Genomic DNA, 72089 nt, shown 5'->3' with positions numbered 1-72089 from the left:
CTGACGTGGTTAAGTTTGTTTCATGTTGTTCCGTGTGCCTTTCTCATAAACTACCCAACCACACCACTCTAGGCGAGATGGGACGGCCCAAGCAGTGCTCGCGTCCTTTTCAAATGATTTCGATCGATTTTGTAGGCCCGTTACCTTCTAGTAGGAAGCAGAACGCGTATTTACTGGTAGTGGTATGTTGTTTTTCAAAATATTGCATGATGTTCCCCATGAGAAGAGCGACAGCTGTTGGTGTCATAAAAAATTTAGAGGACAGTGTTTTCTTGGTACACGGTGTTCCCCAAACAATTTTTTTGGATAATGGCTCGCAGTTTATTAGTAAGGAGCTTGAAGTTTTTTTCAAGAAATATAAGATACCTAACGTCTTCTTCACGCCCAAGTACACTCCACAAGTCAACACTGTGGAACGCTATAATAAGACGATCGTTACATGCATCTCCGTTTTTATCGAGAACGATCATAGGTCCTGGGATGTGAATTTGCCCAAGATCCAGTTTGCCCTAAATAATTCTGTTAGTGAGGTTACAGGTTACACCCCTTCTTTCTTGGTCCATGGTCGAGAACTTGTCACTTGTGGTTCTCACTATGTAGACGCAGACTTAGGCAATGAGATTATATTTCTACCTCGGGACATCTATAGCGAAAACGTAGGTCACTTGTCAGGAATATTTAATAATGTACAAGCTAACCTTTGGCGAGCGCACCAGAAGAACACTTCTCGTTATAACTTGAGACGTAAGCCAGCTGAATTTGACGTAAATGATATTGTTTGGAAACGCACTTATTTTCAAAGTGACAAAGACAGCTACTTCAGTAAAAAGTTGGCTCCAAAATTTACAAAATGTCGCGTTACAAGCAAGTTATCTCCTTTAGTTTACCAATTAGAAGACATGAACGGTAAGGATCTTGGCAAATGGCACATCAAAGATCTTAAATTGGTTAGTTGATTTTATTAGGTTTTTATTAAAAGTAGATTTAGTGCGGATTTTTTTTTTTTGAGAAAAAAAATCCTTGTGCAGCGAGCGGGGTAATGTAACGTTATTTATTTTACAACGTTACCTACTTCATTATTAAACTTAATTACCTAAATCCATCCGCGAGCGAAAATGGTTCGTTTGCGCTTTGCTTCGCGGATCCCTAAAAAACTTGTCCAGCGACCGGTTCGACTCGCAGCGAGGCTTGGCCACTGCTATTCGCCGCTGCGATTGTTAAACGTCTCGAGACCCTCGCTGAGTTTGTGCGTGCGCGCTTCTATCTCGTTCGCCAGCTCACCGTCACTAACGGCCGAGTCGTAAACATTACAATTACATAATTAATTAAAGGCAATTACGTACTTGTGTAATTAAATAAACTAAGTGTTGTACATGCAGTTCCCCACACTTCTTGGGTAAGTTGCGAACAGATACCTACTTATTTTTAGAGTTAGTTATTATTGTGCTATTGTAGTTCTAAATAGTGCTTGTACATATTTCGCCTTATCATATTTAATAAGTGAGCAAACGAGTAACTAGCTTTAATAGTGATAAGTTTTTTTACTAATTTCTATCGCTTGCCGCTTGAAGAAGATTAAGATGGCGAGTGCCAAATATTGCTAGTCACTCACGATTGCATCATCCTCATCATACCATAATACTTTGTCGCATTATTTTTAAGCACTAAAGGTTCTGGTTAATGGTTATGACCCTTAGTATAGTTAGTTAGTTAAGCAATCCTAGTACATAATGATCATGTTGTAGTTAGTTTAGAAATATAGTAATTGTACAGAACTCCCAGATAGTAGGTATAGTTATTAACTTGTATTATTAATTTATTTTTCATAACTCCGCTACTGATAACTTTCACCGCCACTTTCAAGCTTGTTGGGTTTCTTCTTCTTTTGCCTAACCAGTGTCGGTGAACCGTCCTATGCCGAAGGTTGGTAATAATGCAAGGGGTTTATTCCAGGGTCCGACGTACTGGTTGAGTACCTACTTACGACGGCACTGAGATCCGCCTGTCCACCACCGGGAATTAACTACGGAGCCGTTCGTTACCCACGACGCTTATTTACCGCCTCGAGAAGACGTCCCGTTATTCCTGGGCGGCTAAGGGGAGTACCTGACCGTAATAGCCGTACGGAGAGATTGAACCCGAGTGTAGGGCAACCCACGAAATTTAATAAAGTTGTACGCTAAATAAACTTAATTTTCTTTTATTTATTTTTTCCCACCGCCATTTAAGAGCTAGCTGCGACAATTTGTGTCTGAAATAAAACAATATCAATTACTGTGCCAGTGAAGACTTTTTATTATAAATATACGAACCCCCAAACAATACAACACTAAAGTGAAAGAAAGTATTATTATACTTAATAAGAGTATTATAAGAAATATATAGGCTTAGTTTAATTTTGAGTTACAGGTATATTCATTCTCAAATTTCTGGACATTAACAATGGACAACATTTCATTTTCTTTACCCTATATTTTTATTAGCTATTCGGAAAGATTATAGAAAATTAGTGGACTCGTATTTTTTTATTTTGTATATACATTAATTTTAGCATGTTATTTTTAACTTTAAAGTTTATTATTTTAAAACCGGAAGTGAAGCCACATATTAGGCTCAATTTTTATTTTTGTCTATTGCCTGAGTCTCGAAAAAAAACATAAATGACACTGACAAGTGACATTTAAACTTTGTTTACATGCCAACCAACAAATGGGTCATTTTCAAATGACATTGATATTTCTGATGATGGAAAGTAGGTACTTATCATGTAAAAAAATAAGCAGAAGCATTGTTTCAGCTGTGTAGGCGGTGGCATGCTCTGGGACATATTATATAGAGGTCATCTGTTAATAATAAATAAAAAAATAGTCAGAAAGTGTCAGAACAGAATTAATGAAAATGACCCAAATAAACAACAACGTCACGATAAAACGTCAAATTCAATCAAAAATGAAAGTGACAGTTACTTTGTTTTTAAATCTATAGGCTTTGATCATCAAAATGCATCGCACCTGATGCATGACGTCATCAGCACTTTTTTACTATTTTATGATTTTCTCGAAAATGATACATCCAAAAAATACAAAAACATTTTTTTTGTGTCATTTAGAGCTAAATCTCGAAATGGTTTTCGATTTATAGCAGCTTTAGTTTTTTGAAATGTTGTCCATTGTGCTGGTGATGGCAAATTATTTTTGGGTGTATTTCTATATTGCAATAAAGCTATGTATGGGTCTGTGTTTGTTTCTTTACATTTCTTCAAGATGTTTTTTATAATTTTTACTGAACTTTCAGCTTGTCCATTTGACTGTGAATAATATGGGCTTGAGACTACATGCTCTACATCCCAATCATACAAGAATGATTTGAATTCTATGGATTGAAAAGGTGGTCCACCATCCGACACCAGAGACATAGGTATGCCATGTCTGGCGAAAATTGATTTTAAATGAATTATTACATTTTTGGCTGAATATCCTTTGTCCATCAGAGCTATTTCAATGTACTTTGAATAATAATCAGTTACAATTAGATAATTTGAATTCTCAAAATAAAAAAAATCAATACCTACCTGTTGCCATGGAAATTTAGTTATTTTATAATTTTGTAATGGTTCATTTTGATTTGAGACTCTAAATTTGGCACAAACTTCACATTGCTCTACCATATTTTTTATATCAACATTTATTGTAGGCCAATACAATATTTCCCTGGCCAACTTCAGACATTTATTTATGCCTTGATGCCCTTCATGAATTTTTATTAACATTTCCTTTATCATAGCCTGTGGCACTATCAATCTGTTCCCTTTAAATAATAAGTCATTTATGACATGAATTTCATTCTGAAAACTCCAATAACATTTTAACATTTCTTCTACTTTTGTTTTGTTACTAGGCCAGCCTTGCTGACAGTATTTTTTTAATGTTTGCAAAGTTTTATCTGAGTTAGTTGCTTCTAACAATTTTATTTTATATGCTTCACTAACAGCTAAGTTTGAATAAACTGAATTTACATGACATTGCATATCAGACTCATAGTTAGGTATAAAATTTTCTTTCATTGCAGCACTAGACAGAGTATCTGATATGAACATTTCTTTACCTGGCACATCATGGTACATAACATCTAGGTCATATGCTTGTAATGCTAACATCATTCTTTGAAGTCTAGCCGGTACATCATGCAATGGCTTTTTAAACAAGTAAATCAATGGTTTATGGTCAGTCTCTACTTTAACCCTGCTACCATAAACATATTGATGAAATTTATTACATCCAAATTGTATGGCAAACAATTCTTTTTCAATCTGAGCATAGTTTTCTTGTGATGATGTTAGTGTCCTAGAACTATAAGCTATCGGACGACCCTTGCAATATTACTGCTCCTACAGCTGACTTGGACGCATCTACTGACAATGTTAATGGCAATTTTGTATCATAGTGAGCTAACACAGGTGCATTTGTGATGGTTTCTTTCAAATTATTGAAACATTGTTCATGATTCTCATCCCAAACCCATTCTACACCATTTTTCAATAAGTTTCGCAAAATATTGGTTTTTTCTGAAAGATTCTCAATAAATGGACCTAAATAATTGATAATTCCTAAGAATCTCTGTAAATCTTTGACATTAGTTGGAGTTGGCAGCACTTTAATAGCTTGGACTTTCCTATTATCAACTTTGACACCATCTTTACTGAAGATATAGCCTAAAAACATACTTCCTCGACAAAAAAATTACATTTTGACTTATTCAACTTTAAATTAACTTGCCTGACTCTTTCCATGACCTTACGTAGTCTCATATTATGTATTTCAACAGTTTCACCATAGAATAAAAAATCATCAACAAAAATTAATACTTCCTCTAGATCTCCAAACAAATCTAGCATAATCCTATAGAAAATTTCAGTTGACGCATTAATTCCAAAGGGTAATCTTAAATATTTGTACCTACCGAATGGAGTTTGAAAGGTACATAAGTCAGAACTTTCACTGTCTAATTTAAGAGACCAAAATCCTGAAAATGCGTCAAGATGACTATAATATGCGGCACTTTTAAGTTTTGACCTAATTTCATCTATGTTAACTAAAGGATAATGTTCTCTCATTATGCTCTTGTTTAAATGTCTAGGATCCAAACAAATTCTTAACTGAGCTGATTCTTTTACAGTTACAACCACTGAATTGACCCAAGAAGTAGGCTTAGTGACCTTTTCTATGACCTCCATCTCCACCATGCGATCCAGCTCGCCACGGAGATCCTTCAGTAGGGCGAACGGAACTTTCCTCGGTGGATCAACGCACGGAACAGCGTCAGGGTTCAGGTTGAGATGAACGACAGGCGGAAGACATCCAAGACCCTGGAAAACATCATTATATTCTGTTAATATTGATTCACATTCATCTTTTTGAATGTTAAAGACCCTTTTTATTATACCCAAGCTTAGACAACTAGGAAGATCCAATAGAGTTTGGCATTCTAAGTTTGTAATGACAAAATTAATATAATGTGTGACTCTCCCATATAACACACACTAAAATTCACACTGTCCAACAATAGGTATGTCATTCCCACCAAATCCTGTTACTTTTAAGTAACAATTTTGTAAATTAATGTTATTTATATTGATATTCTGAAAATTTGAAAGTGACATAATGTTTAGATCTGCTCCCGAGTCTAAAATACAGTCTACAGGTTTTTTATTTATCATAAGTTTCAAGTGCCACGCTTGACTTGAATAATTATTTATGTTTTTAGTTACTGCGCCTATAAAATGTCTCTCAGCGCATTCAGCATCTTCATCATTGAGACTTAATGACTCTAAATTTCTTATAAGTATTTTTACTTTTCCAACAAAATTTAGCAAAATGACCAAAAGAATTACATGACCTGCATCTGGCTCCTGCAGCTGGACATTTGTAGCGGTGCCTTTGACCACATCTTCCACAGGGGTCCTTTGACGACGACATTGATGGTGACTGACGACGATTGTAATGATGACTCGAACTTGACTCTGAACTGCTCGACCTCTCAGGATGACGATTCATTCAAGCTCGACTTCTATGGTTATATGAAGCTTGACGACCTCTTGCATCCGGCATTCCGTACAACCGCTTTCGCAACTCCAGCACAACATCGAAGACCTAGCCAGGGGCATTGACGTCCCACCCGGAAATGTCACGTGAGAACTTTATTCCCCTCGTTTTGACATTCGCCAGGAACCGACGCCACTGCCCATAGCAAAGACAGAGTCCATGCGAAGAGGGCGTAGCATACTGCTCATTAAGCCTGTCATTCTGTTCCTCGAAGCACATCTTCCAGACCATCTGCACTGGCAGAGCAGTCGCAATTATGAGCCGCCACTTGCCAGCCAAAACCTTGGCTTGCTTGTGCGGCTCATCCTTAACGAACGCTCTGAATATATGCTCATAGTCCCCTAATAGTACTCTCTGGACATCATACCACAACCTCTCCACCTGGATCCCGTCTGGTTCTCCATCGTCGCCGATCCGTAACCACTTTCCTATCGTAGGCGCTTCCCTCATGTATGGCCATCCTGGCGATGATGCGTTATCGAGAGTTCGCAACAGCTCCTCAAATCGCTCACGCGAGGCCCAATCTTGCCTCAACTGCGATGAGTGTACTCTATACAGACTCTCCAAAACAGCCAACACCGCCTGCTGTTCATACTGAGATGGAATCTTCCAATTTACACGTTTGAGTGCCGCCTCGTTAAGCTGTCCAACAAACGAGCTCCACTCGGCCCTGGCTGAGCTGTCTTAGCTTCTGCAAGCGCAGATAATTCATTTGTTTCTTCAGCTGCGAATACGAGTACTCGCTCAATGTCTTGGTCGATCCGCTCTGGCCGATGGACTGTGACTGGCGCGACGTACTTGTATAAGGTAAAGCCTGGTGGCATTTCTGAGTTTGAGTGTCCGTGCGGCTGTATCAAGGCGCTTTCTGGCTCATACCTAGAGTGCTCTCGCCTATCTAGTTCATCCTGTAGCTCTTGCGCTTCTACTTCGTCATTCCAGTCAAAGTCAGGAAAAGCTAGACTTAGACTCACAATCTCCTGCGTCGTTAGATGATAATGGCCTTCGTCTGACCTGACAAGAACTACATCCTCCTCCAACGCTTCATACCGCGGGATCTGTGTTTTAAACGCATTTAAAAAGTACTCAGCAGAATCTTCCGGCACTTGCTTCAGGGCTAATTTCAGTCGGTTATACAGGTACAACGCCTCATAGCCGCCTCCCCCATGATTGTGCATACCCATACAGGCATTGCCATTCATGTAGACTGAGCCGCTAAACCCTGGCGTCGTTGAACCATAGTTCAAATTGTTCAAATGTTATGTATGTATACCTAGTATAGTATCTATATACGTATGTGGCTACGCCCGTTATATTACCCGCTACTTGACAAATAAATCTCAGTGTGCTATTACTCGTTGTTTCACTTACACCTCGCGCTCCGATATAACAATATAATAGATTATCTTATTATTAAGATTACATATACAGATTATTAAGATAATCTGTGTAGATATATCAGCTGTCTGATACCTATATTACAGGCTCTGCCTAGCTTGGGGTCGGATGGCCGTGTGTGAGATGTTCCCACATATTTATTTTTATTTATTTATTTAACTGTTTCATTACAGTTTCTTTTCCTAAATTATTAAGTTTACATTCATTCTTAAGTCGAATTGCTGCAAATGGTAGAGTTCTTCTTTGGATTCCAACCAACGCGTCCAACTAATCTCAACCACTTTCCTCTTATTATAGTATCTATGGAGGGAATCTGTTGGACAAATTATAGAAAATAATTAAGTAGTTTATGTATTTGTTAAAAATGTGTAAAATGTACCTACCTTGCCCTGACAAAATGGTTCTGATACGAGACGGTAAACGCAAGCTAGCATTTATTTTCATAGGTAGGTTTCATTCAAGATAAAATATCGATAATGATATCGATTAATTTGAGTCAATCCCTAGCGTACATGTAAAATAAATTGATGATAAATATATCCACAAAAGTCATGTAAATTATTAACAAATGGACTTCCACATACACAAAATATGAAAGTAAACATCAGCATTGGCATTATTTTATATTTAATACAGGATAAAAGACAAATTTTAACCAAAAATAAACGGGTCATGGTAGTGATGACGATTTTGGTATTTAGGCTGTGAAATGTGCAATTTTCAGGATTATTTCTATTATCACACCACAATCACTCACAGAACATGTAACCATTGTTGAATACAGTTAGATTTACTGAAAATAAACCACGATGTACGCAAAAAATTCAAAATACTAAGGAGTTGTTTTTCCGCGTGCCGAATTGTGACGCCCTGTCATTCAAAACCAGCCACAGTTTCATTGGATTCGCTATCCTTTTCTATCTTGCCAAATTTCCGTAAGGGATTTTCTTCTCCCTCGCTCGCTTTGTTCGTCTATACGCTAGTATATACTAAGTCTATGGATATGAAGATATCTCTGACCAGTGATTCTCTCAAATCTCCGAACTCACACTTCATGCTGATATTTTCCAGATCAGTCATGAATTCGTTAATACATTCAGCATTATTTTGCTTGCGTGTAAAGAATGTATGACGCAACAATGTTAAATTTGTCTGAGGCTCAAAGTAGTTGCTGAACTTCTTTCTAACTTCTTCCAGCTTGATGACATTCATATCTAGGTTGAAGGAATTAAATATCTCCAAACCTTTGCCTCCCATAGAATGCAGCATGATAGCGATTTTCCTTTTTTCTAACGTGGCATCCAGCCCTGACGCTAACAAGTATAACTCGTATTGCTGCCACCATTTCTTCCACTCTTCACCGTTGTTATTTAGTGCATCCGTCGAAATGTACAGAATTGGAAGTGCATTCACATTGTGCGGCACATGCTCAGCAGACATCGGCTTGACTTTATCGGAGTCCATCTTCACCTTGTGCGGCACATGCTCAGCAGACATCGGCTTGACTTTATCGGAGTCCATCTTGACAATTTTAATGTATTTCTTCTCAGCTTTTTCTGTACCCCACACTTGACACCATGTATTGTTTGGGGGTTCGTATATTTATAATAAAAAGTCTTCACTGGCACAGTAATTGATATTGTTTTATTTCAGACACAGTTGACACAATGTTGTAGACCAGACCAAGTAAAAAGTGACAAGTTGCTATCGATGACATTGACAGAACTAGAGATGTGATATGATAACTAGTGATGTGACAAATGTTACTCAAAATAAACAAAGATTATGTTCAAAGGAGAACGGCAGTGGGCGTACCGCCTTTTTTTTGGAGCGTTTCAGAACCATGTTTTCACCATTTATTAATACAGTGTAGATAAGGTATTTTCAGTAATTACAATATTTTTAGAAGTCGGGGGAAAAGAAAAACTGATAAATGAAGAATATTTAAATCTAAGGAACGTAAAAACAAACATATAGAGAACGGAACGTAACAACAGTGGTGCCAGACCTCGGAATATTACCAGCAAATCCGAGCAAAAAAGTAATCGAATAGAAATATCGATACATTCTTAAATACAAAAGATATTATGTAGTCTGAGCCTATCTGAAACCTAGTTAAACATTGTGAGATATGGCGTTTCGACTTTCTCCGTGTTCGGCATCATAAGGGTCACAGTGACAGTTACATAAAGTCCATTTTTCTCTCCACCTTTAATTTGCAAGGTGCGGGTGCCTATATAAATAGAGTGAGTCGCCCGCGCGCCTCAGTTGGTTTTTGATTTTTGAAGTGAACACTTCGGCAAAATGGCTCAATGTAGCCACGGTTCTCGTCGGCTTCGCTCCGAACGGGGAAAAATATAATATTGAATTTGCGGAGTCCTCACTGCCGGGAGCTGTAGCGTGATGCGGACCAGGCGGCGCGGGGCGCGACCGCCGCGACACGTGGCGTCGGGGAGCGGGACCTGCCGGCTGCTGCGCACGCAGCCATTGCTGAGGATTTCGCAACGAAGGTTTGAGCGGATAAGCCGTGAGTAAAATGCTATTAAATACGGTTTTTAAAAGCTCAGCCACTGGTCATAATGCTCCGGCGCTTGGGGTTTTTATCCCACGCAGTAGGGTCCGATTCAATAGTCGTGGTGATGATTGATCACATATTCCGGTCCTACTAGTGGCGCTTGAGCTAGATACTTACATTAATGACCGCTTTAAGTAAAGCATAATGTTTCTTTATACAGGAAAAAATAATAAAAATATATTTTTCTACCCTCAATTTCTAATATTTTTAGAAAACAGTTGATAAAAACTTTGCTATTACAATAATGCACTTGATTATAGCTTATGTAAGGCTTTACAAACAGGAGCTTTCCAGGACCGTCATAGGATTTTTTACAGGAAGCACGTGGCCCCGAGTTTCAGTATGTTGGGACATTGTGGCATGTGGGGCGAGTAATGTGATCCGCTGGTACCTACCCGCTGAAGGGTAGGCAGGCCGATTCGGTGAATTTGAAGTTCCGTGTAACCTGCACCCGGCCCTGTGCTCCCGCGCTGGCCGCCGTCTCCCGTACACCCAGCCCTGCGCTCCTGCCTGGCCACCGGTTTGTGCCACCTGCATCGCAGCATACACCCGGCCCTGTGCTCCTGCGCTGGCCGCCGTCTCTTGCCACCTGCATCGCAGCGTACACCCGGTCCTGGCCCTGGCCACCGGTTTGTACTACCTGCATCGCTGCATAGACCCAGCCATGCACTCCTGCCCTGGCGGCTGTGTTGTCCCACCTGCATCGCTGCGCACACCTGGCACTCCAGTTCTGGTTGCCAGATCCAAACGCCCCCTGTCTGGGAAGAGATTTTATGCTCAGCGGAACCGCCTGCACTATTGCTAGCACGGTCATCATCATCATCATCAGCCATCATTGTTAGTGGCTTCTTTAGAAGGTATCGGGTAACGTGCGCTATTCATCAGTGATTATGGCATATGCGGACGAACGTTTACTGCCAAGGTTGGTCATGTTAGCCATACAAGGGCACACCAACGAAGCCTGAGTACCCACCTGCAGTCGTCGTAGCCGCATCGGCATGTATGACGACAAATCGGGTAACGTGCTCCGCTTCTACAAGTATTATAGCACTTCAATTTGATGCCTCCGCTGTGGTAGGGTATTCTGTTAAAGCAGCTTTCTTCTGAACTGCCCAAAGTGACCTGTAGACTGCTCCTGGGGATAGTTGTGCAAAATTTTTTTTTTTATTTTTATTTCGATGTCTCTGCTGAAGAAACTGTCTAATGCAGCTTTTGTTCTAAACTGCCTAAAGATCATTGGACTGCTCATGGGAATGGTGACGCACGGTAAGTACAGGAGCGTTACTCTATACTGATGAGAAACGAACGAACGAGAGCTGTCATGCAATCGGCACGTTTAATACATACAAACAGATAGCTCGCGTCGCAGTGCACTGAAAGTTCGTTTTTCGTCATATAAAGTGACCCCTCAGACACTATCTTGAAGTGTCATGACACATCGGCAGATTCCAGCTTTGAGTCTTTTCTTTTCTCGGCTGTGAGCAAAGTGAATCCCACCGGCGAGTGTTCAACCTGAAAGCACTGAGCTAATTCCTGATTTCGTGAAAGTCGCTGTTGCTATACCATACCGCTTCACAAGTTACCGAATTTATTATGATCCTACTGTCGGGTGATCATCAGAGTGTCATCGCGGTTTCTGAGTGACACCATATTAGCTGTCTTCCTTATGTCCCAGTGGATTGTGAGTGTGTGTCCGAGCTCTTTGTTGAAAAATGCGTGAACCTCCTACGCAGCAGCTGTCTACTAGTGGTGTATCGAATAAATCGAGTAACGGTGCTCTTGCACGAGACGACTACCTTTTGGTAAAATTATAACTTCCACTATTCTGGGAACATGTATATACCTACTGTGTACTGTGTATCACATCACGTGTAGCCGTAGCCCAACTCAATTTACTGGGCTAGATAATAAACAATGGCAGTCGTCATTAAATTTCTATGAATTTCGAAGGTCATCATTTGAATTCAAAGGGTGAAAGTACCTATTTATGTCTAAACGGCTTCTCTAATGAAAATGTATTTTTAATTCGATTCTGGCGCAAACGTTTCATAACTATTTTTCAACACTGTATCTGTTGAAACTACTTAGACTGACTGCTCAAGATGCAGACGTGCCGTTTTCACAATTCCATTTTGGTTAAGTTTTGTGACGACCGAATGGCGTAGTGGTTAGTGACCCTGACTACTGAGCCGAAGGTCCCGGGTTCGATTCCCGGCGGTCTTGGATGTGCCCGTAAAATGGCAATAGGCCCGCCCCCTATTACATTGGGACTAACATAACACTCTGGCGAAAAGTGGGTGCAGCAATGCACCTCTGCCTACCCCGCAAGGGAGTACATTAGTACAAGACGTGAGAGAACTGCAATACCAGGTCGCTGAAGTAGGTAACCTTCCTTAGCTGGACAACAACAAAAACAAGCCTTTTTGTTTTAAAAAATGTCACTGTTATTCGCCGTTCCACTGTCATATCGATGTCCAAGGACTTTTTCTTGGGTATAGCTAACTACCTAAGTTTACCTATAGATAGCCGCAAGCTATCTGCTGTTGGCGAACTGTCAATTAATAGTCTGATTGATAAGTCAGGCTCGAGGTCGTGGCTCGTCCAACTGTCCATGTTCCCGCTACCATGATTGTTGCTTCCACATATTAGAGAGTCTATGTTGGCTGTCGTTGCATCAGGTCTGATCAGGTACAACTAACATATTCTTTACGTACCATCTTTATTTAATTGAGCTATTTTATTTTGTCTTGGTTGACTTAATGGTTTTAAAATCGAACCGACCAGAAAGCTTTGTGTATTCTACTTAACACTTCAACATTCATTACATACAACAATGTAAGTAGGTACCTACGTACCTTTGAAGTTGCAACAAGGCGAAGCCTAAATTAAGGTTTTGGCCGGGACCTGCCCTTAGTATTAACGAACATACCTAAAGGTGACCTTGTTAATGTTTTTCATATGAAGTACTGAACATTTTACTTATCCTGGTGGCATGACTGATCATTTACTTACGCAGTTAAGACATTTTAGCCGGGTTTCATTTATCAACTATTATAATTGTTATTGTTGTGTTAGTCAATCTTTATTAATTGATGTCATCTACCAAGGAATGCTGCCAGAGGTCATCATATTCACACATGATGATACAGAATGATAGTAGCCAACAAAATCGGTGCAAAGGCTTATAAAACAACTTTCATTCCTAGTAGGACTGCACAGGAACTCGTTAACCGCCGAGTTAGTTAGAATACAAAATTAGACTGTGTGTTACTTGTCAATCTAGAATATGAATATGGTGACCTGCATCATGTTTTGAAAAACTGCATAAGGCGCAGGCCACCGTACTTAGTTATCCGCCAGTGTCACAGCCTTCATCTAATCTTTTCCAGTAGCTGATGAGGCTGTGATATTTAGTAAAATTATCATCCCTTCAAGCACCACTCCTCGTTCCAAGGACTAGATGCCGCGCCAGGTGTTGCAGGCCGTGTCGTCGTACAGGGCTGACTGAGCAGGTCCTCGAGGCTCCAGGGTCGGCTGCTGCATTTCGGAGGTCAGTCCAGAATTACATACCCTAGTCAGCAGGTGCTGGCCTGAGCCCCAGTGGCCTGGATTGATATTCTACATTTTACAGCTTTTAAATATTGTTGCAAAGTATTTCACTGGTTCCATCCATTCGGCTAGTGTATGTTAAAAATATTGCCTTGACAATAACAAGATTTTGAGTAATAATTACTTATAAGTATTGCTTTCGAAGAGGCACTGTGTGTATCCATATGTATAATACCTACCTATATGTATAGGTACATACCTTCCATAACTTTCTGACAAGTCAGGAATAATAAGGAAGTACTTAAGTCTTATGTATGCTTATACCTTTCTTTTTAGTAGGTATATCTACTACCTAGAAATCTATGCATTATAAATTTATAGATTCAAATATTTATCTACTGATATACTCATCAGTAGCTTATGGGTCACAGTTGGTTTTCTCTCCACCATGCGATAATAAACACATCTCACAATGTTTAACTAGGTTTCAGATAGGCTCAGACTACATAATAGACGCATTTTTCCTGAAATAAAAATGACATATTATGTATCTAGCCTATCTGAAACCTAGTCATTTCTGCATGGTGATATTACAACTGAGGCGCGCGGGCGACTCACTCTATTTATATAGGCACCCGCACCTTGCAAATTAAAGGTGGAGAGAAAAATGGACTTTATGTAACTGTCACTGTGACCCTTATGATGCCGAACACGGAGAAAGTCGAAACGCCATATCTCACAATGTTTAACTAGGTTTCAGATAGGCTAGATACATAATATGTCATTTTTATTTCAGGAAAAATGCGTCTATTTTATTTATCAATAAATTACATGTTCTGGTACTATTTGTGCCACAACTAGTACATTTGGTTTATAAAATATCATTATATTTAATTCTTGAAGACTTTTATCCATAGGAAACCATTTTCTTTTTCTCTTTATTCGATTCACTATAATCGATATTTTTTGAATATTTAAATCTAATAACACTGAATCTTGCTTGCCAATCTTGTCATAGTAGTTGTTATTTCATTTTCCATTACCTAACCTAATTATTTAATATTTTGAATACCGCTGAAACTGCTGAAGATATAGAACAAATGTGACAAAGGGGAGAACTCAGGTTCTCGGTTCCTGTTCCACCTCCCCGGCAGGCTCCCGTCCCACTTCTTCATCAGGAACCTGCAGAAGCAGCAGAACAAGAACACGCAAAATCCTGACAATATTTTCTATGAACCATAGGATGATAAATACCTAAGTCAAATATGAGAAGAGCAACTGCGTTCTGCAGTTCGAATCCCGGCGCTGACATGTACCAATGTGTTCTTTGAATTTAATTAAAATGTATACCATCACACTTACAGTGAAGGAAACCTGCATACCTATCTAGATTTAGCACATCTAGAGAGCCAAGTGCAGGTACTTACACCCCAACAGAGAATAGAATAGAGTAGGTAATAGGAACATAAAATTCCTAAAGTTGATTCCAGGCAAATTATGTTATGTAAATAAAACAATGATCTTTTAAACAGTATATTTTATTTCATTACATTACTCGCCAAATGCATACCCATATAGTAGAACCTTTACATATAGCATTTCGAAATGACATAGCAGATCCCTGTTGCGGAATGGCAATTTAAAACTTCAGAAGTTGGATAAGTATAACATTATTTCATGATGAAAGTAGTAGCCTGATCTAGTCGATAATATTAATAAAATCATTATATTTATTATGTACGTTGCACGTCCCGTATTTATTTAAACGTAAACATATAACTTGAAATACCTAACATATTATTATCAAATTATTATTCACGTTGTTCGTCTTGTGTTGTTCAAGTGTTGACATGGTGTTGACGTTTAGTTGTTGACATGACACATTTTTTATCATTTCAATTTTTCTGCTCTGGTTTGTCAATTTTTATCATTATACTGAGATCCAACCTAGACATTTATGACGTAAATCACAGAGTACTTGGCATAAACATTACTTCACTTGACGTTCCATTCTTCCTGTATGAATGTTTACGTTCCATTGCGACTACATTTTAAAGATTCTTTTTTTCCGTTTTTCTCTTTTCTCCCAGCTTCTAAAAATCTAGTAATTAATTGACTTGTGTACCTGTACAGTGTCTCTCTAATCATGGTACTTTCATTACGGAACCCGTCATTTCCATAGTGGTACAAAACGTCCTTAGAACCCTGCCTTTGTCCTTTAAAAATTATATCAGAAACAAAATCATATCAATATTCAAATAATCACTATGTAAATTACATATATAAATATATTCCTACATTATATTATAATATACCTAATACATACTAATAATACAAAATATACTAAACTAACTATAATTTAATATCATCGTCATCAAATAAAATATAAGTATTTAAAATAAAATTTTACATAGCTACACTATAGCTGATTCAATTTTGACGGAGAAAGACAAAATTAGAGACTTGGGTGTCATCATGGATAACAAAATGATGTTTGATGCACACATTAGTAGCATAATAACTCGTGCTAATAAAATGTTGGGTTTCATAATGAGGATAGGTCGTGGATTTTCATGTACAGAAACTCTTAAACTTCTGTACTCGTATATAACTCATGTCCGTAGCATTCTGGAATTCGGCTCACCAGTTTGGTCACCCCAGTATGAGGTTTATAAGAAAAGAATTGAGGCAGTTCAACACAAATTTATTAGACAGCTGGCATATAGGGAACGAATTTTCTACAAAGATAATTACCAATACCTAGAAAAATATTATGGTCTGGATAGTTTGGAAAACCGTCGTGTAACATCGGATATGAAATTACTGTATGACATTATTCATGCCAATATTGATTGTTCTGAACTGTTGTCTTCATTGCAATGGTGTGTTCCAATCAAGCGTACCAGAGTAACTCCACTTTTTAAACCTCTGCCTTACCAGACTAACTACTGTGCTAATAACGCTCTAAAAAGAATAATGACAACCTATAATAAAAACTTTAGCAGTCTTGACATATTTGCAACATCCAGAAATATTTTCATTAATAACGTCAGGGAAATTATCGCTGAGAATTCAGAAGGAATACCTATCTAACAGTATTATTATTTTACAGACACACTGCATTTAGTCTCCCACAAACACTTCATCAGACACATGCTCACATACACACACATGCACACATACATACAAAAACACACATACACACACACACACTCACCCCCGCTTGCGTATGTAAATTTTGTAATATTTTTAAATTTCTTGTTTTTGTAAATTGTAATCATAGTCTTATTCTAAATTATGTAGTCTGAGCCTATCTGAAACCTAGTTAAACATTGTGAGATATGGCGTTTCGACTTTCTCCGTGTTCGGCATCATAAGGGTCACAGTGACAGTTAAATAAAGTCCATTTTTCTCTCCACCTTTAATTTGCAAGGTGCGGGTGCCTATATAAATAGAGTGAGTCGCCCGCGCGCCTCAGTTGGTTTTTGATTTTTGAAGTGAACACTTCGGCAAAATGGCTCAATGTAGCCACGGTTCTCGTCGGCTTCGCTCCGACGGGGAAAAATATAATATTGAATTTGCGGAGTCATCGCTGCCGGGAGCTGTAGCGTGATGCGGACCAAGCGGCGCGGGGCCTGCCGGCTGCTGCGCACGCAGCCATTGCTGAGGATTTCGCAACGAAGGTTTGAGTTGATAAGCCGTGAGTAAAATGCTATTATTTACTGCTTTTAAAAGCTCAGCCACTGGTCATAATGCTCCGGCGCTTGGGGTTTTAATCCCACGCAGTAGGGTCCGATTCAATAGTCGTGGTGATGATTGATCACATATTCCGGTCCTACTAGTGGCGCTTGAGCTAGATACTTACATTAATGACCGCTTTAAGTAAAGCATATGTTAATTTTATACAGGAAAAAATCATTAAAAATATATTTTTCTACCCTCAATTTCTAATATTTTTAGAAAACAGTTGATAAAAACTTTGCTATTACAATAATGCACTTGATTATAGATTATGTAAGGCTTTACAAACAGGAGCTTTCCAGGACCGTCATAGGATTTTTTACAGGAAGCACGTGGCTCCGAGTTTCAGTATGTTGGGACATTGTGGCATTTGCGGCGAGTAATGTGATCCGCCGGTACCTACCCGCTGAGGGTAGGCAGGCCGATTCGGTGAAATTGAAGTTTCGTGTAACCTGCACGCGGCCCTGTGCTCCTGCGCTGGCCGCCGTCTCGTGGCACCTGCATCGCAGCGTACACCCGGCCCTGCGCTCCTGCCCTGCCCACCGGTTCGTGCCACCTGCATCGCTGCATAGACCCAGCCATGCACTCCTGCCCTGGCGGCTGTACACCCGGTCCTGGCCCTGGCCACCGTTTTGTGCCACCTGCATCGCAGCGTACACCCGGTCCTGGCCCTGGCCACCGGTTTGTGCTACCTGCATCGCTGCATAGACCCAGCCATGCACTCCTGCCCTGGCGGCTGTGTTGTCCCACCTGCATCGCTGCGCACACCTGGCCCTCCTGTTCTGGTTGCCAGATCCAAACGCCCCCTGTCTGGGAAGAGATTTTATGCTCAGCGGAACCGCCTGCACTATTGCTAGCACGGTCATCATCATCATCAGCCATCATCATCATCAGCCATCATTATGAGTGACTTATTTAGAAGGTATCGAGTAACGTGCGCTATTCATCAGTGATTTTGGCATATGCAGACGAATGTTTACTGCCAAGGTTGGTCATGTTAGCCATACAAGGGCACACCAACGAAGCCTGAGTAACCACCTGCAGTCGCCGTAGCTGCATCGGCATGGATGACGACAAATCGGGTAACGTGCACCGCTTCTAAAAGTGTTATAGCACTTCAATTTGATGCCTCCGCTGAGGTAGGGTATTCTATTAAAGCAGCTTTCTTCTGAACTGCCCAAAGTGACCTGTAGACTGTTCCTGGGGATAGTTGTGCAATCAATTTTTTATTTTGATGTCTCTGCTGAAGAAACTGTCTAATGCAGCTTTTGTTCTAAACTGCCTAAAGATCAGTGGACTGCTCATGGGAATGGTGACGCACGGTAAGTACAGGAGCGTTACTCTATACTGATGAGAAACGAACGAACGAGAGCTGTCGTGCAATCGGCACGTTTAATACATACAAACAGATAGAGCGGCTCGCGCCGCAGTGCACTGAAAGTTCGTTTTTCGTCATATAAAGTGACCCCCCAGACAATCTTAAGTGTCATGACACATCGGCAGATTCCAGCTTTGAGTCTTTTCTTTTCTCGGCTGTGAACAAAGTGAATCCCACCGGCGAGTGTTCAACCTAAAAGCACTGAGCTAATTCATGATTTCGTGAAAGTCGCTGTTGCTATACCATACCGCTTCACAAGTTACCGAATTTATTATGATCCTACTGTCGGGTGATCATGATCGGAGTGTCATCGCGGTTTTGTCTTCTTTATGTCCCAGTGGATTGTGACTGTGTATCCGAGCTCTTTGTTGAAAAATGCGTGAACCTGCTACGCAGCAGCTGTCTACTAGTTGTGTATCAAATAAATCGAGTAACGGTGCTCTTGCACGAGACGACTACCTTTTGGTAAAATTATAACTTCCACTATTCTGGGAACATGCATATACCTACTGTGTACTGTGTATCACATCACGTGTAGCCGCAGCCCTACTCAATGTACGGGGCTAGATAATAAACAATGGCAGTCGTCATTAAATTTCTATGAATTTCGAAGGTCATCATTTGGAGCACAATCCAAAGGGTGTAAGTACCTATTCATGCCTAAACGGCTTCTCTAATGAAAATGTATAATTCGATTCTGGCGCAAACGTTTCATAACTATTTTTCAACACTGTATCTGCTGAAACTGCTTAGACTGACTGGTTAAGATGCAGACGTGCCGTTTTCACAATTCCATTTTGAGTAATCCTCAACTGTTTTATGGATCTTTCAGTTAATTACCTAACTAGTTACCAAGTAAAAAAAAAAAAAAAAATACTTGTGTCATGCTCGTACTCGCATCTCATTTAGGAGCTCTCTGGCCTCTAGCTAAAGGCTAGAACTGGTATATATATCTACTAAGCTAGTACAGAGTTATAACCGGGCAGCGGTGACATGGTAGCTGCTTGATTTATTAGAGTTTGCTGAAAACTTTCTAAATAAGTAATAATTATTAGTCATAATATTAACTCTTCGCAGTTCTTTCAGAATGCAATAACAGGTCGATGAAGTAGGTATCCTTCCTTAGCTGGACAACAACAACAAGAAGCATTTTTGTTTTAAAGAATGTCACAGTTATTCGCCGTTCCACTGTCATATCGATGTCCAAGGACTTTTTCTTGGGTATAGCTAACTACCTAAGTTTACCTATAGATAGCCGCAAGCTATCTGCTGTTGGCGAACTGTCAGTTCTGATTGATAAGTCAGGCTCGAGGTGGCTCGTCCAACTGTCCATGTTCCCGCCACCATGATTGTTGCTTCCACAGATTAGAGACATAGACTATGTTGGCTGTCGTTGCATCAAGTCTGATCAGGTACAACTAACATCTTTACGTACCATCTTTATTTAATCGAGCTATTTTATTTTGTTTTATCTAGGTTGACTTAATGGTTTCAAAATCGAACCTACAACAATGTAAGTAGGTACCTACCCACGTACCTTTGAAGTTGCAACAAGGCGAAGCCTTAAGGTTTTGGCCGAGAACTGCCCTTAGTGTTGACGAACATACCTAAAGGTGACCTTGTTAATGTTTTTCATATGAAGTACTGAACATTTTACTTATCCTGGTGGCTTGACTGATCATTTACTTACCCAGTTAAGACATGTTAGCCGGGTTTCATTTATCAACTATTATAATTGTTATTGTTGTGTTAATCAATCTTTATTAATTGATGTCATCTACCAAGGAATGCTGCCAGAGCTCATAATATTCACACATGATGATACAGAATGATAGTAGCCCACAAAATCGGTGCAAAGGCTTATAAAATAACTTTCCTTCCTAGTAGGACTGCACAGGAACTCGTTAACCGCCGAGTTAGTTAGAATACAAAATTAGACTGTGTGTTACTTGTCAATCTAGAATATGAATATAGTGACCTGCATCATGTTTTAAAAAACTGAATACTTAGTTATCCGCCAGTGTCACAGCCTTTATCTAATCTTTTCCAGTAGCTGATGAGGCTGAGATATTTAGTAAAATCATCTTCCCTTCAAGCACCGCTCCTCGTTCCAAGGACTAGATACCGCGCCAGGTGTTGCAGGCCGTGTCGTCGTACAGGGCTGACTGAGCAGGTCCATGAGGCTCCAGGGTCGGCTGCTGCATTTCTGAGGTCAGTCCAGAATTACATACCCTAGTCAGCATGTGCTGACCTGAGCCCCAGCGGCCTGGATCGATATTCTACATTTTACAGCTTTTAAATATTGTTGCAAAGTATTTCACTGGTTCCATCCATTCGGCTAGTGTATGTTAAAAATATTGCCTTGACAATAACAAGATTTTGATCAATAATTACTTATAAGTATTGCTTTCGAAGAGGCACTGTGTGTATCCATATGTATAAATACCTACCTATATGTATGTATAGGTACATACCTTCCATAACTTTCGGACAAGTCAGGAATAATAAGGAAGTACTTAAGTCTTCTTTACTTATACCTTTCTTTTTAGTATATCTATTACCTAGAAATCTATGCATTATAAATTTATAGATTCAAATATTTATCTACTGATATACTCATCAGTAGCTTATGGGTCACAGTTGGTTTTCTCTCCACCATGCGATAATAAACACATCTCACAATGTTTAACTAGGTTTCAGATAGGCTCAGACTACATAATAGATGCATTTTTCCTGAAATAAAAATGACATATTATGTATCTAGCCTATCTGAAACCTAGTCATTTCTGCATGGTGATATTACAACTGAGGCGCGCGGGCGACTCACTCTATTTATATAGGCACCCGCACCTTGCAAATTAAAGGTGGAGAGAAAAATGGACTTTATTTAACTGTCACTGTGACCCTTATGATGCCGAACACGGAGAAAGTCGAAACGCCATATCTCACAATGTTTAACTAGGTTTCAGATAGGCTAGATACATAATATGTCATTTTTATTTCAGGAAAAATGCGTCTATTAATTAATTTTATAATTTTATAATTGTATACATATATTAATTTCATAATTGTATATATATTATTATTATTATATTTTTTGGCCTTCAATGTCAAGATACCTTAGTTATTTAAAATATTTAAGCTCTTATATTTTGGTGTATAGTCGAAACACGTAATTGGCATTTTAGTTGTAAGTTCTTTAGTGATAATTTATTTTTAAAATAATGCTGTTTGTTTCGCTAATAAATAAAATAAATAAAATAAAATCAATTTTGTTGATCGTTCTGCAATTGGAGGTAGTGCTGACGAACTTTGGCCTTAAAGAGGTATATAATTTGTTTAGTTATTATGTATAAGTAAGTATATCTCTGTGTTTCGTTTCAAGTAGATAAACTTCTCTCTTCTCAGCCTATCGCACTACCAACCACTTTCTCGGCATCACCAAAGGTTAACTGGTAGAGAATGCTACTAGCATTAAGTTCGCCTTTGTACAATGTTTTTTATGTGCAATAAAGAATTTATAATAATAATAAATTACCTACTCGTACGAATTAATTTGATTTATTCTGCTAGGAGGATATTGTCCAGCAGTAGAACACTAATAAGGAGGCCATTGTCCAGCAGTAGAACACTTATAAGGAGGCCACTGTCCAGCAGTAGAACAATAAACAAAAAAAAACAACTAATTAATGTATAATTTGTGTACCTATTTCAGATTCTGAGGAACAATGAACACACAGTGTAGCCGACCAAAAATTCACCTAGCAACGATGCAGCGTAGCAGACTAGCGTCAGACCAGCATTAAGTACATCCAATACCCAGGTAGCACAAAATTGCTGCTTAAGCGCTGAACAAGTGCTGTATAAGAATACCAATGCTGCAATATAGTATTTAAATTGGCTGTATTATAGCTGTAGTGGCTCTGTTTCAGCCAAAAAGGGCCCCAAATCCTCTTCCCCCCGGACCTCACTATTGAGTAGACGTGTAACAGACCTCTTGTCGAATTTTCAAAATTATTTAAATAATCGAAATCAATTTTTAATAACAAAAATTTGAAACGGAATATTAGGAGTGCATAGAAGAAAGAACGTTCACTTATCACTCACTGGGTGAGTGAAAAAGCTGTTTCCTATCTCACTTCACATAACCACTGGTTCAAAAGTACCAGGAGAGCATAAAGATATCGGAGGTATTTCGAAGAAGCAGATATCCGAACAAAGCGACGAATAGATACACGAATTTAGCTGTGATACGCAGAAGCATCTCTGGCCTATTCGTTAAGACTGCTGACTCTGACGCTAGAGGCACAAGTTCGAATCCCCGGCACGATCTTTTTTTCTTTTTATTTGTGGCTGATATTAAGAACACTGACTCTGACGCTAGAGGCACGAGTTCAAATCCTCAGGCCCGATCCTTTTTTCTTTTTTTTTTCTTTTTTTCTGTGGCTGATTCTTATACTAAATGAATATCCAACGCACGCCCCCGTCGAATACCCAAAAGTTGTCAGGCCTGTCGGCCTCAAACCCAGATATTGCAAATGCTACAAACTCAGTCCAACGCGTTAAGAGACCACGCCAACAATCAGAAGAAGAAATGAACGATGTAACAACCGAATTGACAACTTTTAAAACCGAAATAAAGGAAATGATCGAAACATTTATGGACAAACAAGACCAAGAATTCAAAAAATATGCGAAGACTTTAAAAGAAACACAGCAGACAAACGCAAATATTGAACATTCATTGGCATTTCTGACTGAGCAGAATGACGTTTTAAAACGGAAAATTGAGAGTCTTGAAGTGCAGATGAAGGATGATAAGAAATACATTTCAATTTTAGAAGATAAAATTGAAAACATGCAGATGGACAGCCGGAAATCTAATTTTGAAATTAAAAGTGTTCCTAAAAAAGACATGGAAACCAAGGAAGATTTAATAGATATGGTTTTAAATCTGTCAGCAAACATTGGAGGTCAACTGAAAAAGGAAGACATTAAAGACATCTATAGGGTGCGCGGAAAGAAAGAAAATACCTTTAATACCCCAATTATTGTAGAGACTTCGTCAACTATCGTAAAAAATGATACTTTAAAGCTTTGTAAGGCTTTTAACGTGAAGCATAAAGAGAAATTGAGGGCAAAGCATTTGGGCTTTCGTTCTGAAAACACGGAGAATACCCCTATATACGTGTCTGAACAACTGACAGCAAGGGCTTCTCGACTACACTTTCTAGCACGGGATCTAGTTAAATCAAAGTCGTACAAGTTCTGTTGGACTGCCTATGGAAAAGTCCACCTGCGTAAAGACGAAGGGTCTCCAATTATTATGATTAGAAGTGAAATACAAATTCAAAACCTCATTAATGGACAATGACTAATCTTGGCGCTTCTCGCCTTCTCTACGCATGCATTATTGTTATTTCAAGATTTTGTTACATATTTTTGCCATTATCACTTTTGCTTTATTATGTTAAGAGAAATACTTCATATGTACATATCACAATTACACATCCACACATCCCATGTCATTCATCTCACACACATAAAATTCTTAATTGAATTGAAAAATGTTTTTATAATTTCACACACACACACAACTTTACACTTTCAACACAAATTAAGCTATGTCCAAATATACAGTTTCATAATATTATTAACTATGGTTTACCATAATGTACATAAATCAATTGTTTACGATCTCACTACATTAGAATTAAATAATGGATAATTCTTTATTAACGTTGAACGAAATAGACAACACAAACATTTCGAACTCAATTAAATGTGATATTCATGAGTTTACCAAACATGTAGTTATAGGCAGTACGGACCTCACAATAATCTCACAAAACATACGAAGTATTTATCACAACTTTGACGATCTACAGGTAACTCTCTCTCTTTTAAAATTCGAAGCGGATATATTAATACTAACTGAGTGTAGATTAGACAAAAACAAACCCATTCCACATCTACCTAACTATACGTCTTTAGCTACCCAGAACAATATGAACCAAAACGATGGAGTAGCCATATATGTAAAAACCTCCCTCAGAGCTCTCGTGAATGAAATAAGATTAAAAGATGCTTCATGTATACAAATAAGTGTTCTTGGCTACGTTATATTAGGCATATATAGGTCTCCATCTAATTCGAACTCAACCAATTTTATTAATCATTTATCTCGCCATTTAGATACCCTTAAATCATATAAAAACATAATCATTTGTGGTGATATTAACATAAATTTGATTCCTAATGATAAAGAAAAATCTCTAGATTGCAGCAATAGACAAAATTATCTTAGTATGTTATCCTCTCACAAAATTCTGACCGGGCATAAATTTCCAACAAGAGAGAAAAATTGCTTGGATCATGTAATGATAAAAATTGACAAAAAACATATAGCTACAAACACTGTCGTTTTAAATACTACTGTTACAGACCACTTTATGACATTTTTCAGTTTGGTGAAACAAAAAACTAGAGTTAAGAGCTCAAAAACAGCTGAGTTCATCGATTATAATAAAGCACTCACAGAACTGGTAAAAAAGAATTTATCGGATCTTTTGTTTCATGATGATCCACAATTGGTTATTGAACATCTAACAAACAAATTAATTGAATCATTAGAGAGTAGTAAAACAGTTAGATACTTGCCTAAATCCCAAAGAACAATCAAGCCTTGGATAACGCCAGGGATTCTACGATGTATTAAAAATAGGAACAAGATGCAACAAAAGCTAAAATTAGACAGTGAAAATAATATTAAGATAATTACGTATAAAAGATACAGAAATTATTGCGGTAAACTTATAAAAAGCTTAAAGCGTAAATATGAAAAAGAACAATTAGACATAAGCTCAAAAAATCCAAGATCTCTATGGAAAGCCATAAATTCTATAACACATTTTAAATCAAACAAAACATCCAATAATAATTTAATAAATGTACAATCTTCTCCTGATGAATCCGTTAACTACGTTAACGACTTTTTTTCCTCCGTTGGGAAAAAACTTGCAGAAGATAGCTTCTCTACTATTCCAACACAATTTCATACACAAAATTGTCTGAACACAAGTGCTCATCAACTTTCCTCTTTTGTTCTTTTGGAGGCAGATGACCAGGAAGTGGAGAGGATTCTAATGAATCTAAAACCCAATAGTGCCCCAGGATGGGATGGTGTTCCGACTAAGTTTCTAAAGTTGGCAAAACACTTAGTTGTCCCAATCATTAGTCACTTGGCTAATCTCTGCTTCCGAACCGGAGTTTTTCCGTCATACCTTAAAAAATCTATAGTTACTCCAGTGCACAAGGGTGGCAAGACAGACGATGTCAACAATTATAGGCCAATTTCTGTTTTAACATCCATTTCCAAAATTATTGAAAAACTTATAAATGTACGACTTTTAGAGTATCTACAAAAATTTAACATATTATCAAACTCGCAATATGGCTTCAGGCAAGGTAGGTCGACAGAGGATGCAATATTATCACTCACATCTTTGATTACTGAGCAACTAGACCAAGGGAATAAGTGCTTAACGGTTTTCCTTGACTTAAAAAAGCTTTTGACACTGTCTGTCTCTCTACTCTTGTGCAGAAATTGGAAACCATAGGAATAAGAGGCCTTCCACTCCAGCTTTTTAGTGACTATTTAGGATGTCGAACCCAATGCGTCAAAATAGCAAATCATATGAGCAGGGACGTGTCCATAACATTTGGCGTTCCCCAGGGAAGTGTGTTGGGCCCAATATTTTTTTTTTAATATACATAAATGATCTGACAAATTTGAAAATAAATAATGGACATATTTTTTCATATGCGGATGATACTGCAATTGTGCTAAGTGGTACCTCTTGGGACTCTGTTTTTTCAAATGCTGAAACTACTTTGTGTACTGTGTCTACATGGTTAAAAAACAATTATCTTACACTTAATACAAGTAAGACAAACTATATCTGTTTTAGTATTAATAAAGCCACTCAACCGAGCCATAACTTGAAACTTAAAATTCATCACTGTGATGTCAAAACAAATTGTAACTGCGAAATTATTGAAAGAGTAGCTTACACAAAATATTTGGGAGTGATCATAGATCAACGACTATCGTGGCATATGCACATAGAATACGTAAATGAGAGGATAAGGAAACTGGTTTGGATCTTCAAGACATTACGGCATGTTGCATCAAATAAATTAATTAAACAGATTTACCTAACATTAGCTCAGTCCGTAATAAGTTATTGTATAACAATATGGGGTGGTGCGACACAAAGTAAATTTCTTGAAGTCGAAAGGGGTCAGCGCTATCTGCTCAAAGTTATCCACTTCAAGAAACGTATTTTTTCCACAGAGGAACTTTACAAACTGTGTGAACTACTTTCTATACGTAAAATATATATACTAACTACAATTTTAAAACAACACAAAAATCTAATCATTTAACCCTTTACTATTAAATCGAAGGAGAAAAGGAAAAGTAGTATCTCAACCCTTCAGAAGAACTGAGTTTGCCAAGAGACAGTTCTCCACGCAAAGTGGTTACATTTATAATAAAATAAATACATTACTGGACATTTACCAAAACACATCACGTGAATGTAAAATAAAAGTTACAGACTGGCTAAAGACACAAAATTATGCAGATACTGAAAAAATCCTTAAATATATATCATAAAAATCTAAAATTCAAGTATTGGACATACTCATTCATCTATTTACATACACAACACGACACCCACCCACACACACACACACACACACACACACACACACACACACACACACACACACACACACACACACACACACACACACACACACACACACACACACATACACACACACACACACACACACACACACACACACACACACACACACATACACACACACACACACATACATCAGCATGATATTACAATATGTTAATATTCACCTAAGCATGTTTTTCTTTATATTTCTTAGTAAGTTATAATCTCAAAGTTATTTTTACTCACTGTATTATTATTAAACACTAGATTATTGATATAATTAAGTACCTACTAGAGATATGGAAGAGCGGGGCCTCCTGTCACAGGTTATTACATAGCCTACTAGGTTGGTCTCAGCACTTGATTATAGATTGTGTAAACCATTATTGTTAACGAAATAAACATTTTTTATTTTCATTTTCATTTTTTTTTTAATTAACCAGCCTTTGGTATTATAATGGCTGAAAATTGGCTGTGGTTTACGTTAAAAAGGCTTAATTAAAGCTACAATAAAGTCTTCCTAAACGTTTAATTCTGCTTAAGATTATCATATCCAGCCCTTGTGCAGCTTTTGACGTACACGGTATCCAATTACAACTTTTTTTGCAGCTTTCCATATGAAAATATTTATTATTTTTAAAATATTTCCAAAGACGTCACGTCATAACAAGAAAAAGAAAGAAGTTGATATTATTTAACAGTGCATCCATTTTGAATAAAATATTGTGTTTGGAGTTACGGTAAGTTGAACCAGTGAATATAATAATAAGTTCAGATTCTGATTGCGAGTGCAACTTTATCGTGTAGTTTATACTAATTTGTAACAAATAATTGATGCGCCCTTAGAAGTATTTAAATATATTGAAAGAAATGTGTAAATAAATTTCGAGTTAAAAAGCGTTTTGTAAAATTTTACTTGTAATCATATGAAATAACCTTTTACGAACGTATTTTAAGTTGAAAAATAGGTAATATTTGAAATAAATGTGTAGTTTTGCAGAATATTCGATTTAAAATTTGATTCAAAATTATTTTTATAGGTTAGTTATGGCTTCCATAAAGTTTTCAGCTTAAGTCGTTGAAAAATTATACTGTGATTCTATTTGCTGTAAATAATTCTAATAATCAGCCACAAGCTGCTTATGTTCTGCATAGAATACTTTCATTTACACTTTTAGTTTTTATAAGGTTTTGGGGTAAGCAGTTCTAATTATTATTGAGGTATATCGTATTTCAGCAACTACTTTATGCAGCATATCGGGGTTCATAATGGGGTTCCTCTGACAAATAATAAAAACCGTTTCCATTGATTAAATAGGTACTAATGGCGTGTGCAATTATTATGAATATTAAAATAATAATCGATAATGATGTACTCGTAAAAATAATATGTAGCGTGACAACCAATACGTGATAGGCTATTTATTTCTAAACGCTATCAGTAATGTCATTGTCAACAACAATAAATTCACATTTTCTAACACAGATGTCGCTAGTAGTATTTTAAATCAAGGAAAAGACCTTTGTAACTTGACGCTGATTGGCTGCGCCGCGCGCCGAATCACGCCAGTAATGTCATGGTCAAACTCCGTATATATTCATTTTTAATACAACAGATGTCGCTATCAGTATTTTAAATCAAGGAAAACTCCTTTGTATCTTAACGCTGATTGGCTGCGCCAAATCACGTGAGATTGTGTCTGTTCTTTCGCTTACCGGTATCACGCGCAGTCAATATAATTTTCTTTGCAAACTTTTATATTTTTATTAGGTAATATCGGTGAACATTCTATTATTTTTCTGTGCCAAAATAACCGTTTTTACTTGTGTGTGATACTAATAAACACTTAACGATACATCGGGATATCATTTAATCTCGACTCACGACGAAAAATACAAACTAAATTTCTATTTTTATTATTAGGTATTTAAATAATTGTCACGTAAAGGGATCGCAACATTTCTTCTGTCAACGTTACGTTTCGCTTATATTATGTGCTGTGCAAAGAGTAAAGTAATATAGCGGGAGAAGAGAGCCCTCTTGCGGATTTTTTGGCATACAAATTGAAAGCGCCATCTGTATTTTGTAACCAGAAACTAATGCACGCTATATTCATACCTACCTATAGTATATGTAGCACTATAGGGCCGGAACACATAAACACGATACGACGTCGCGTCGTGCCACTCTCTCGCTCTCTCCCATTAAACACCTGCGAGAAGGAAGGAGACGTTTTCACGACACGACGTCGCATCGTGTTTATGTGTTCCGGCCCATATTTACTGCCAGTTTCTATAACTGGTAGTTACTTTCATACGATTTTGACAGATTGTAACTTTTCATTATGTCAAAATCGTATGAAGTAGAGTAACTACCAGTTATGGATAGATAGAGTTATAGAAACCGGCAGTTATAGATTTTGAAGTAATTTAGTCTGTTTTTGATAATTCAGCCACTAAACTGACCCCTAAACCCATAGAGTCAAAATATTCTACAGTTGTTTAGATGGGGTTTAATTGCCAGGAAGGTCTCCGTAATTAAAAAATAGACAATACTTTGAAATTAATAAACATAATTAAAAAAATAAGTAATTTTTTTCTCAATGATGAGTAATTTTATTACTTTCTTGTAAAGAACACTATAATACCATTGAAGTAATAAGTCTGCGAAATTATATTCAAACAATAGTTCATCAACTCATCACTGAAAAAAGTAAATAAAAGATCTTTTTAGTTTTCATTTTTTATTCTTGTAATGCCGGTATTTATTAAAATATGATTGGGCAGCAAGTTTTGTCTCGTCATCACACGTAATTTTACCGTTTAAAATCCGATTAACCGATCTACACCAACTATATATTAAAACATTTATAGATGTGTTTAAAAAACACTTTTTCAAATTCTCTTTATGAATTGTACATTTAAAGGACATGTTTATAAATATATCAACAAACACAATAATGTCATGCTTTATATTTTTTCTGGACATGTTGCTCTTTAGGAATGAGACGGCTATGGCTTGTATTTCCTGGAAATATTTTTCCATTTCCTCATTAGGATAGCAAAGCCACTTTTTATTTTGGTATTCTTTTGCTTGAATAAATATATTTTTTTCATTGGATGCTCTGTTGTCCAATACATTTTTTCTGCATAATTGACAATTTTTTATAACGTTACTTAAACATTTTTTCAGGACCCAGCCACAAACATAGTTTCTTTGGCCAGAATCGGCTTCGATAGGTTGTTCAAGGCAAATTTCTTTATTGAAATTTATTTATTGTTCCTCGGAAACATCAGGGGATTCGATTTTTTCCTTTATAAAAAATTCTAACGTTTGGAGACACTCATTCACGTCTTCTTCGCAGTTAGCCCCTCTTGAGTGCGGCGTACTGTAGTTGTTTAACATTAGTGCTTTATATGCCCCTTCAAATGCAACTGAGTTCGGTGCTACATTTCTTGCCCCATAACTCCTGATGTTCCCGAAGAAATTCTCTAATGGGTCCTGATTGAAATGTCTGGTCAACATGGCATCCAATTTATATTTACCAGGCAATAATTCCCAAAGAGCCTCCATGCCTTCAATTGTTTTGATAAAATTTGTAACTGATGGTACAGTAGTTTCGGCTTTGTGGATTTTATCGGCAACATTAACTTTTTTAATAAACTTTACAGTTTTTAAAACTTCTTTCGCTTTTTTCCATAAGTGATGATGAGGCGATGACTGCTTTACAGGCCCTTTATAAATTTTGCCATTTGGCGAAATTGTCAGTGTGCTCCCATTTAGCGTGTCAAATAAATTGTCTAATAATAAAGTGATATCTATTATCTGCCGACAATCTTCCGGGAGAGCTCCTCGGGCTGTTAAATGCTCAGCCGTAACAGCCATACTGTGACTGAAAATTTGTGTCGCGTGTTTCACCCGCATTTTATTATTTTTTTCTGGGTTGACATGCTCCTCTGTTATTTTGTCTAAAAGTCGAAGCTCTCCGTAAGACTTGTCGGCAGCGTATATCATTTGGAAGTATTCCCATTTTACATTTTTTGGCTATTATTTATGGTGTAAATAAGGTACGTCATATAAAGGAATAATCTTTTGACCTGCTATATGCTATATGCATGACCTCATTGCGCCACACTTTGCCGTTTCGTAGGTACATAGCCCGGCTTTCCTGGACCAATTCAGTGATGGCACCGAAATTAACTGTGCTTTGGTCACAAACTGTGTTGACAATTATAAGACCTGATTCTACGACGTGTTTTACAACAGTTTTAATAATTTTTTTAAGTTCTATTTTGTCTAAGGCATTTGGTAAATAATATGCCGCGGGTTGCTTAAAATTGCATTTTACACCCTTTACCATAAACACGAGTGCATGGTTAGCAAATCGGTCAGGTTTATTGTTAGCAAAACCTTGCATTTCATCTGTTTGTGCATTATAAGTAATATTCGCTGTCAGAGACACTTCATCAAAGATGAGACTGCATAGACGATCAGGGGCGTCTCTTTCTGCCATAGTTTTTTTAATTTTTTCAAAAATTATGGGATTGACCCCAGTGGTCAATTTAATTTGGCCTAGCAGCCGCTTCATGGCCTTTATTGAAGTTAAAGAAAAATTGCTACACAAATGCTTGTATGCCTTCGGACTCTTTTTGTAAAGAGACAGTATTTTCTCATCAATGGTGAATCGTCTACCTTTCGGTTTCTTCTTTGACTGCAGCTGCATGCGGAGGAATAGTTGAGCAGGTCTTTGCAATTTTTTTATAACTCTTTGGAAAGAGACATCTTCGGAAAACTTTTGTGCCGTTTCTAAACGTTGCTTAAATGAAGCTCCTTTTTTACGCAATCGATATATTTCGGACTGCAGGCGTCTTATTTCGAGTCGATTTGTTTTTGCTGGCTCAGGGTACAGGGGCTTTCGTTTTTGAGCACCTGAAAAATGATAAATTACATTTTACATAGATAGCACAAAAAACATGATTCGTGAAACCTGATACAACTCAAATCTTTGCAACTTTTTAGGAGAGCACTAATAAGTTGTTAAACCATCTAGCCAGCTATCTAATGAGTTCAGAAATAAATGTTGTTATAAAAGACAAAGATGTACGGTCAGCTAAGGTACAAAAGTGTACAGCTAATTATGCAGCTGACTCTACCTTTATTCTGCGCTAGTGTTGTATAAAGGTGGGTCTACGCTAGACGAACCGAGCACGAGCGGAGCCATTCAGGTTTCGTCATTCACGGTGTAAAGTGTGGACGTACAACGAACCTACAACGATCACTGTCCTCGAACGCGAAGCAAAACCCTTTGTGTTCGTCAAAAAACCGACAACAGGCGGAACGCAGCCGAGCACGAACGAAATGTTCGCAGCGCGCTCGTTCGAGGCTTGTAGGTCGGTCCACACTATACAAATTGTGTTCGGCTCGTGCTCCGCTCGTGCTCGGTTCGTCTAGCGTAGACCCAGCTTTATGTTTAGATAACTTCATGTACAGTGAAACCTGGATAAGTAAGATTCCAATGGACCAACATTTTTGTCCCACTTAGATAGAGGCATTCCACTAAGACGGTACTCGTATCTCAGATATCCAGGTTTTAATAATAATATAAATTGCATTTACAGAGGGCCTAATACTAGATGCGATTACACAAACAGGAATATTACATGTAGTCCCAGTTATAGAGGTTATGAATGTATGTATCTCAGTTACAGAGGTAAAGATATTTAAAGTTTGATTTCAATCATTTACAAGAGTTAATTAATACAAAGTTATTATCTCAGCTATAGATGTAAATACACTAGCTTTCTCAATTATAGAGGTAACATTACCATTCAAATATATCATAAGAATCCCATTTAAAGAGGTTTGCTTTGTCTCACTAACAGAGGTAATCAAGTGCTAAAGTGCCGGGACCTCAGCACGAGACCCAGATATGGAGGTTTCCCACTTATCTAGGTCCCATTTATCCAGGTTTCACTGTATATGTAATTTTATTATAACATATTACACCCTCGATGGGACAACATTCTACGCATATGTCCGTAGTTCGTATATAATTATGGAAGCTATGGATGGGTAGATAAATTGATGCAGACAGAAAAATAATTATACCTTTTAATATCTTTCGATTTGAGTTCACGCTGTAATTGTGCTCCCTTGTTATAGCAGATGCAATAACACCGGCGTAGGTTTCATCTGAAAAATATGTAAAATAATATTCGAATTAATATCTACATATACCTACTAATATATAAAAGATTTGGATTTTTGTATTGAATAAACACAAAAACTAATATAAAGACTGATTTAAAAAATTCTATCACATGTGATTAAACAATGTGTTGTTTCTCGAACCCGACAATCTTTAAGGGTGTGATTTTATCGAGAAAACACCCCATATGTGGGGTCAAATCTCAATATTCTACAAATGGCGGCCATTTTAAAGTTTTTGATCCTTAGTTTTCATAAAAATTCATATCACGAGATTCAAACGGCTTACGGACATGAAATAAAATGCTTTTATCCGCAAAAAGTCAATCGAATAAAAATATGAAAAACTGCTAAAAAGTTACATAAAATAAGTTACAAAAACCTAATCTAGTTTTTTTGACACAAAAAAACAGCAAATTTACATTTACTTGAATAACTTTGAAAATCGTCCCCTTTGATGGTATTTTTATGTATTAATTTAAAAGTATTTGAAATAAGCTAAACAATGATACCAAAACCGTATCTGTACGTCGAGGCAGTCGAAAATTTAAAGAATATTCGCCATTCTAGAATATTGAGATTTGAACCCACATATGGGGGGTTTTCTCGATGAAATTACATGTTGAATCCCCCCTTAAAATTTGTCGGGTTCGAAAAACAACATGTTGTAGACACCTACATACATTATCAGCGAGTATCATGTATGTCGACAACCCGGACGAAGACGGGCAGACCAGCTTCTCCGTAAGTTTCACAATTTAAGCTTTTATAGTCAGCATCTATCTCAATATATAAGAATAAAGTGACTCATTGGGCATTAACACAAAGCCATAACTGCTAAACATACGCATTTTTTCGAAAATTGGAAGTGATGTAGCTTTGGTACTTATTGTAGAGGTGCACTAAGAAAGGAATCCCACGGGAATGGGAATTAACGGGAAAATCCTTAGGTATAAAAAATTTAAACTATAAAAAAAACTTTAAGAATTCATACCTTTTGTAACAGGAATAGAAGAGCAGGGTTGATTCCCAGTGGCGACAGTGCTAGGGATATTCGGCAGAATCAGATGGTCCTGAAATAACAAATGATTTTATCCACTTTAAATACTTACCTATTAAAGAATAACAAAGAATTGACATCAAAAATATACAAAAGAAATATTAACACAAAGAAATGAAATACAATTGATACAACTGAAATTAGACAAATATACGGATGGATTAGATTTTTATTTTTTATTTTTAGATAATTGTATTTTAAACGACGACCGAATGGCGTAGTGGTTAGTGACCCTGACTACTGAGCCGATGGTCCCGGGTTCGATTCCCGGCTGGGGCAGATATTTGTTTAAACACAAATATTTGTTCTCGGGTCTTGGATGTGCCCGTAAAATGGCAATAGGCCCGCCCCCTATTACATTGGGACTAACATAACACTCTGGCGAAAAGTGGGTGCAGCAATGCACCTCTGCCTACCCCGCAAGGGAGTACATTAGTACAAGGCGTGAGTGCGTGTTTTCTTTTGTTTGTTTTTTTTTTGTATTTTAAAATTAATACCTGTAGTAGGAAGAGAAGAGCAGGGTTGATTCTCAGTGGCGAGTGTGCTGGTGCTAGGGATATTCTGCAGAGTATGAGACGATCCTGAAATAACAAATTGTAGCGAGACAGCCCATACGTAGTACTCGAGGCAACCTCCCTAAACGCTACCACTAATGTCAGTGTCATCGTAGTAAGTAATTTCATGTAACTATAACAGAGGACGCTAGTTGTACTTGAAATCAAGAAAAAGTCATTTTATCTTAACGCTGATTGGCTGCGCCGATTCACGCCCAGAAATGTCAATGTCATCGTAGTAATTATTTTCAAGTAACTACAACAGAGGTCGCTAGTTGTATCTCAAATCACGAAAAGTCCTTTTATCTCAACGAGTTTTTTTTTTTTGCCTTCTTGCATTTTTAAGCGGTATCACGAACATGTATTAATTTTCTGTGCGAACTTTATTTTTGTAATTAACATTAAACAAGTGTTTTGTGAACATTTTCATAACATTCTGTGCTTTAATAACTGTTTATCGGTGTGTAACGAGAATAAACACTTACGATTAATCGGGAATTATCATTTTAACCCGAATCACGACTAAATATGGCGCCCCAACGTAGTGAAAAATTATATTTTTTTCCGGCATAAGTGTTAATTTCATGTGTTACATACGTAAACTTTGTTATTTCCGGCTTATCTTATAGAATACTGAAGTGCTGGCTTTGTGGACTTTACGAAAATCTTAGATTTTACGTCAGTGCACCCGCCGTCGACGCTTGTATATTATAACCTATCAAGATGCCGCGCACCAGAAGAAGCCCTCAGCCGCCGAACGAAGAACTAACAGAAGCTACGTTTTCCTCGGACGAGGTAACGGCCATGATGGCCGCTATGCAAAAATCGCAAACCGAAGCGTTCGAGCGATTAATCGACAGAGTTATGGACCGCCAATTCCCGCCTTCTTCATCGACGCCTACGCCGCACAACTTTTCCGCAGCCATGAGTGCTGGCGCGGGAACGTTCGCCGGTTGTACTGCACGATTTGACGGTGAGGGACCAGTGGAGGTATTCGTCGATCAAATAACAGCATAAGAAGAGTGTACCAATATCTCTGATGAAAACAGCATAAGAGGCATGTACTTACTTCTGACCGGCTCAGCAGCTACTTGGTGGCGAAGTATCAAGTCCGAAGTTAAATCATGGGATGATACCCTCACCTTACTTCGTTCAGCCTACGGAGAACACAAGCCACAATATAGAATTTATCGACAGTTATTCAGTTCTGATCAAGGAGAACACGAACGGACTGATCTGTTTGTCGCCAAGGCGCGATCGCTGCTTGCTCTTCTGCCAGAGAATGAACTGACTGAAAAGGTACAACTCGATATGATATATGGACTACTACACAGACGAATCCGAAAACGAATAAAAAGAGACGCTGTCTGTTCGTTCCGAGATCTCCTGACTGCAGCCCGAGAAGTAGAAGAAGCAGCTCGCGAAGAAGACCAGCTCACGCGCCCGTCGGCGCCCGCGCCCGCCGCCCGGCGCGCTCACGAGGCTCCGCGTCGCTACGAGGCTCTTCATCCCGCCGCTGATCCGTCTGTTGGCGAGGCTCGCTGGCCTAGTGCACGGCCGCGCCCCCCCGCGCAGCCGCTCGCGCCATTCCCGGGCCCTGTCCGCGCCGCCGCCCCGCTCTCCGGCTTCGCGCGCCATGCTCCCGCCGGCGACGCGCCGAGTGGAGGCTCCGCTGGACGCGCCCCTACATGTAACGTCGCCGCCGCGCCGGCCTTGGCCGCTGGCGCAGGCGCGACGTATTTACGTGTTACGAGTGACAAAGGTAAACTATTTTGTGTTTATTGCAAAAGCAGGGACCATATGAGAGACCAATGTAGTGAACTTCAACAGAAAAGTACATTATTCTATTCTGTCAATACTTGCAGTGATAGTAAAGGCTGTGTTATCAGTGAAAGTGAGTCTTGCGATGAAAGCCCAATAGGTTCGAGTGTCTATGATGGTTATTTGTCCGATTCTGTTAACTATAACTGTAGTAACTATAACTGTGATAGAAATATGTCTAATCTTTTTGTTAAGGGGGAGATGTCATCCACTTTCGGAAATCAAGAAAAAAAAACTTCATTTTCGAACTTAAATAATAATGTCGACGAAAATTGTGTTAAGAGGACGACGTCGCCTACTTCTAATAATAGAGAAGTATATAATTCATTTTCAAACAATACTGATAATGTTAAAGAAAATTTTGTTAGGAGGCCCCTATTAAATATTGAATAGTAGCTTTAGTAGATTCTGCAGCTAAAGGCTGTATTGCGGGACACTCACTACATACTCTCCTTCGGTCAAAAGGATATCCCCTGCGTCGTGTGTCGCGTAGTGTTAAACTCGCTGATGGTGAAACCAAGGTTATGGACTTGCTCACTACTAACTTAGAGGTCACACTCGTAAATAGGAAATTTTCAGTGGAATTCCTTATTTTTCCCGACGCCTCCGACAACGAGTCCTTACTGGGAATAGATTTTCTTGAAAAAGCAAATCACGTGTTCGACTTCGGTTGTTCTATGTGGTATTTTTCTGACGATAAATGTAGAAAATTTCAACTGTCATTTGAACCTGTCACTCGTCGGCCTACCTACGCTTCATTGGATCTTCTGAGAGAAGATGAAGGTTGTGGTCTTAGTGATGATAAGCGTTCATTACTTTCACAGCTGTTAACAACCTACGAGGATGTGTTTGCTGAAAATGGTGCACCAACGGATTTCGCAGAGCACGCAATCAACACAGGCGACCATGCACCCATAGCTGTCCCACCGTACCGTCTTACTCCTGCTCGTCGTCAAACCATGCAAGAGGAGATTGACAAGATGTTAGCTGGAGATATAATAGAGGACTGTGAGTCAGCATGGGCAGCACCAGCGCTACTAGTACCAAAACGGAACGGCGGTTTACGTTTTTGCGTCGATTTTCGAAATTTAAACGTAGTCACGGAATCGGATACGTACCCGATGCCCCTTATCGACGAACTTTTGCAATCTACAAAGCGTAATTGCGTCATGAGTACGCTAGATATGCGCTCTGGTTATTGGCAAGTGTCAGTCAAGGAGGCTGATCGTGACAAAACAGCTTTCGTTTCACCGTTCGGTACCTTCAGATTTAAACGCATACCAATTGGCTTAAAAAATGCGCCGGCTACATTCATGCGTCTCTTCGATAGATTTCGCTCAGGATCAACTCTCAAGGATGCCACGGTACTGGCTTACTTGGACGATTTGCTGGTAATTTCGGAGACTTTTGAGCAACACGTAGAAGACCTCCGTGCCATTTTTGGACGTCTGAGACTTTTCAATCTTCGAGCCAAATGTGTTTTTGCTAGAGAAGAGATAAAATACCTTGGTCATGTCATCACACAAGACGGTATTTCCCCAGACATGGACAAAGTTCAAGCCATCGTCGACATTAAGCCGCCTACCTCGTTGAAACATCTTCGGTCCTTTTTGCAAATATGTTCTTGGTTTCGCAAATTTATTCAAGGTTTCTCGCAAGTAGCAGAACCTCTCACCAGACTCACGAAGAAAAATCAACCGTGGACCTGGGGACCAGAACAAACTCAAGCGTTTGATAATCTCAAAACGTACTTGATCTCCTCGCCCATTCTTATACAGGCAGATTATTCAAAGCCCTTTGTATTAAGAACGGACGCTAGCAACTACGCCCTAGGAGCTGTCTTGTTGCAAGGAGAAAACAAAAATGAAGAAAGACCTATCGTATATGCCAGTCGTCTCCTTACACCCGCTGAAAAGAACTACACAACTACAGAGCGAGAAGCTCTAGTTGTAATCTGGGCTGTGGAACGTTTTCGTGGCTATATTGACAGTCATCCGGTAGTTGTCATTAGTGATCACCAACCGTTAAAGTGGTTGCTAACACTTAAGTCGCCGTCAGGACGCCTAGTGCGTTGGGCTCTCAAACTTCAAGCTTATGACCTTCAGTTTGAATATACCCCTGGCCGTGCGAATGTTGTTGCAGACACTCTCAGTCGCCCAAACTGTACGGATGACACTAAAGACTCCTGCGGTGTTTGCTCGGTTATTGTAGATCTTCCTTCAAGGAATGTCGCAGATCTTCGCCAACGACAGTTAGACGACCCGGAAGTAAAAAAGATTATTACCAAATTAGAAGAGGGAGATGAAATAAATATTCGTCGTTGGTCTAAACGTGGTTACGTTTTAGAGCGTGGTATTCTGTACCGTTACCACCCTGACGCCGATTGCGAAGAACCTCAATTAGTAGCATCAACTAATATGAGAACGGAGATTTTACGTGAGTGCCACGATTCTCCTCTCGCCGGCCATCCAGGTGTGGATCGAACTTGCCAAAGGATAGCTCAAAAGTATTACTTTCCTGGGATACGCCGCACAGTAATTGATTACGTGAAATCATGTCCTTCGTGCCAGCGGTATAAATATTCCAATGACAAACCTCAAGGTTTGCTGCAGACTCCAGTCTTAAACCAAAGAAATGAAGTCCTAGCCATAGATTTATTTGGCCCACTACCGGAGGGTAGTCAAGGCGAAAAGTGGATCTTATTGATTGAAGATACTGCCACTCGGTGGACGGAGATCTTCCCATTAATAGATGCTACAGCCGAAAATTGTGCAAATGTACTTGTAGAACAATATTTTCTGCGGTATGGTTAGCCTCGCCGCGTGATTTCGGATAATGGAGTTCAGTTCGTATCGAACGTCATGCAACAATGTTTGTCAATATTAAAAGTTGATCAGAACTTAATACCATTATATCACCCAGAAGCAAACCCGGCAGAACGCAAAAATCGAGACTTAAAGGTCCTTTTGTCTCAACTTGTAGGGAACGATCACTCATCTTGGCCAAGCTATCTTGCCACGATCAGATTTGCTCTTAACTCATCTGTTTGTGCAACAGGCGTTACTCCAGCATTCCTAACATTTGCTAGAGAGTTACGTTCGCCATTAGATGTTATTAATGATCCGAAGTCGATTCTAGACAAAGAGAACTTTACTCCTCAAATTACTCCATATTTAAAAGTTTATTGAATCTTTAACCACGATACGTGAAAAAGTTGAAGGTGAACAAGATAAAAGGAAGGAGTACGCAGATCAATCGCGCCGAACTCCTGAAGAATTTCGAGTAGGTGATAAAGTAATTTTAAAGTCCCATGTACTTAGTAATGCGGCTAAAGGTGTAAGCTCAAAGTTTGTCCCTAAAAGAGATGGACCGTACATCATTTCAAAGAAAATGAGTCCTACCACTTATCTGGTATCTTACGTTGATGATCCAACTCACAATTTAGGAAAATACCACATAAAACAGCTGACTCGCTTTCATAACCGAGATAATACACCTCAAGCACCTATTATCCCTAAAAGGAATCGCGGTCGTCCTCCAAAAGCTCGTACATAACCCAACCCACAACTGTACAATGAAATGAAATACAATTGATACAACTGAATTTAGACAGATGTTCGGATGTTTTTTATAGATAATTGTCTTTTAAAATTAATACCTACCTGTAGTAGGAAAAGATGGGCAGGGTTCATTCTCAGTGGCGAGTGTGCTGGTGCTAGGGATATTCTGCAGAGTATGAGACGATCCTGAAATAACAAATGAAATTATCCACTTTAAGTATATTATTGAATAACAAATAATTTAGTTCAAAAATATACAAGAGTGATATTAATACCTACAATGAAGTGAAATAGAATTGATACAACTTAATTTAGACAGATGTTTGGATGTTTTTTTTATAGATAATTGTCTTTTAAAATTAATACCTACCTGTAGTAGGAAAAGATGGGCAGGGTTGATTCTCAGTGGCGAGTGTGCTGGTGCTAGGGATATTCTGCAGAGTATGAGATGATCCTGAAATAACAATTTTAAGAAAATCATTTGTCAAAAGTTAACAGACAGACAAACCTTTTCCTTAATTTCGTTTTAAATGCTCATTGCCAGCTATAACATTACTTGACATTGGCAGTAATAAAATCTTTAAAAGAAGCAAAATTTCGAAACAAAAATATTTTAACTTGGTAAATTACTCGTATCATAAAATATCCTATATTATTATAAAAAGCATATCAAACAATGCCTACTATTATACTCAATTTTTATTGTGGTTTACATGTAGCAAGTTTTTAGGTTAATATTAAATGTAATCTCATATTTATAAACTCACCGTGCAAATGCAGAGTTGGTACAGCCAAAGCATTCAAGCGTTTGTAGCGGTTTCTGTGATCATCGATGAAGTGAATGTCACAAACCATCTTCTTCTTATAATATCGATAATCTGATGATGTTTCCAGTTTCCCTCCAACAAGATTTACCCAAGCTTTGAAACGTTCAGGAAATTTGTCTGGGTTTGGAAAGTGATGCATAACAACTCCTGAAATTTTTTAATTACCAAATTAATAAAAACAACATAAGGTGGAATGCAGTTTCCGATCTCCTATGTATTTGTAAACAGTAAAATATCTTGTTAGATCATCTGATGTCAACTACCAAAAGCATGAGTAGATAGATACTAAATCAACAGTGCTATCCAGCCCCAGTATTCACTAACTCTGTGCCAATACCCACCTGAACCTTGCTTTGACATTCTATTCTATTCTATTCTATTCTCTGTGGGGGTGTAAGTACCTGCACCTGGCTCTCTCGAGTGGAACCTTTGTGCATATATATCCCCAAGGTCTAAACTGCCTTCCTAAGCTTGGACCATTTCCCACCACGCTGGTCCACTGCGGGTTGGTGGGTTCACATATCTAGATGTGCTAAATCTAGATATGCAGGTTTCCTCACGATGTTTTCCTTCACCGTAAGAGCGATGGTATACATACGTACTTCAGTTAAAAGAACTCATTGGTACATGTCAGCGCCGGGATTCGAACCCGCATCTCTGGCGTGAGAAGCGGGCGCTTACCCGACTGAGCTACCACCGCTTTGACATTCATTTCATTCCACCCAGCCAACATTATTAATGCCCAGAAAGTTACAATAGAGGGGATGATATTCCCAATGGTAGGTTTGATGCTTGGTGGCAAATGCTAAGAGAGGGTTGGGGCGACCCATACTGCGATTCAAAGATTGCGTCAAGCGGGATATGGCTGCTTTTGGCATCGATTAACAAAGTTGGGAGAAACTCGCTGAGGGTAGGGATGAATGGCGAAAGCACGTGTTCGACGGCCGTAAAATTCACGATGACGCCTGGTTTTCTGATCTCGCCCACAAGCGGAAAAAACGTCACAGTCGTGCACCTACCACTGGCTGCACTCTCACTTGTAGATCCTGCGGGAGGCCTTGCCGCTCCCGTATCGGCTTATATAGTCACGAAAAATCGTGTTCCAGACACTAACTAAATCGTCTGTCATAGACGTACAAGGCCATGATGATGATGACCGGTTGTATACTTGCATCCAAAAGAACAAAGATGAGGCATCGTTATGAGGCTGGTAGCAGCCGAAATCACGACACAGATTTAATAAGCGTCCTTTTCGCAACAAACACAACATAAACAGCGTCCCTTTTCGCACCAAATAACGTAAACTGTAGCGTCTTTTCTCGCAAAAACTACCACTGACTGCTATAAGCCGAATCGTCAATGCGACACAAGAAACTGAATTCCGGAACAGCACTTTTAACACCGAGCGAGGAGCAAGCTCAACTCAGCGTCACGTATGATAAAAGCACTTAATCCAAGAAATACACACCGAATAGCAATCATAAATGCGTACACGCAAGACAACAAGACACGACAGGCAGCCATATTGTATTTTGATCAACGTAAAAATTTAAAAGACTTGTGTTGCCATGCTCTAATAAAATGAATTCCCTAATTTTGTTGCATACAAATGAATTAACGGCTGTCATCCATAAAATTATAGTAACAGCCACTTATTAAACTAAAAATAAAAGTAATTAGTTAATTTATACGCTTTAAATAAATTTATATGCGTTATTAAAATTCACATTACTGGTTATTTATTCCCATTATTAAAGCAGTTCTTTAGATCTGCAACACCATAACATATCTATTGTGATATTAGTGTAAATCACTAGACATGAAGTGTTTCTAAGTTACAAATATAAGATGGCACCTCTATCTTTGCGATCTTGGTGGCTATAGGGAACTGTCCCCCTTGTGGTGCTGAGACTGGCTGAGACCCATAAGCGACCATGAGGGTATCGTTCAAGGATCGCTTATTTTTCGTCAGTCAACCAGTAGAATGCGAGCTCGCGAACGCCTGGTTGACAGAAGAAAAAAAGGCGATCCCTTAACGTTACTATTTATGTGCGAAGACCCTTACCCCCTTATTCATAGAAAAGTTACAAGACGTTTTAACTAATAAACTGTTTTGTCCCTCTCTGTCAAAGAACAAATTGTTCTTTGTCGGAGAGGGACAAAACAGTTTATTAGTTAAAACGTTCTGTAACTTCTCTATGAATAAGGGGGTTAGTATGCACGTCCACGGAATAATACATTACCTTACTAATTGTCTATTTTTTTCAGATTACACATGCGATGCGATGTCGTTTAAAATAGTAAAAACGTTTGAAGATGGGAAATACAAACTATGTGTCGTCCCCAACAAATGGGAGAGTAAAGGAGTTCTGAAATATCCTGTGAAAAATATAAGCTTTATCGCGATGGGAATTCTAGACCAAGCCACGAATGGCCTACAATGCAATGTCAAGTGAAAAGATCCGCCATTTTTACATATAAACAGGCAAACGAAATTATTGATGAGAAGTGACACTGACAATGGCGAAAATAATACCAATAGTAATGTTCATGTGGCTTATAAGAAAAATACAGCAGACAGTTACAATGAATTAGCAGAGCATTTAGTAAGTAACTTTAGAAAACTTACATTCATATTATTATAATTCACGCGCTCTAGATTATATTACTTACTTCTACTTAACCTTAAGAGGAGAGTATAGCACTTGCTCGTCCATACAAAAAGAGAAAACGTTTTACTACCTCTAAATATTATCCAATCTCCATATTTTTTTTTGTATGTTATTGACAGAAGGAATAACTAAGTTTATAGCTTTTCTTTTTTTTAATTTTGTATAGATTAAAATTTATAGGCACCTCAAGTAACGTAATTTTTGTGTGTTAAATCAAGCCGTTTGTTGAACAACAATGTATTATCGTTTTAAAAAGCGAAACCTATAAACCTAGAATATATTATGTTGAAGCGATTGACATCAAAATCAAAGAGATTGGTTGATATTTAGTTAGTGTAAATCGTTTTCTCCGGAAACCATAATTTCATCAAGAAATATTGTCAGTCGCTAGCTGCAGTGCATCTCTATCGCACCCGTTCCCGGGGCATGAGAGCACAAGCGATAGCAAATGTTTTCCTAAATACCTATTTCGCTAGAATCGCGAAGGTATACTCTCTTCGAAAATGTTTAAATTGATACTTTTATACAGGATTTTGCAAAAAGGGTATACTAGGCCGACACTACATGTGCAGCATGGCATATCTTAGCCTGAAAATAAAATCAGAAATTCAAAATTCACGAAAAAAAAAAAAAAAACCATAGAAACTATGTTGGTCACGTGACTTTTTAGTATGGAGACTGACTTTTTTTGGGCGAATTTTGAAATCTGATTTCATTTTATGGCTTAGATATACCATGCTGCACATATAGGTTTCGGCATAGTATACCCTTTTTGCATCACCCTGTACTTAACACATTCTATTTTTATTGCAGATATTAAATAGACAACATGAAGAAAGGACTAATACTACAATAAACAATGACTTTGTTGAGAATGAGTGTACCACTCCAACAATAAACGACACTGTGCCAGTTGTAAACGTGTCAGACATGCAGCAGCAGCAGCAGCGATCTGATGACAATATTACCCAAATTCTGCAAGCCAATCAAACATTGCTTCTCAATGTGCTACAAGTCTGTACCTCATCTCTAGAAAATCAAGCTGTACTAGCAGAAAAAGTGGACGCCTTATCGGATAATCTAAATAAAAGTACACAAACTGATCGCCCTGTCTTTGCAAATTGATGACGTATTTACCAGAGTACAAAAAACGGTGCGTGAGTCAGCTGCATCTGCTGTCATTCCATTAGGTATGTCTGATCCAGATGAAAGAAGGTCGTTCGAGATGAAACCAATTGATTCAATAGTTGATCTGGAAAATCTTGAGTCAATGTTGTCTGATGACAATATAAAAAAAGGCTAAGCAAACTCTATTCTATTCTGTGCACTAAGGCAATTGGAAATGGCGGCACTTGTGCGTACAAATTATTAGATGCCCTTTTCAATAGAGAATTTATATGCAAATGCTCCTGGTCAGGTGGCAGCCGTGGTAAAGAAATCAAAGTGGCTTTGAAAGGCTAACAAAATGTGCTTAATATTTTTTTTGCTATGGTGCACTCTTGGGACCCACAATTTTCAGTCGAAGACAATGAACGGTTCTTTAAAATAGTGTTAAAAAATGCCCTTAAGAGAAAAGAAACCAAAAACATTCGATCTTCTAGTAAAAGAAAAACAAATCAGAAGAAACAATCTCAAGTCATACAAACAGAAGGCGAAAATCAAAAGCACGGGGATGAAACTTCTGTGACAGAAAAGAATACAATTTCTGAAAAAGTTGAAGGTGAAAATAGAGCAAAGATAAACACAAAGAAACGGAAACAAACAACTACAGAGAGTTTTTCTGAATCTGCTGAAGAAAACGAAGAACAAACGAATACAAATGTTATAAAGCAGAATATAATCAAAAGACAGAGGGGTAATAATGAGGGTGAAATAGAGGAAACAACAAAGAAACAGAAGATTTATGAAAGATCTAACGCAGACAATTCTAATAAGATGGAAGAACAAAAAAAATTAACACATAGAAGAAAATATTAGAAAACAAAAGAAAATACAAAGACAAAACAGTAAGGAAGAAACAGGAAAAAGAGAAAAAAAAACAGGAAAATGGTCGTAGAACAAACGTAGAAAGCTCTGATGACACGGACCACGAAGATGAACCAAAATATGAGCACATAATAAAACACAATAAAGTAATAAACGTACAAATAGGAAATATTAAGGAAAAAATCGGCGAAACAGCAAAGAATCGAAACAATGACAAAAAAACAAATGGAGAAACTTCTTCTTTTGACACTGACGTAGAAAATAATGAATACATTATAAAACACAAAAATACACAAAGAAAAAATAAGAAAAAAACGAGTGGTGAAAGAGCAAAACATCGGGAAAATAATAAAAGGTCAAACGCAGAAACTTCTTATAACACTAGTCACTGGATTCGTTCAGAGGGAGACCTGACACGGGTTTTTGGTTCAGCCCTGGTGTCTTGAATATGTCGGTCTATGATCTGTATGCCTATTGTTGCTATTTATGCGACTTAAATGTATTATTGTTAACTAGCGAGATCACCTGTTTTACTATTGCCTATATGTATCTGTATTTGTATGTTTGTGTTGCTACTGTTAAAATGTTACTCTTTTTGTGTCTTTGTGGCTGTTTCTCGGTGGTAATTGCGGAAAGACGGGCTGACTTGCATTATAGTTATATAATATGTACTATGTTTGACCACCTATACAATATAATTTCATACTTATTACACAATATAAAATGCCGATAGATAAATATTTTTCAGTTGGACTTTTCAATGCGGGATCACTAGGTACCAAACATGATGAATTTATTGTAGCAATGCAGCGACACAAAGTGGACGTAATGGCTATTAATGAAACTTGGTTACGTGCTCAAGAGGAAGGCAAGGCCCCCGTGATACCCGGGTATCGTCTGCGACACCTGCCCCGACCTCGTCTCGAAACGAGGTTATCCGTCAGAGGACTAAGGTTACCGGCATAGCTGTCAAAATATGCAAGCTGAAGGGGCAGTGGGCTGTTCATATCTGCCTAAGAACCGATAACCGTTGGGGTAGACGTGTTCTCGAGTGGACCAACGGACAGGCAAACGCAGCGTGGGATGCCCTCCTGCCCGCTGGACTGACGACATTAGGCGGGTGGCGGGTAGTGGTTGGATGAGGAACGCCGAGGACCGAGTATTGAAGCGCTCCTTGGAAGAGGCCTATGTCCAGCAGTGGATGATTATTGACTGATGATGACCAGGAATTAAATGGTTGGCCTGATTTTTGAAACGTCATCCACTTCTTACGCAAAGAACTGCTGAAGGCGTTTTGAATTCCAGTGCCTGTATTTCTGAATATGACATTAGAATGATCAAATGAATCGCTGTCTGATTATTTAAAGAGAAAGATGTGGCCCTCTTCGGGTAAAAGGCAAACAGAAAGAGTTCCATATGCGTTAACTTCGGATACCTGCAAATAATCAAAGAAAAAGAACTGAAGAAGCAACAACTAAATACGGAAAAGGAGAATAAGAAACGTTTGAAAAATGCCAAGTTGTTACAACTACAGAAATGTATGTTTTGTTTCGGTATAAAGTTGCAATTTCGTTCTGTTTATTAATAAAATATATATGTATATATATATATATTTTATTAATAAACAGAACGAAATTATATATATATATATATATATATATATATATGTATATAAATGTGTATTCATTCAAGTATTATCTGCCTTTACTTTAAGTACAGTTTTGGAATTATTGGAGACAAGATTCTATATTTAAAGAAAATCTAAACAGGGTGACAGTTATTGGATTGAACTCTGTCGGTAACTGGATTTTATGTGACAGTTACTGGAAATAAAAGGTTTTTTTTGTTAAGTATTCTAGACTAAACCAAAACAAATAAGTTTATCATATTTAGCCTCAAAAGCCTTTATATTTCTTAATCTCTTTATGAAAACAGTTTAAAAAAAAAAAGTTATCGATTGATATATGCGCAATTCCGCTTAGGGTGGATTCGTCCAAACATCTCGTTACACGAGAATAACTATACCGGAATAAAATTTATACGCGAGTAAATATCTGGGATAAGTACATTTGCATTCTACCAAGTTATACCATGATTAAATTGAATGAACGAGGAACGAAACTATACTGCAACTAAAATAAAAATAGCAGCGTTTTACCTTACCAATAAAACGCATATTAAATACTTATCTTATTCGAGGCTTAGCCAATTGAGATAGACTATACATATTTCCCGCTCTAAACCACGTGATTCCCACGTGATACCCAAGTGTTGCTGTCTCGCTCGCACACCTCCCACCCGTGTTTCCCTCCACCTGGCAGGAGCGCGGAGCGCCGTCCGCCATTGCGTCTCTATTATAATAACCAGGCAGAAATTAATGCTAAGCCTCGAATAAGGTAAGTATTTAATATGCGTTTTATTGGTAAGGTAAAACGCTGCTATTAAATAGCTTGCCCTTATTCGAGGCTTAGCCAATTGAGACGTGTTTGTTATCGCCTGGTGGAGGGAGATGCCAATGTGATTAAATACCTAATAAAATATGTAAGTAGGTATTATTAGATTTCCTATAACCTAATAACAGGGTGTACAATAAAACTAGGTCGATGTGTATTACTATAGGTGTATAATCAATTATTCCAGTAAGTTAATGACAGTGACAATGAGAAAAGGTATATCAGCCTAATAGGAACTTCATAAGACAACAAGAAAGTAGCTAATTTAATCAAGCATTCTAGCATGAAAGAAGGTCAAAGCAAAGCAAGCTCTAATTAGTATTAAATAATAATTTTATAACAAGAACAATAGCAGCATGGGCAAGTCATAACAAAAATGGGTTTAGAGCCAGGCCAAGGTAAGTTTTTATAGCATACTATGGGTTGATGATACAATCAATTATGCGTAGCAATATGATATAGAATAAAATTTGTATGAGACCCATGAAGTAGGTAAGTGTAGCAACTGTATATTACATAGATGTAGTGAGAATAATTAATTTAACAATAATTCTCAGAGCAAGGTACGCTTAAGCAACACTCTTAAATAAGATAATTATTTTTACAAAATCAGAAGTAACTAGGTACTTTAAAAAGATTACAGTTAATATCTGCTTAATTCACAGATAGTATTAGGTTACGATCTTGCACATTTTTGACAAAATGTAGGTATTTAATACCGTATGATCCATCTAATCTAATTATCAGGACGAAACAAGTTTGTGATACTGCATACTGAATTAGCAGGTAACACTTCTCGTCTATAGAACTTGGCAAAGGTGTTACCAGACCGCCAATTTCCTCTGGCTAAAATATCGTCAAGTGGAAAATTGTCAAGCCAATTCCTGGAGGCAACGGCGGAGCGTACACTACCCGGTGTTGCGTTTATACCGGCTTCCGTCAACAAAGTTTTTATCCAACCTGCAATTATAGCTCGGCTGGCGGCTTTAGGTTTACCTCTAGTGGAAATAAATAAATTAGAACATCCAGCCGCATCACGTCTATCCTTAAGCATGAGCACAGTCTGTTTTATCCAGAAAACCGGATCTAAATTTTTATTTTCACTCTGAAGTAATCTCCATCCTGATTGCCTTACTTTAGAGCAATCCGTCTTAGACCCAAAAGCAGGCCATAGCGTAATTCCAGTATCGTCTACTTTGTAATGGTCTGAATCCACACGTAAGAGGGTCAAGTCATGAACACGTCTCCCTGAACAAAGTAATAGTAGCATAGCTGTTCGACTAGATGCTATGAAATTCGTTATATTGGGATCTGTTGGGAACAGGTACTTAATCCTGGTCCCGTGGTAGGCTCGTTCCAGACTCCTCGCTCCTGGTCTCCTGCTCCAGCGATAGTATGTCCTGCCTGCCTATAGTAAGGTTTACGGCTTGTACTCAGAATGATTGATTTATTATTCGTTAATTTTTAACTGTTTATTTGCTGGTGTCACAAAGGCAAGTGAATTACAATAATGATTATACAAACTAATACAATAAAATAGATGGCGCTGTGAAACAAACTAGATGAAAGAACGACGGTCTAAGACGACAAAGCATCTCTGGTGCGCGTGCGCCTCCAGTAGTTCTCGCCACATCCGTTAGATGGCGTGAAAGCGTGAACATCCCGCCGGCCTTGGAAGCATCAGCTTTCTATCAGTCAGCCATGTCTCGGAGTCACAGTTGAGGTCGTCGAGTCTGCGCCACCGCTGGTGTCTTCATCAGCTTGCATCGGAAGTGGACAGATCTTGGCGAACGTCCTCTGAATGATCCCGCGGGCCGTCCGTATGTCGGCTACGCGAGAGACGCCGTCCTTGCCTGGGTAGGTCCGCACTATTCGCCCCAGCCGCCATCTCAGGGGAGGGGTATTGTCCTCCTTGATCAGTACCATCATGTCGGTCTGCAGGTCCTGTTCCCTCGTCTTCCATTTGCTGCGGATCTGAAGCTCTGAGACGTACTCCTTGCTCCAGCGTCTCCAGAAATGCTGTCGCATCTGCTCGACTCGGTCGTAGCGTAGCAGGCGGTGAGGGGCAGCGCCCGTCAGGTCAGCGCTGGCAGGTGCGGTCAGAGGCCTTCCTATGAGGAAATGGGCTGGGGTAAGGGGGAGAAGGTCATTAGGATCAGCGGACAGTGGGGATAGTGGACGACTATTTAATACTGCTTCTATTAATGACAATACTGTCGTAAATTCTTCGAAGGTCAACTTAGAATCACCGGTTATTCTACGAAGGTGATGTTTACACGATTTGACTCCTGATTCCCATAAACCCCCGCTATGAGGACTACGTGGGACAATGAATCTAAATTGAATTTGTTCATTTGCTGCAAAATCAATAATTTCTTGAGAATTATTTTTTATAGCTAAAGAAATCTCTTTTTCTACACCAGTAAAATTTCCCGCATTATCGGAAAAGATAGATTTTGGTTTACCTCTGCGACTATAGAACCTTTTCAGCGCTAAGATATAGTCTTTAGTTGAGAGACCACTGACTAACTCCAAGTGGATGGCACGAGTTACAAAGCACACGAACAAACAAATGTAACCTTTTACCAGAGACCCGCCGCGGCCCTTACGGTTTAATATTGATACTGGCCCTGCGTAATCAACACCACAGTACATAAACGGATAACCCGGGTGAAGACGTTCAGAAGGTAGGTCTCCCATGATGGGAGTCAACGTGTTACCTTTCAGACGAGAGCATATGACGCATCGCCGCACCACCTGCCTCGCCAGGTTCCTACCCCCGAGCGGCCAGTAGCACTCACGCACGGTCGCTAGCAACAGCTGAGGCCCCGCATGAAGTAAACGTATATGTTCTTCTCTCACTAGCAGAAGCGTAAACCGATGTTTACTACACAATAATACTGGATGCTTTTTATTATAATCGAATTCAATGGCATTCGACAATCTGCCGCCTACTCTAATTATCTTAAACTTATCTAAAAATACGTTAAGTCCCGTTATAGAACAACCTTTTTTATTTGAAATAGGTAAATTGTTTTCTAAGTTATGATATTCTTCCGGAAACATCTGTTTTTGAGCGATAATAATTAGCGCGCGCTCAGCCGCCGTTATCTCATCTACTGATAACGGGCCGGTCGTCTTTTGTCCGCGCTGCGGCCGAGTGTTGCTAATAAATCTAAGTACATATGCTACAACACGTTTCATTCGATTCAAAGTTGAATATCTTTCAAAGTCAAACACATTATCTACTGTACAAATTAATGACGTAGCTTGCGTTTTCAATTCTGGTAACTCAGGAAGCTCATTAGGCAAGTGTTGGCTGAAATTTAAACTATTTTCCTTTAAAAATAAGGGACCATGCCACCATCTACTAGACTGACTAAGCTCGCTTAGATTTAGACCTCTACTCAATAGGTCTGCGGGATTCTGTAGTCCATTCACATGTAACCAGGTCAGATCTCCAGTAAGCTCATTTATTTCATTCACCCTATTTTGTACGAATTGTTTTAATAAGTGTGGAGACATTCGCAACCAACCAATTACGATAGTAGAATCGGTCCAACAATAAATGCGGTCGAATTTCAACCTTAGAACGTTTACAATTTTATGACATAATCTCGCACCTACTAACGCCCCGCATAACTCTAATCGTGGTATACTTAAACCTTTTAAGGGAGCTACCTTACTTTTAGCACAGAGTAGCTTCACCGTAACTTCGGATAGGTCATCGTAGCTTCTAATGTAAGCACAAGAGCCGTATGCATCTTGAGATGCATCGGAAAAAATATGCAGTTCCGTGTGTTGAGTGTGCTCACTCCTTACATAACGAGGAACTCTCAATTCTACTAAAGTACTCAACGTCTGTATGAAACTGTTCCAAGTTTTAACTATGCTATCTGGTACGGCATCTTCCCAATCTATCTTACATAGCCACAATTTCTGAATGAGAATTTTGGAAATAATTACTGCTGGCGCTAATAAACCTAATGGGTCATAAATCTGTGATATAATCGATAACATGACTCGTTTAGTCAACCTAGGTGCATTCTCAACCTTTGTTGTGAAGTGCAGTTCATCTGTTGTGTTTAGCCAACCTAACCCTAGCGTTTTACTCTGAGTATGTTCTCCCATAAACATTTCAGTTGAACTATTTTCTGAAAATTTTGAATTAAAAGTCCATTTTCTAAGTATGAATCCGGCAGCTTCTAATACTTGATACGTTTTTTCGCAAATACTATGTAGCTGTTGATAATCATCACAACCGGTAATTAAATCGTCTACCAGAAAGTCTTCATTGATGACGCGAGCGATGACGTCATCACCGCATTCCGACGCTAACTGACGTAAACAGCGCATACTCAGATAGGCCGCTGAGGCCGTCCCATAAGTCACGGTGTTCAATTGATAGACTCCTAGGGGATCCTCCGGCGAGTCGCGCCAGACAATTAGCTGCAATGACCTTTGATCAGGTTGAATGAGAACCTGTCTATACATTTTCTCGATATCAGCACAAACGACATATTTATACTGACGAAATCGCAATAATAGAAAAGATATCGTTTTGTAACGCTGGACCTGAATACTGAATGTCATTAAGCGATTTTGAGGATTTTGTGGGCACCGAGGCATTAAAAACTACACGTAAACGAGTTGTGGAGCTACTCTCTTTAAATACCCCGTGGTGCGATAAAGTATAGTTAGGTAATTCGGGTTTATCTATACCTATACGTGTCATGTGACCTAACGACTCATATTCATTCATGAAATCGCAGTACATTTGTTTATACTCGGGCGAACGTTGTAGTTTACGCTCGAGCGACATGAACCTGCTGCGCGCCGTGCTGTATGAGTCACCGAGCGCGTCAGCTGATTCTTTCAGGGGAATCCTAACGCAGAACCTACCTGTTTCGTCGCGAGTAGTCGTGGTACAAAATAACTCTTCGCATTTTAGCTCATCTGCGGTGAGCTTTTTTGTTATAGGGACTTCTTCAATTTCCCAAAACTTTCTCATTTGCAAATCTAACGAATCGTTATCTATCGTAGATGTAAAATGACAATGAACCTGTTGTTTATTCGATAGGTTCGTGTTGTCAATGCGGCCTGAAATAAACCAACCTAACTTAGAGTTTTGTAAGTAAGGTCCGCTTTGTAATCGAATTCTTTCTCCTTCTAACAGTTCCCAAAACCTATCCGCGCCTATAAGTAGGTCGATCTCTGACGGAATGTTAAAGGTGGGATCTGCGAGCTGTATATTCTCCGGCATACATAAACTATCTACATCTATACCTACACTGGGCAGATTAGAAGTTATACAAGGCAATACGAGACATTGCAACATTGTATTGTAACTACACGATTTAGATCTCATAGCTATTTCGCATAGTTGACTCGAGTTAGTGACATGTTGTCCTACACCCGAAATTCGAACAGTGGACTGTATTAGGGGAAGCTTTAACTTTTTACTTAATTTCTCCGTTATAAAACTATGCTGACTGCCACTATCAAGGAGCGCTCGGGCTAGATGATATTCGTTGTTGACATCAGCTACTTCTATTAACGCGGTGGACAATAAGGTAGGTTGCAGACCTCTCAACTTGGTATGCAAACCAATATCGCACCTATTTTCTCTCGAATTAGGTTCAGATTGACTATGCAGTGCAGCTGAAATAGTGGGAATATTATTGTTTTCGGCCGGCGAGGATGAATTCGCACGCACGACAGATAAACTACTACTACTATTAGCCTGATTATGTAACAAACCGTTATGTTTGTGATGACATAACTTGCACGAGCCATAAGTGCAGTCTGAAATTGAGTGACCCGACCGTAAACAGTTAGGACACAGGTTTTTATTCTCCACGAACTTAACCCTATCGTTAACGGGTAAATTCAAGAATAAAACACAAGTGTACAACGCGTGATTACTCTGACACATTGCACAACTGCGAATTGTTTTCTCCGACTTGCTTTGAGTGTTAGACACATAACTATGTACTTGTTGATTGGGCTTATGTACCGCGTATTTTTTAGCATCAAAGTGATTATTACCGTGGGAAGATTTGTGTTCTTGTAATGATTTATTTTTATTGTGACTAACCGTTATCAGTTCGAGGGTGTCAGCCTTATTCTTTAAAAATAAAAGCAAATCACTTAGTTTTAGTGAAGAACTACTCGGCTCATCAGACCTAATGGAGCCCTTTTGACTTTCCCACTCTTTTTCTGTGGTTGGGTCTAACTTTGTTACGATTAGGTATATGATTAACGTATCCCATTGATCTACGGGTTCGCCTATTGTTTTTAACGCTCTTAAATTACGATTAACGGTATCTATCAGTTTTCTAATTTGTGAAGGTGACTCGGATTGAATACTTTGAGTATTAAACAACGATTTTACATGATTATGGATCAACAAACGGCTATTATGGAACCTATTCGTTAGGAGGTCCCACGCGTGAGTGTAGTTGGCTGCAGTAAATTCTAGCGCACTGATAACCTGCAATGCACTCCCGCTTAGAGATGATCTCAAGTAATGGAATTTCTGAATCGCGTCCAGGTCATCCCGTTCATGTATCATGGTGTCATACGAGTTCCTAAATTCTAACCACTGATCATATGATCCGTTAAAGGTCGGTAGTTTAATCTCTGGTAACTTTACAGATGCTAATTTAGATGAAGTATTGCGAGTACACGTGGAGTTCGCCATGCTCTCATCAACTAACCTGCCCCCGGCGGCCGCTAACGCCCTAAAATATTGCTCCTCAAACTGTTCACGGTATTCTAATTGTTTTTCTAATTGATTCTGATCGGATAACCTCTCTATTTCGCACTGAATTTGGTTAAAGTTCTGATACAAAGACTCAATAGACTGCATTCGCAACTTTAATTCGGCCTTATCGGTGCTATTTAATTCGGTATCTTTTAAATTAATGAAATATTTATCGAATAAAGTTAACCGTGCCTTCATGGTACCTCGTTGTTTCTTGAGGTCGGCCATGCGGTCACCAGAATTTTCGCGTGATTGAGGAGAACGCGGAATTTTTAATGATTTAGCAGCACTATCAGACGATTTAGATTCACTGTCACTCATTTTAGGGGCTTAGTGGAAAGATGGAGTACTCACTTGGTGAAGATGCCACGCGGTGCGGTCACGAAACTGACGATATTGCCGCCGATGCCGCGTGTCGCGATTTCACTGGAATTGAGATAAGCGCACGATTTATCACTGTAGGAGAGGAAGGAGGATGGTAAGGAAAGAAAGCCTGACCGTTTCTCGTGGTCCTCGAGTATCTGCTTCCGGCGAAGAAGGTCCAAATGAACATTTAAATCCGGCTCGAAGGACCAAATGTTGGGAACAGGTACTTAATCCTGGTCCCGTGGTAGGCTCGTTCCAGACTCCTCGCTCCTGGTCTCCTGCTCCAGCGATAGTATGTCCTGCCTGCCTATAGTAAGGTTTACGGCTTGTACTCAGAATGATTGATTTATTATTCGTTAATTTTTAAATGTTTATTTGCTGGTGTCACAAAGGCAAGTGAATTACAATAATGATTATACAAACTAATACAATAAAATAGATGGCGCTGTGAAACAAACTAGATGAAAGAACGACGGTCTAAGACGACAAAGCATCTCTGGTGCGCGTGCGCCTCCAGTAGTTCTCGCCACATCCGTTAGATGGCGTGAAAGCGTGAACAGGATCATCTTTCGGATTCCGAAGATATTCAACGACTGTATCAATGTTCCAAACTGGTAATTTGTGTGGAGTTGGCCTTTTTAGGGAAATAGCCTTCAACACATGTTGTATAATCGGATCAGAACTTAATTTATTTGAAATTTTTGGATCGGTTAGGGTAGAAACAACTGATTTATGGAGCAAAATAGTGTTGTACGACAAATTTTCTACTAAGTACAAATCAGACAAAAATTGGGCAACTTGTGAGGCAGAAGGATCTAATGCATTAACCTTATGCTTTTGTGACCACTTAGACCATCGTGCCCATGCAACTTTATATGTCTTTAACGTCGATGAACGCCAAGAAGATTTTAATAAATTTAGCTGCTGATCATTCCACCCTACAAGGCTTTTAGACCACCCCCACATGTCCATACTTCCAGCGTCATATTGTGGACTTCCCGAGGCGCTACTCCCGTGGACGTGTCCACTAGATGGCGGTGTAGATTGTGTATTGTGAACGGTGCCGCTAATGCTCTGGCCTTCAAGTCCGCTCTCCAAAAGACGCGTTCCCAGCGAGGACAAACTATCAGGTACACGCCAGTGGCTTGGTTCAGGTGAGCTAGTACCCTGGGGATCAGAAATGGTGGTGGAAATATCCACGCCCGGGAGAAGTGCCATGTCCGAGAAAATGCATTGTGGAACAACGCTCTGTGATCGTTCAGGTCTAGTGAAACGTAGTTCTCTAAGACATGGGCCGTTTCTGAAGCAAACAGATCTACTAGAGGCATCCCCAGTTTCTTGAAAAGCATCTCTGTACATTGTGGTAGTAGGTGCCATTCGGGAGGACGTCGATGTCTCGACAGATGGTCTGCATGTGCATTGTACTTGCCTGGTAGATGATAAGCGGTCAAATTTATCTGATTGAAGTCTAGTATTTGAAAAATTTGATTCGTGTAACTTAATAGGGGTAAAGATCGAGTTCCCCCCTCGTTTCGAATATATGATACAACAGTCTTGCTGTCGCATTGCAGAAGAACTGAGCTGTGCTGCAGGCGAGGACCATGCTACTGTAAAACTTTGAGAACAGCTAACATCTCCTTGCAATTGCAATGTAGATATGCTTCGGTCAAGGTCCAAGGTCCCGATATTGGAATGTGGTCTAATTGACCTGCCCACGCTTGATCGGATGCGTCCGTTGTCAAGAAATGAGTTGGGGGCGGAACATGAATCTGAGACACACGATGGCAATTCTGATACCACCATATTAGATTGACTTCCTCCGGTAGGGAATTCAGGAACACTAATAGATCTCTGTAATTTAAGCGACCTCTTGGAACAGCAAAACTCGCAAAGTTTACGACTCCGATCAGACTGCGTAGGGCCCGCGAGTCTATTCGATTCGTCTTTAGTATTTCTGAAATCCTTCCTCTTAGGGCGCTGACTTTGTCTTGAGGTAAATACTTTTGATTTTTCCACGGGTCCCAGTGGACGCCTAAAAACGACAGGTTCTTTTGGGGGATTAATTGTGACTTCTGCACGTTCACTAGAAAACCTAAGTGATTTAGGCGATTTGTCAGCAGGTTTACATGCTTGACCAGCGTGTCCTTGTCCTGGTGCGCCAGAAGATAGTCGTCTAAGTATACTATTATTCGAACTCCTTGGTCTCTTAGTGATTGGGCGATCCAATTCGTTAAGCAAGCAAATGTTTTTGGTGCTGTACTGAGCCCGAACGGTAGGCAAGTCATTTCCATGAGTTGACCCTTGTAAATGAGCCTTAGATATCTCCGATGTCTCTTGGAAATAAGCTGGTGGAAATAGGCCTGGGATAAGTCCACCTTGCACAGCCAGTCTTGCGGTTGTAGGAAATCCGGCACTTGGTACATGTTCAGCAATTTGAACGGTGTGGTTAGGACATAATCGTTCAGAACCCTTAAATTGAAGATTGGACGAGCAGAGCCGTCGCTCTTTGGCACCAGAAACATTCTTGAGATGAAGCTTGGTGAAAGGCTTACTGGTTCGAGCACATCCTGAGTTACCAGCTTTTCTATTGCCTTTGTCATTTCGACTGACACCGGTGTAGCAAGATTGGTTTGATTGAGGTTTGGCATTATTAAAGGTGGTTTTTGCATGAAAGGTATGCGGTACCCTTTTATAATCTGTAGTAGATGCGATGGTGCACCTAGGTCCACCCACCGTTGGTAATGGTGAACTAGCTGACCCGCCTTGAACGGAGTCGAGTCAAAATCTCCTCCTCTTTCCTCCGCGGTTGTCCGGAAAGGGAGATGCTCCTCGTTTGCGGACAGTCTTGTTGCGGCCATTTGTAGTTAATTGTTGAGGAGCCCGTGAACGAGAAACATTGTTCGATGAACCTCCGCGGCTGTCATTATTATAACGTCCTTGCGAAGGACGATTGTATGACCCATAGTGGTTAGCACCCTGCGAGGGAGCATTGTAACGCTGGAAACCAGACGTATAGCCTGTATGCCTAGAACCCTGCGAGGGCATGGCAGACGGCGTAAACCTTTGCGGAAGGTTTTGATTCTTGGCAGGCTTGTTTGTTCCTGCTTGCGGAGCAGGGTTTTTGCTGCTTGATTTAGTCGGCCAAAAAGCTTTTCTTACGCCTCCAGCCTTTTCTACTGTGTTTGTGAATTTCTCGGCATTAAAAACATGTTGATTGGATGGTGGAATCTTTCGAATGGCAGCCTTCACAAGTGGATCACGGACCGAGTTCGTTATGCCGTCCCTCCTCATCTGAATAATTTCGGCCCTGTGGCCACAAATTAATTGTAAAAGGTCTGCAGAAACTTTTGGAAACTCTCCATTTAAGAACAACTCATTTAATTTTTCACTAAATGTATCAAAGCTGGTATTTTCATTGTTACGATACCATGACAACAGACTACGTAAGCTAGTTTGCAATACTTCGCGTTGCTGAAGCGCACAGAACGTTAGGGCAGCAAAGGTTTTATCAGAATAGGCTAAATTGCGAAGTGAATCATAAGCTTTAACTTCTTCGTTAATATCTAATTCAACGAAACCAGGTGAGAAATTGTAGTTCTTTTGGGTATCGGCATAACGAACATCACACCATTCAGCTGTGTTAAAACGCTGCAGCGTATCTAAAAGCTTCAGATGCTGCTCCGGCGCTTTAGGAACTGCGGGTTTCTTTATCTTGGTGGTAGCTTCCAACTGGAGCGACTCCTCAACAGTTGGGTTGGTCTCGTGGTTGTCGCTCTCCGCATACAACTCGCCGCTTACATTTGGATCCACCGACACAATATCTTCCTCCATATTTACACCGGAATTCGACATAGGGTGCATATTGGACAAGTATTTCCGGAGCTCACTTACCTCCTTAACTAGTTCGTTAACTCTTCGTTCCCCATGGCGCTTGGTACGGCGGCGACGGCGACGGCGGCGTCGTGACTTCTTGCCCTTACGCGAGGAATCGGATGAGCTCGATGAGGAGGTCGTAGAGCTGGAGCTGGAGCTGGCGCTGCTGCTGGACGAGCTGGAGCGCGCCCGCTTGCGCCGCTTCTCACGCACTGACCCAGAAGCCATAGCCTCTGGTTGTAGGTTTTGAGCATCATCGGTAGGATTTGAATCCATATTCTAGTTTAAAATACAAAATTATAACACAATATATTCACTCGTAACCTATGCTTCACTTGGGCGTAACATAAATAATAAATGTTTGCATTAAAACACAATTATTCTATCGAACGGTAAAACCGTTAGTTAATACATACTTACAAGAAAGAAATTTGTATTCTACAGGAAAATGTAAAACATTCCTCCAAATAAAGTTTTCAATTCGCAATCGCGATAATAAAAATAGTGGGTAGCATAGAAAAAATAATTATTTGAAAATTTTCAACGTGTTCCAATTTCAAAAATGTATAAAAGTGGAATTAGGTCACCGCTGTGACGACTTTCGAATATAGAATTTAATTTGAGCTAATCTTTAGAATTTGAAAAAGGAATGCCTTAAACTTATTGTACAGTGTTTTAAATAACCCCTCATCTCCCCAATACCTGAAGTGCAAGTTCTCATTTTTGTGTTCTCATTCTCAGGGTAGAGCATTGAGGTCGGTAGAAAACAAATTGTTGAGCATTCCTGTTCATAATTCCGCCTCATATAGCGATTCATTCGCTATGAAGGCAGCGTGTTTGTGGAACTCCTTGCCAGAGAGCGCGCGACAGTCACCATTGCTAGCAACTTTTAAAAAAAATGTAAAGAATCACTATTTTGAATCGTTAGGTTGGCAGATATAATTTAAAGTATATATGTATGCAGTTCTATTTTATATTTATAATTTATTATAATATTATTTATATTTATATTTGTAGTTTTGTTTCATGTTTACTTTAATAATAGTTAGGTTTTATGATTTTTGTTAATTGTACCTACTTCAAATTTAATTAGTTAAAAGATTTAATTTTCTATTTCTCTTTCACCCAGTCGTAGGTTGGCTGGAAGAAATTGCTTTTTGGCAATAAGCCCGCCTTTGTATACGTCCTATATGTTTTAAATTTGTAATCTGTTTTGTATATTGTTTGTTTGTGTACAATAAAGCGTTTATAAATAAAATGCCAGCATTCGTAATAAAACAATTTGTTTCTACTCACGGAAATCTGAAGAACTCACTTCCACAGCCTTTTAGAAATACAGAATCAGTGCACTTCAATAAATTTCTTGATAAAGTATCTATTTTATTACACTTTAAATTAAATATAAATTTAAAATTTGTAAAGCGGTTGCTAGACTGAACCGGCGCTTGCGGGAAATACGATGCCAATGGCGGACGGCGCTCCGCGCTCCTGCCAGGTGGAGGGAAACACGGGTGGGAGGTGTGCGAGCGAGACAGCAACACTTGGGTATCACGTGGGAATCACGTGGTTTAGAGCGGGAAATATGTATAGTCTATCTCAATTGGCTAAGCCTCGAATAAGGGCAAGCTATTTAATAGCTGCGTTTTCAAAGCATGCAATAGAAATGACATGCCAACTTAGTTTGAATGGATTATAATAGTAGGAAATTGTTTATGTTTTAATATTTTATTCGCTGTTGTTATTCTGAGAATTTGCCTTTTAACGTACTTTTGTTTATGATTTGACAGATGTGTTTATATGTCATTATGACGGTTTTCTAATCAGCTGATGTGCTGCCGCCATTACAAAATTACTCTCGGATAAGCTCGTTACTCGGTAAATTTTGGCGGTATAACATTTTATTCTTGGGATAAGGTACTTATCTTGGTTTCAGGTTTGGTAGAATGCAAAATGTGCTTACTCGCGAGTAACTGGTAGTTTACTCTCGAGTAAAAAGTAACTCGACGTTGGTCGAATCCGCCCTTAATATGACAGTTACTGGTGGTTTTGCCCTAGCATTTTATCACTCAAGTTCAAAGATAGTGATAGAAATATAGTATGACAATTATTGTTTTACGATGGCGGACAATTATTTTAAATTTATCCTTGCTCAGCAAGATGAAAGAATGATAACTAGGAGGAAGATACGGGACTCCCATAACCCGTTCGAAATGCCAGCAACCGAAATCCAAAAAAGTATTTCGCTTAATTAAAGAAGTGATAATATTCTTATGCGAAGAATTGCGCGTGGAATTGCAGCCCATTAACGAGGAAGACGGTCCATATAAAAGTAAGTACCGAAGGACGCTTTCAATATTTTTTATTAAGTTACTAAGTATTGCTAATGAAAATGCGAGTCCTTAGAAGTTGCCTCTCGGAGTGATGTGATACTTTTCCTTTAATATGTCCGGCGAAGCTTTTACAGTCAGCGACTAATGCTAATCCTTTTACTACGGTGAAAAAACCTAGTCAGGCTCTATTGTTTGTCACTAACATGCTAAAAACTAGGAATAAAAAGTATGATTACAAGAAATAAATGGCAAAATGAAATTAATCTATTCTTTAGGTTCTCACAGGTGTTCGACTACCGGGTAATGGTAGCTACTAGAGTTGGAAATAACTGCTGGTTTTGAACAACATGTTGTATCGTTGTGTTAAAATAAACTAACGGTTAATTTAATAGTTAAGTTAATTTTCCGTTTAGTTGTTTTTTGCTTCTGTGTGTGTGAGTAAGTTTTCGTTAAATTAATATTATTTTGTCTATGGCTCTACTGTTGCGTTTTTTTATTGGTCTGTCGTAACATCGTATCATTATTATACTAATATTGATTCTTGTAATGCATATTAACACATACACTGAGTCATAATCTTAAACAAGACAGTAAAATCTTTATTTACTTAGTTTATTTACATTTTCTACCTTTGAAAGCCCAAAACTGTTTTAGTGTTTCTCACCTTTATGGCTATATGGAGTTAGTTAAATATATATAAGAATAATCATTATATCACATTATGTATTGATTGCATTTTCATTCACTGTTACTTTAATACGAAAATGATGTAAATTGTCTAATTATTACACTCATTCAAATTTGAGCAAACTTTTCAACATGTAAACATGTTAAAATTTGCCACAGAGCCTACAGATACACAATTTCACACAATATGCCACAGAACAGAAAAGGAAATGTAATGACCTTCATGACAGATTTTTTTTTTACAATGTTACCACATCAAAAAATAATGTTCCACAGGGTAAATGAAGTGAAGAGACAGATACTTTTATAATGGAAAACACAAATATTACCAGAATCAAAAATATTTTTTTCTTTTTCAACCTCGGAATAGTAATGCTCTATCATTTGTTTCAGTGTCAATTTTTAAAAAGAAAATATTGTAGTTAGTATGAACATTCTAAGGTTTTAATAAAAAAGAGGTCTGGCTTTAAGGTGCCGACACACTAGCGGACGCGGCTGACAGCCACGTCCGAAAGCCGCGTCCGCTAGTGTGTAGGCGCCATCAAACTTTGTAATAAAATATATTTTAGTAGAATACGACGAATAAGTACATAATAATACCATACTGAGTTTTAACCTATTATTAATACCCATTCAATAATTAAAAACATTCAAAGCGCAATAAAGATAAAATAAACACAAAACCTAATATTTTGTCTATGACAACAACAATGTCGGTAACGTTCATGTAGCTTTAAAAAAACTTCGTTGTCGATACGTTCATTCATGTCAAAACAACAGTTCAAAAAAAAAACTAAAGGTGCAAACTTCCTGTCGTTTTTTTATCACAGGCAATTATGATTCTTCTATGTGACAAAATAGACTCATATTAGTTGATATAGGTGTTCCGTTGTTTACGACTTCGTTAATTGTATAAAACGAGTCTTCACAAATGACAATACAGTTCATTTTCAAAAATAATTTTGAAATCATTTCGTTGTTTTTTGTGTCATAGACAAAAATGTATCTTAGTAGCTGGTAAATAGAGTTTAGTTTCAAACATTTTCAAAATTAATTTGTAAATCGTGGTGTTGTTTTTTGTGTCATAGACAAAAATGAATCTTAATCAGTGATAATAAAGACCAGTTTCAAATATTTTTAAAAATTAACTTTAAAGTCGTTTAGTTTATTTTAATAAACACAACTTTTGTTAATTCCTAACAACATGTCGTTTTTACAGTTGTAGTTTTTAACGACCATCTCTAGTAGCTACCAGAGGCCTACCGGACAAGATCACAATGTATGTGTCGCAGTAAGATAGTAATAGCCGGGATATAATTATATCCCTAGGGATATGATTATATACCGGAACATAGTTATAAGAAAGCCATTCATTACTATCTTACTAGGGATATAGTTATAAAACGGACCAAGTTTAGTGATATACTCATATCACTAGATTCAGTTTAGTGAAATAGACATTTGAGTGTGCGGAGTGTGTGTATTACTAGATTAAGTTATGTGTTATAAATATACCTATTAAGTACTTGATTAAACTTAGTGAAATAGAAATCTGCCATATAGAATTAAATAAAACGATAGTAAATTGGTTTTATCTTTATTAAAAAATCAACTTTGTGTTTCCTGCAGTTAGTTACTTTTTGGCATTAACACGTATTAAAGTAATTTAAATTATAATTAAAACAATCATATATTCTGGAATTTAAGGATCAACAATAAAATTAAAACAAAAAAATATTAAAATTCTTTTAAAGCTAATCAACAGTTTTGACATAATATCTTTATCTCTTATCAATTATCAACTAAGTTGAGATCTTGGTTTTATTAGAAGTACCTATTTTTTAATTCTTGTTCGGACAAGTAGACGAATAGTGACATCTAGAATTACATAAAACAGCATGCTTCTTACAGGCACATCTGTTGGTAGAACACTGTATATTCGTTTTTTTACAGGAACATTTTAAATAACCTTGGCCACCAAAGCGCGACAATTTTTGCCATATTTCCTCAATGACAAGCTTTCATTAGGTATAGGATCATGGAAAGTAATGTTTGAAAGCTGAATAGCATTTCTTGGCATCCAGTCTTTCAAAATTCCCACTGATGTACAGCTGAACACAAAAGAGTAGAGATTAATGTTTTTGGAACTAAACAGATTTAAACCTGGCAATAAAAAAAAACTTGTGATTTGTGGTCTGTTTCTATGGTTTGAATGTCAAACTCGCCCTGTTCCTGTATAAACAAATCGAATTTTGCTTAATTTTGGAGTTTTGTGGATTGTTGAGTTTGTTCACGAAGTGAAAATGAATAAAACCATTCGCAGCGAAGCTAGACAGATGATTTACAGCGTTTACCTACGATGTTTGGCGGAGAATGAGGCTGGAGAAGTATTAGTCAATATATACGATGTTTATGAAAGAGCAGCGTTTTATACTGGTGAGTAGGTACTTAATTTCTAACCATTAACATACATTGCTTATATTTCTTGTAAAAAAGTACTATTTTGATGTAATAGAATGCCTTTCAATGTGTATTTGTTATTCTTATAGAGGTTAGAAAATACTAGTGTCAAACGTTACATGACATCAGGGTCTGGATGCTAATGTTGTCAAAACATCAGGTCTAGATACTTTTTTAATAACAAAGCAAGGCAACAATACATTTAATGCCGACATTAACTTAAAGATCCTTTCTGCAACTCAGTGTAAGAGTCGGTATAAATTCTCCAGACATAATAATTTGCAAGTCACTGCTTTTCTGACCAATTAAATAATTTGTTGCAGGAAAATCGGTAAACACAGTTTTAGAAGAATTGCCGGGGCACATTTGAACTTTTTCCTGAGCAAGAAAAAACTGTAATAAAATATCGATGTGTGATACTATCACTTTTCTCCTATAGTAATTACATAATGGGATAACCAACACATGTTTCAGTGCAAAAAAACATTATGAAATACACAATGAAGTAAAAGTTACAGTTGATTTGATTTAATGAAATTCATTCAAGACTGCCCCCCTCTCCCCTACTAATTTCTTCTCTTAACATAAACCTCCCCAAAAAGTCGCATTTTATAATTAGTAAATATTTGAAACATTTCTCGTTTTGATTTTTTCTGCTAAAGTATCGTGATACTTTTGTCCGTTTTCTATACTATAATAGTGTGGCCACTTTCTTAGATTGCAACGCCCTCAATTATTCTCTACTCTTTTATGTTCCATTGTACCTATTTTATGATTTTCATTTCTCTTTTCTAAAACTTTTCCTATTAAATTTTTTTGGTCCAGTGGCCCTGACTGAAGACCCCACGTTAATGACAGGAAATTTCTGTGATGAGATGTTTTTCATTTTTTGAGCGGCTTTTCTTAAGTTTTCTGCAGCTTGGTCTCTTTGGTCTTGAATCTTTTTTTCGCTGTTGCATAAATTGCATAATAGTTGCGATCCGTATCCTTCATCACATGACGTTTTCCCACAAATTACGTGAACATTTCGTGCACACGAGCATCACACGAGTAGCATGAATGAGCCCCTGTACATTCTTTGCCGCAAACTACACATAAAAGTAAAATTTGTTCTGCTGGCGCTCCCGATGCCAATTGTTGCAAGTTAACAGACTCGACGGGCAATTCACGGTCGCAGATATCAATATGCGCTGGCTCTGCTGATGAAGATGGCGGTTGCGAAGAACAGCAGCCTTACTCCCAGCGATGAGTGGCTGAATCGATTTCAACAAGATCGCTAATTTCGCACTCCCACCGCACATTTTTGCGGCTCATTGTGTTATGACGTCACGCAAACCGTTCAGTGAAAATTATAGCGTTACTAAGCTAGAAATTCGCACCACGAGCTCATCATGAGCTCATCACACAGAGTAGATTATATGTCAAAATTGCGACTCAACGCCACTTTGAAAAAAGTTCCTATTCTTGCAACGCAAAGCCATTACAATGGCAAATTTTTCCTATTTTTGTAAGAAAAAGAGCCTGTAATTACACCTACAAAGTGATGTGAAAGTAGTTACTGAGGATGTGAGGATACGTGAGGATTGCAAACCCGTCTCCCTGGATATTTAAAGGAGTTGACCAATGATTTCAAAACGCTAGTAATATATAAGTCAATGGAGTTGACGGACAATTTGATTGAAGACTTTAGCTTCATGAAACTAGCTGATTTGAGCGTAACAAATGAGGTGAGTATCCACGAACATAATAGAGGTACATGTAAAAGTTTCTTCAACTAAAGGCGGTGATCGATTCGCGAGCAAAACCTCCAATAACCTCTAAGTCCGCGGTCTAAAAAACCTCCAACGATGTTACAAAAAGCACGCCACGACTTTGCCAATGATGAGAGTAGACTGTTTGATCACCAACGAGATTCGACAAGCCAACAAGCAACAATCTATACCGTCCCCTCGCCAGTGGATGACGCCTTAACTCTCATGTTCTTAAGGCATGAAGAAGAAGCCTTAAAGGAAATATCCTTCAAAACAAAGACAAACCTTCTTTTACCATTGTTGTAGTCCTATGGCACCCCAGAGGTGTCATAACATCTGCCACCTATCTTTGTTTAAACCACCTATGTTTGGTCTCGCTCCAGCTAAGTCCAGTGGCTAACAATATATACCTACTAATAATAATAATAAGATAAACCTTCCTATACTATCATAATGTTTGTAACCTAAACCCCATGATACCTACTAACCAGAATTTTGGTATTTGTAGGTTTTTACTGCGTTGCAACTGGCTCCAGACTGGAATTTATAACCAAGACTAAATATTCAAGTGCCTATCTGAAGTACTTAACAACAAGATGTATTAAGATCTTATGAAGTTAATACCTACATTAGAAACTAAATTGGCATATCATTCTGCTACTGAGTAAGTCACTTAAGCTGATTTCAATTTATTTGTAGCAAAAATAATAAAATAATGTCCTCCTAGCCGAATTTCGACCACGGCGGCCAATCTCATTTGAGATCAGCCATCTACGCAGGAGTAGATTATAGTGCCCAAGTGTGTGCGCAGTACACAGGAGCACTCTCTGTTCCATCACTCTCATAGCCCAATGGGACGGATTGACCGACACGACTGGAGAGAGCTAGGCGCAGGACCGACTGCTTTACATGCCCATCCGACAGCATGGATCGTTTCACTGTTTCGGACATCAGGTGATCAGCCTTCTATGGCCTAACCAAACTTAGAACCACAATTTAGAAACACAAATTGATGGTCCCACCCGGGAATCGAACTCGGGACCTCTGGGTCATGAAGCGAAGCTTCTACCACTAGACCACAGAGGCAGTTTTTTTTTTTTTTTTTTTTTTGTAGCAAAAAAGATATGAATTACCACCCTAACACAAACACTTTAATTTTCTGATGCACTGACAGTATGAAAAATAATTTACTTGGCTTGCTTATGTAGATTCTATATCTATAAAATATTATTTGATTCATCTGTTTTCTAAGTACCTTAGGATTAAACTGTAGTGCTGCGGTGGGTATCTTTTGTAGTAAAAAAATATACCTATGCTGGCTCAATCTCCACCTACTACAGAAACAAGACTATCTATTCTTGGACCAACAGAACGCTTATCTCAGCTATTGGAACACCCAGGCTTGCGGCTCCATTTTACTCGAGAGCTAGGCTGGCTGAGCTAAAATTAAGGGCATATGTACAAAGGTTCCACTCAAGAGAGCCACGTACAGGAGCTTCGCCACCTCTCAGAATAGAATAGAATATCTACTAAATAAAGTTGTATCAATACCTTGATAGTACAGTCAGCAATAGATATTTATGCCAGCCACCACAGCAACAAAAATTTGATCCTCATGGGTGGAATAATAATATTTTATCAATACTTACTAACTTAAGTATTACTTACCTTAATATTAGTTATCCTTATTTTTCATGTTACATAAATATTACCTATCAATTGTCATAATATCTAAGGGCTTGCGTTGGAGTGGCATACATATCTCTTTGGCTGACTGTACAATATATTATTATTATATCCTAACCTATAGAATTACTATTAATCTATATTTCTATCTTATTTCAGATAATCAGAAAGCAGTTTTTTAGCTAATAGAAGAGAAGCTTATGCTTGATATTTCAGAACACTAATAATAATTGTGATGTGATTTAATATATGATACTTAATAAACACAAAATACAGCAAAAACCATGTTTAATTTCATTATTTACCTGTTGATGTTGCACTTGACTAAGAGGTCATTCATGATACTATTGATATATAAAGGCTTGATAGGAAGTATTCCTTCTTAAGAGTCCGGCAATGATAACATTGCAACATGGAAGAAATTGTATAAGTAACATTGTAAGTTGTACTTTTAATATATGGATACCTACCATATCCTCCTCATTCCTTAGCAGACTTGAGGCCCTGTATACTAACTTTTACCTGTTGCAATGCAATATACCCTTGCTATTTCACCTACTGAGTAGAGTGGTAAGACAGTACTCTTAATTCAGGCACACTCAATTTAACAGAGTGCTCAGCGGAGGACACTTTCTCGGGCCGCTCTACTTGGTGGTGTAATCAGGGTGTTCGCATTATCTGCTTTATGAAGATTAGGTAGACACATTTTTTATGTTTAAAGCAGGGTTTACTTACATGATAACATTGTGTTTTTACATAAGCAGACACTTGGTCCATGCATAATGTTACAACTCTTATTACTAGTTATTACTGCTTTTTCTTAGAACTGCTTTAAACATAAAGAATAAAAAAATAAAACAGCCGCATTCAACTTTTAATATGATTAATACATTACGAGTAATCGTTTATAGAGTTTACAATGCATGAGTCTTATAAGTACATACCTAAACTATGATCACTTACGACTTACGAACTTTTGGATTTCGATATGATTATCGAATTGTATTAAGTATGTGGTTGAAAGCACGATCTTAGAGTATGGGTTTGCACTTATTGTTAGCGACGCGTTACAATATATACCTACCAACCAGTCACCCCACACACACACACGCATTGTTTAGTTGTAGTCAAATAAATTACTTAAATACCTAGTTAATTAAACCTAAGTAGAATCGTTAGGTACTGTTTCATATAAATAGGATGTCTTTCCTACTTACTGATACCTACTGTATGCATTTTGTATGTATATTTAACCGTGCATTATTTTAATAAACATACGTTTTTTCATAAGGCGTGCGACCGGTAACCGGTACGTCACAAGGGTCCCGCGCGGTGCGGGGGGATGGCACCGAGTCTATATAAGGCCAAATTTCTAATCACACATGTGCTCACTTACATAGCGGCCACTGGACGCACGCCTTCGTCAACCTTAAATAGTTGTTTTACTCCATCCTGCAAGTTACAACCCCTACAAGCTGGTCTTCAAGCCGGATTACTGGAGAACCACTGCTGGAGAACGACCTGGAATGTTCACCACGCCACCGCCGCTGCGCAAGATGGTACAAACTCGCAGCGCGCACGAACGGGAGAAGATGGCGCTTCTAGAACAATCCACCCGGGATGGACCATCTGGTCTCGACGTCAACGTGGCGACGTCTGAGAAAATAACTACCAAGAACGAGCTGAAGGCATGCGAGCCGCCCGTACGAAAAGTGGGTAGCTGCATGAAGATGGAAATTGGCTGCCACAAATCTTCCACCTCCAAGAAGATGTCCATGGCATCAAGCAAGCGGTCCATTGAGGCGAGGAAGAAACAGCTGGAGCTGGAAGCAGCAGAAGCGATCGCCAATATCAATAAAAAGCTGATCGAAAAGAAACTGGAAGCGGACATCGCCGCACTAGAAGACTGTTCTAAAAATAGTGCCGCGTCATACTCATCAGTGAACGTGTCACAAAAGGTGGAACAGTGGTTAGAACATAGCCATCACGACGCTAACGATCCGCCGCCGCCCGGTGAACCACGCCACGACGCGGCCGCCCTACCCTCAACCGTGCGCGATATCGCGCAGTCGCCGCCGCCGCCGCCGCCGCCGCCAGCGCAGCCGCCCTCGGACATGCAGCAGCTGGTCCAGGCCATGAAGGACATCGCCGTCGCCGCAGCTACGAGTACTCCGCACTCCCAGATGCTGAGCCGTCTGTCCACGCCAAGAGATCTACCTACCTTCGCCGGCGATCCACTGGAATGGCTGAACTTCGTGCAGGCCTATGAAGAATCTACAGAGGTCTGTCACTTCACCCCCAAGGAAAACATGTGGAGGCTGAGGAAGTGTCTCCGTGGTCCTGCTCGGGACTCCGTCACGGCGCTGCTGGTGACGGCCGCCGCGCCCGAGACGGTGATGGGCGCCCTGCAGCTGCAGTATGGAAACCCTGACGTCATCCTGCCCAGGATCATACAGGATCTAAATCGGCTACACGCAGTAAGTGACGATTATCAAAAAGACATTATTAGCTTCTCAGTTAAAGTTCAGAACTATGTTGCAGCTGTGCTAGCATTAGGCCGTGACGAATATTTGCAGGGTATGAGCATTGCATCTGTTATCCTATCAAAGTTACCACCTGTATTAATTTCTAAGTGGAGTGACTACGGATATTCACGAATAAACGAAGGTACGAAATCTAGATTACAAATATTGTCTGATTTTTTGAGTGAGGAAGCATCAAAAATAACTAAAACAGCTGTTACTTTGACCGTACCTAAGTTTCGTAAACATAATGATCATAATTACTCTCAGTCTGTATTATTGCAAAGTGTTAACTCTAATAATAAATGTCGTTATTGTCGTACATCTAAACATGACTTGCCAGAATGTAAAAGGTTTAAAAAGGCTTTGCGCAAAGATAGGTGGAGTTACATTAAACGTAATGGTTTATGTTATAAATGTTTAATTTCGCGGCACAGTAAGGAACAATGCTCCGCACCTGTTTGTGATATAGATAACTGCGGACAGTCGCACCATAAGTTGCTACATTATAACATGAATAACTCATCTCAAAATAGTGTAAACATTTCACAACTTTCATCCTCTGAGCCCTTAGTGTCTGAGCCTATTGTAGAAACTGTTACAAATGTTAACGTAATGTCTAAAGTATTGCTAAAGGTTGTGTCTGTAAGTATTAATGGTCCAAATGGTATTATTAACAATGTTATTGCTTTGTTAGATGACGGTTCTACCGTTACAATGATAAGCGCAGGGCTAGCTAATAAGTTGGGCTTACAGGGACACAAACAAACAATGCGCGTGTGTGGTGCGTGGAACGACACAGAAATGGTATGCGATAGTCAGATAGTTCAGTTGGATTTATGTAATAATAATGGGGACTTGCTTACCATCAAGGCGCGTAGTGTAAATAAATTAAATTTACCTGTACAAAATACATTGTCTGTTGAAACCTCTAAATATTTACACTTAGCTAAAATAAAAGATCAATTAATTAAAGGGATACTTAAACCCAATGATTTCAAAAGGAAGGATA

The 72089-nt window shown here is 38.7% G+C and overlaps 2 protein-coding genes and 2 long non-coding RNA genes across 4 annotated transcripts; 2 read left to right on the top strand and 2 right to left on the bottom strand.

Annotated features, from left to right (window-relative positions):
- The first annotated feature begins 973 nt into the window (after positions 1-973).
- LOC125489462 lies at positions 974-2185 on the top strand. The gene is made up of 2 exons (XR_007267018.1): positions 974-1396; positions 1954-2185. It is a non-coding gene; the product is annotated as an uncharacterized LOC125489462 (long non-coding RNA).
- Positions 2186-32173: 29988 nt separating this feature from the next.
- LOC105391686 lies at positions 32174-34999 on the bottom strand. Its single transcript, XR_007267026.1, has 3 exons — positions 34698-34999; positions 33605-33688; positions 32174-32425 (listed from the first exon to the last, which is right to left on the bottom strand). It is a non-coding gene; the product is annotated as an uncharacterized LOC105391686 (long non-coding RNA).
- Positions 35000-37109: 2110 nt separating this feature from the next.
- LOC105391683 lies at positions 37110-45658 on the top strand. Its single transcript, XM_048625567.1, has 3 exons — positions 37110-38232; positions 45011-45287; positions 45615-45658. The coding sequence occupies exons 1-3, from the start codon at positions 37663-37665 to the stop codon at positions 45656-45658; spliced, it is 891 nt and encodes a 296-aa protein (XP_048481524.1). The 5' UTR covers positions 37110-37662.
- Positions 45659-49953: 4295 nt separating this feature from the next.
- Positions 49954-60977, bottom strand: LOC119693571. Its single transcript, XM_048625566.1, has 5 exons — positions 60938-60977; positions 58830-59920; positions 55979-56126; positions 55757-55947; positions 49954-50893 (listed from the first exon to the last, which is right to left on the bottom strand). The coding sequence occupies exons 2-5, from the start codon at positions 59915-59917 to the stop codon at positions 50332-50334; spliced, it is 1989 nt and encodes a 662-aa protein (XP_048481523.1). The 5' UTR covers positions 59918-59920; positions 60938-60977; the 3' UTR covers positions 49954-50331.
- Positions 60978-72089: the final 11112 nt, after the last annotated feature.

Source organism: Plutella xylostella, chromosome 14 (genome assembly GCF_932276165.1).
Source record: "Plutella xylostella chromosome 14, ilPluXylo3.1, whole genome shotgun sequence".
Taxonomy (NCBI): Eukaryota; Metazoa; Arthropoda; class Insecta; order Lepidoptera; family Plutellidae; genus Plutella; species Plutella xylostella.
The sequence above is the reverse complement of the archived record's forward strand: the minus strand, read 5'-3'. Positions and strand labels throughout refer to the sequence as shown.

What these genes read in the sequence shown, in the direction of transcription:
- LOC119693571 (XM_048625566.1), bottom strand. Translation starts at nt 59,917, where the DNA reads ATGGATTCAAATCCTACCGATGATGCTCAAAACCTACAACCAGAGGCT. An exon ending in AATCAAAACCTTCCGCAAAG is followed by an intron (nt 56,127 to 58,829) that starts GTTTACGCCGTC and finishes CATTTAAAAATT; the next exon opens with AACGAATAATAAATCAATCA. An exon ending in TAAGTACCTGTTCCCAACAT is followed by an intron (nt 55,948 to 55,978) that starts TTGGTCCTTCGA and finishes TTAAATGTTCAT; the next exon opens with TTGGACCTTCTTCGCCGGAA.
- LOC105391683 (XM_048625567.1), top strand. Translation starts at nt 37,663, where the DNA reads ATGGACTTGCTCACTACTAACTTAGAGGTCACACTCGTAAATAGGAAA. An exon ending in TCGATTTTCGAAATTTAAAC is followed by an intron (nt 38,233 to 45,010) that starts GTAGTCACGGAA and finishes TTTTTATTGCAG; the next exon opens with ATATTAAATAGACAACATGA. An exon ending in ATCGGATAATCTAAATAAAA is followed by an intron (nt 45,288 to 45,614) that starts GTACACAAACTG and finishes GCTCCTGGTCAG; the next exon opens with GTGGCAGCCGTGGTAAAGAA.